The sequence below is a fragment of the Notamacropus eugenii genome, chromosome 1 (assembly GCF_028372415.1).
Source record: "Notamacropus eugenii isolate mMacEug1 chromosome 1, mMacEug1.pri_v2, whole genome shotgun sequence".
Lineage (NCBI taxonomy): Eukaryota > Metazoa > Chordata > Mammalia > Diprotodontia > Macropodidae > Notamacropus > Notamacropus eugenii.
This window is the reverse complement of record NC_092872.1, coordinates 753,429,647-753,501,735: the sequence shown is the minus strand read 5'-3', so window position 1 is coordinate 753,501,735 and position 72,089 is coordinate 753,429,647. Positions and strand designations below refer to the sequence as shown.

The 72,089-nt window shown below is 39.0% G+C and overlaps 1 pseudogene; it reads right to left on the bottom strand.

Annotated features, from left to right (window-relative positions):
- Positions 1 to 15,723: 15,723 nt before the first annotated feature.
- On the bottom strand, positions 15,724 to 54,767 carry LOC140520559 (TBC1 domain family member 13 pseudogene; annotated as a pseudogene).
- Between the last annotated feature and the right edge of the window lie 17,322 nt (positions 54,768 to 72,089).

Below are 72,089 nucleotides of genomic sequence, written 5' to 3'. Positions count from 1 at the left end.
ATTATTTCCAGTTTTGGAGATCACTTAAACTCAGATGTCCCTATGGATCAATACTTTGTATTTTTAGCTTTGAATTTCAAAATTAACACACACACACACACATACGAGAGAAAGAGAGAGAAAAATTGCCACACAAATAGGAGAATACAAAAGGTAATTCTATATATTGTATCAGCAAGAACCCCTATATACATTGGAGGACCTGATATATGGGTTCTTAGATCTGCTTTTCTAAAAGGAAAGCAACTTTAACCAAGCACATATATCATTCACTTAGTTAAGGGGAAAAAGTCAGCACTCTGACCTTCAGAGAAAATGCAAAGAAATAATAATCAAAAGACAGGGTTTCCAACTATTTGAGTATAAGCAATACATACATCACAGATCAGCAGAGGGATTCAACGGTCTGATCATTGTATCCATATATAGTTACCAGAGAGAGAAGCACCACCACTTGGGTTTTCAAAGCTGGGGGGCTCCTTAGTAGCTTCCCAAAGTCTCTTCTGGCCAAATAAACACTTCCAATGAGTAAGCCCCAAAGTAAAACCTCACTTCAGAGTGTTTATATGCTTTTCAGAGCTGGAGGCCAGGACCCTTTGACCCAATGCCTCAATAGAAATTAAAAAAAGGTATTTGAGGCCTATTAATGGGTAGGGAAGATCTAATTAACATTACATACAATTTGATACATCCCCCCTTGGTTTTTTTTTTTCATTTTTAGGACTAGTTTGAGTTTAAATTTTTGTAACTAATTTATTTTTAGTTCTGGACATTCACTTCCACAAGATTTTGAGTTCCAAACTTTCTCCCCATCTCGCCCATTCTTCCACCCCAAGACAGTATGCATTCTGATTACCCTAATCTGCCTTCCCTTCTATCACCTCCTACTTTCTCTTATCCCCCCTTCCTTCTATTTTCCTGTAGGGCAAGATAGATTTTAATACCCCATTGCCTGTATATTTTATTTCCCAGCTGCATGTAAAAACAATTTTAAACTTTCCTTTTCAAAACCTTGAGTTACAAATTATCTCCCTTCCTCCCTCCCCACCGACTCTTGTTGAGAAGGTAAGCAATTCAGGATAGGTTATATATGTATAGTCATGCTTTTATAAAACACTCCCCTAATAGCCATGCTGTGAAAGACTAGCTATATTTCCCTCCACCTTATCCTACCCTCCTCATTTATCCTACTCTCTCCTTTGATCCTGTCTCTCCTCAACTGATTACCACCTTGTCCCATTTGCCCTCCCTTCTATCCCCCCCTTCTTATCCCCTTCCCCTGTGGAGGCAAGGACCCCAGCATACATGTGAGGGCCTGCTGCATAGGATCTTTGATCTGATTTTCTAAAGGGAAAGCAGCCTTGAGGGATCAATAATCTTCTTTAATTTCATTCACCAAGAGAGAAAATATAAGCAGAGAAAAAAGACCAACAGACAGGGCCTTCAACTGCCTGGCCACAAGCAATACACACATCACAGATCAATGGACAGATCCAACTGTCTGATAGGAAGCAATACATACATCACAGATCAATGGACAGATCCAACTGCCTGACCATAAGCAATACACATATCACAGATCAAAAGGCAGATCCAACTGTCTGATAAGAAGCAATACACACATCACAGATCAATGGAGAGATCCAACTGTCTGACCATAAGCAATACACACATCACAGATCAATGGACAGATCCAACTGCCTGACCATAAGCAATACACACATCACCGATCAATAGACAGATCCAACTGTCTGACAGGAAGCAATACACACATCACAGATCAATGGACAGATCCAACTGTCTGATAGGAAGGAATACATACATCACAGATCAATGGACAGATCCAACTGCCTGACCATAAGCAATACACACATCACAGATCAAAAGGCCGATCCAACTGTTTGACCGTTACATACATACATAGTTACTGGAGAGAGAAGCACCAACATCTGGGTTTTCAAAGCCAGGGGACTCCTTAATGGCTATCCAGAGTATAATCTGGCCAAACAATTCCAATGAGTAAACCCCAAAACAAAACCTTACCTCAGAGTATATACATACATATATATGCACATATAAATACACACATACATATTCACATATGCATTTGTATACTATATGTATGCATATGCACATACAGTTCAAGTATATAACATATATGTACATATATTTTGCATGGACATATATATATATATATGTATATGTCAGCATTCTATTCCAAGGTCAGCACTCTATCTACTATACACCATAGTTTCTTGTGATCCTCTGGTCTTCTTACTATTCTTTGTTTATTGTACTGTCCTGAGAATCCCATGTGGTTTGAGCTCTACTTCCAGTACTTACAAGCTGGGTGATTCAGAAGCATCCTCTTAGAAACTCATTGAACTTTCCTCTAAAATGGAGATAATATATCCTATCCCCCACATAATTGTTACAAGGAGCAAAAGAGATGACATATGAAAGATGTCTTCTGGAACAGTTCTGTAGAAACATCAGCTCTTATTATTGTCATTACTATTATTAATGTAGCTGTTGTTCCTGTTATTCTTAGGACACTTTTACGCTTGCAATCATATCCCTGGGACATCCTTAATGTGGTTCTTGGTAACTTTCCATGAAGGGCACAATGTTATAGGGATGTATTAACTCTGTAGGCATCGTGCTATAACAAGGTGACCAGTCTCATGATGCTGTCACAAGATTTCTTGACTTTTTGGTGAACCATGTAGCCTTCCTTATCTAATAAAGAAAATATATTATTTGGGACAATGCATATTGATAGATTGCTATCCAAATGGAACTCAGAGATCAATTCGTTTGCCCTTCCCGTTTTTCAGAGGAAGAAATTAAGTCCTAGAGGGTGTTATTAATATATGAGGCAGCACAGTGAGTTAGTAGATGAAGCAGGGAGAGAAAACCAAGCTCCTAATGCCCAGCCCCTCCTCCTCCTCTTCCTCCTCCTCCTCTTTCTTCTCCTTCTTCTTCTTCTTCTTCTTCTCCTTCTTCTTTTTCTTCTCCTTCTTCTCCTCCTCTTTCTTCTCCTTCTTCTTCTTCTTCTTCTCCTTCTTCTTTTTCTTCTCCTTCTTCTCCTTCTTCTTCTTCTCCTTCTTCTTCTTCTTCTTCTTCTTCTCCTTCTTCTTTTTCTTCTCCTTCTTCTCCTTCTTCTTCTTCTCCTTCTTCTTCTTCTTCTTCTTCTTCTTCTTCTTCTTCTTCTTCTTCTCCTTCTTCTCCTCCTCCTCCTCCTCTTCCTCCTCCTCTTCCTCCTCCTCCTCCTCCTCCTCCTCCTTCTTCTTCTTCTTCTTCTTCTTTTTCTTCTTCTTCTCCTTGTCATTACATCATTTCACATAAACTTTTTCCCAAAGTTTAATGAGTGTCAGAGAGATTCATTTCAAAGTCTTTCAGTGAAAATCCTCCATCACTGAAAGCTCTGAAAAATTTATAGCAATTGTCCTAGTAACAACCTCAAAAAAACAGTTTTTCCTGAGGACTAACAAAGCTGAGAAATATATCCACTACCCAGAAGACAGACAGTATTTAGTTAGCTCAACAAACCATCACAAAATTAGGTCTCTTACTGATAAGTAAGAGCTTTGAAAGAAGGGTTATGATAAAATTCCCAATCCCAGAGGGTATGTTTTGTCTAAGGGGAGGTATGGCACTTGTGAAAAATTAAGGACTAAGACAGGGCTTCTACCAAAGGGGTGAACAACCCAAGTAATGGAATTGCTCATGGCTGACCAGAGAGTCAACATGGTACAGTGGAGACTGTACCAGTTTTGGAGTAATTCAATTCCCAGTTCTACTTGCTTGGTGACCTTGGGAAAATCATCAAACCTTATGGATCCTCACATTCTCATCTTTCAAAAATGAGATTGCAATTAATAGTTACTGAGGTCCTTTTGAGCTCTAGTTCTATTATACTAACAAAACTCAACTTGAAGTTCTAGCAACAACAATGGCACCAGCCAGAGTTGACAGAAAGGCCAGTGTATTAAAGCAGGAGGAGTCAGTCTATCTTAGGAAAATATTCAATTAGACAATATTTTTGGAAGGATTTTTTATCAGGGAAAATATAATGTCCAGAAATAAGCTAAATCAGTATTTTCTAATATATTTATTTGGGAACTTACTTCAAGGAACAAATAATTATTTGTAGTTAGCATTATGCATGTAAAAATTCTCTGAACATCTTTGAAAATTCCATTTTCATCTTTAGATTAACTTTCTCTTATTTACCAATAGTTTTTGTGAGCTTTTACTTTTATTAACTACATGATCATGAAATCATAGATCTGTAGCTTCAAAGGACAAGTCTAGAACTTACAGTCTAGCTCACTCATTGTGTAGATGAGGAGACTCAGCAACAGCAAATAAACCATTTGCCTAAACTGACATATGACCTAAGTGGAAGTGATGAGGCCTCTGGGGATTCTGAGTCCACATTCAATTCTCTGACATAGAAGGACAGCTTTGGAGTCAGGAAGTCTTGGATTCAAGTTCTGCCATGTATACTGGCTCTGTGATCTCAGACAAATGATAGTGAAATAACTCAGGGAATCCTCTATGGTATTAAATGACAGTGGTTGCCCAAGTGCAGTAGATGAAGCACATCTTGTGAACAGGAAATGACTCCCTATAGGGATGGCATTGCATATTTAGAGCAATATTTCACAAATTTTTAACCAGTGGAGTCTCAGTTGGAGTTTCACTTTAAAGACAAACTTGAAATCCAATATGTCAATCAATCAGCAAGCATTTATTAAGAACTAACTGTGTGCCAAGAACTGTGTTAAGCATTGGAGAAACAAGGGAAGAAAAAAGTAGTCCCTATGATAAAGAAGTTTACAATTTGATGAGTGAGACAATATGCAAAAGCTAACTACATGCATAATATAAGTGGAAGCTAATCCTAGGGGGATGATACTGGCAGCAACAGAGACCAGGAAAGTCCTCTTTCAGAAGACAGAATCTAGGGTGAGTGTTCAAGGAAGTGAGGGAACCCAGGAGGTGAAAATGAGGATGGGGAATGTTGCAAGCATGGAGTACAGCCAGTACCAAATCATGGATTGGGAGATGAGTCTAGGATGGAGAATAGGTTCAAGGCCAGTGTCACTCGATCACAGAATACATATATAAGGGACTGTGAAGGGCTTGAAAAGTCAAAATTGGAAAGAAAAGATGGGTTTTTTGGGTGGGGTAGTGTGAAGGAAAGATAGTAAATTTGGTTTTGGATAGGTTCAGTTTGAGATGCTTAGAGGACATCCAGTGCAAGATAGGGAAGAAATGACTTGCCCACAAAACCAAGGCTAGCAATTAGATGGTACATTGCTTGACATAAAATCAAGAAGACACGAATTTGAATCTTTCATACTTTCATACTTCCTAACCATGTGATCCTAGGCAAGTCACATAAGTTTTTCAGACTCAATTTCCTCACATGTAAAATGAAGATAATAGCATGCTACCTGCAGAATTATTAGGAGGATCAATTGAGATAATATATGTAAAACATTTAGCAAACCTTAAATATCTATCTATCATCTATCTATCTATTATCTTTAGGTTTAGAATTGATAACTGTGCCCACTGATCCCAAATTCACCATTCTTTTCACTACATCATTACAGTATTTCCCCCTTTTTCTTTTTTTAATATTTAATTTATTTATTTTTCAGTTCTTAACATTCACTTCTACAAGAATTTGAATACAAACTTTTCTCCCCATCTCTCCCCACTCCTACCCCAGGACAGCATGTGCCCTATCCACCCCTTCCTCCAGTCTGTCCTCCCCTCTATTACCCACCCTTCTCCCATCCCCCTTTCCTTATATTTTCCTGTAAGGCAAAAGAGATTTCTTTACTCCATTGCCTGTATATCTTAATTTTCCTTTGCATGCTAAAACAATTTTGACATTCATTCTTAAAGCTTTGAGTTCCATATTCTCTCCCTCCCTCCCCATCCACCCTCACTGAGAAAATAAGCAATTCGATATAGGTCATATATGTGTAACAATGCAAAGCACTTCCATAGTAGTTATGTTATAAAAGACTAACCACATTTCCCTCTGTTCCATTCTGTCCTTCATTTACTCGATTCTCTCCCTTGACCTGTCCTCCCACAATAGTGTTTGTTTCTGATTATCCCTTTCCCCAATTTGCTGTCTCTTCTATTATCTCCCTTCTCCTATCCCATTCTCCCTTGCCTTCCTTCAGGGTAAAATAGATTTTCATATCCAATTGAGCGTGTGTTATTCCCTCCTTAAGCCAAATCCCATGAAAGTAAGGGCCAATCATTTTCTTTTGTCTCCCTCCTCTTCTCCTCCACTGAAGCTCTTTCTTACCTCTTGTATGTGAGATGATTTGCTACATTCTACTTCTCCCTTTCTCTTACCCCTACTACATTCCATTCAACAATAAATTTTCTTCCTTTTCTAGATGAAGAAACAGAGGTTCTGAGGGTGGAAGTGATACCAAGGGTCACATAGTTGGTAAGTTAGAAGAGCCAGGACTAAATTCCAGGTCATCTGACTTTCCATGTTTCATTGCTCTATTTAGAAACACTGGGCGTTGTTGATGTCTCTTGCCCATGACTTCCTCATTTCCATTTGTGAGAAAGTCGCCAGGAACTGCTTGGTGCAGAAAATATAGTTCACACCATGCCATTGGCTAAACATAACTGGAAAATTCAGTAGGTTTTTTATTATGACTGTGAGAGAAAATGTTAGACATTTTTAATAAGAATGAATCGAAGAGAATTTATAACCCATATTACCCAGCAATTGACTGGCTGTGCTTTATTTGGAGAAGAAATTGAATGTATCAAGTTCAATAAAAATGGTCTATTCACCTGCTTCTGGTAAAACAGGGTCCTGGTTAGCTTATAAGGAGGAAAAAAATGGGTCTATTGGCATCATTAACCCTGGAAGAGTTGGTTAGATAGTGTAATCTCTAACTCTCCTTGCAAATGTCCTTCTCAAACTAAAGTAATTTGCACAAGATCAAGGCCCCTGTGTACAATTGTGGTTCACTTCCCAAGCCCCTTAAGGCATGAATTAAAGTCTTTTCTGAAGGTATTTCTGGACTTGTAGTTAGACATAACCTGAAATAGTCCAGAAAGCAAGTGAAGAGGTGTGTGTGTGTGTGTGTGTGTGTGTGTGTGTGTGTGTGTGTGTGTGTGTGTGGAGAGTAAGTGTGATCTGGAGTCAGAAATCCTGACTTCGACACAACATTTGACTTTTACGAACCTAACACCCTTCAGAAAAGATGCATAACCACAGTACTTTGGGGAAAAGGAGACCATCAGTTCTCTAGGAACTGAGGGTAAAAAGTGACCAGAGATAGCAGAGTGAATTTTTTAAAACTTCTTTTTAATTATGACTTTAAAAAAAATCAACAGACATTATTTTAGAATAGAAAGAATGGGGAAGAAAATTATATATGTAATTGTACATTTCTCTTATTTAATTGTATATTAAATTTAATATGGTAGTAAAAAAAAAAGTCTTGTTTTTGTGCCACTTTCTGAAATTCATTCTGCTTTCTTATATGCATTATAAATATATTTCAGGAATGGCCCTTTCTTTTCCTCCCTATCTTTTTCATTCTCTCCTTTCTTTCCTCACTTCCTTCCTTTCTTTGTCTCTCCCTCCTTTCTTCTTTGCATTTTTTTCTTCCTACTTTTCTTTTTTACTTCCTTGTTCCTCTCTCTCTCTCCTCGCTTCTCTCCTCTCCTCTTGTCTTCTCTCCTCTCATCTCCCCATTTCTTCCTTCCTTCCTTCCTTCCTTCCTTCCTTCCTTCCTTCCTTCCTTCCTTCCTTCCTTCCTTCCTTCCTTCCTTCCTTCCTCACTAATTTTTGTCATTGTATAAATTGTTGTTTGTTCTCATTTCACTAGAATTGGTTAATATGTTTTCCTAGTTTGTAGTAAATCTCCCCTTTATAATTTCTTTTAGGGCAATTATATTTAATTCCATTCATCTGTGATCATCTATTCATGTTTTAGATAGTTGCTGGGCAGCTCTCATGCCTGGAATACTCTCTTTCATCCCATCAAATCTCTAGAATTTAGTGGCTCCCCTCAAGCCTTACCTCCTTACATTCTAACTTCAACATGAAGCATTCTCAGCCTCCCTCCCACTGCACTCACTACTTGTACTTTCCCTCAGAGTTAACTTTTCGCCTCCTCTCTATATCTTTTATGTACCTAATTACATACATCTTACATCCTACATTTGGAAGTGACCTCCTTGTGGGTCTTTATTATATCCCACTGCCTAGCACAATGACTAGCATACAGCATGTGCTTAATAACTATTTGTTTAATGAATGACTGATGGACATGTGCTGCTTTCAATTCTTTCTTAAAACAAATGTTGTTATAAACATTTCCCTCCATGTAAGACTTTTTACTCTTGGTAAAGTTATTGACTTTCTCAGTCTTGACACTAGATTGCTTAGTGCAGTCTGAGGTGATGTTATTTCTGTCTTTTTTGTTCTGGTTGTTGTGTTAAATTTTAGAAAAAGAACATTTTAGTTCAGGTCTAAAGGAAAGAAAACAAGTCTTGAATACAAACTTTTTATTACTCTCCCTGATGGCCATATGCAGCCCCTTTTCTTGGTCCTTGGTTGTATAATCATCCCCAGCCTTCTTACATCCCTCAATTCTTTAATAAGCACAACAGAAAATTAGTGTGTGTCTGCACTTTGTTGAGATAGAATCAAAGACCAGTCCCAGAGATAGCATGTTTTCGTATTTTCCATCTCTCTTTATTAAACCTGATAGCTGGTGACTTCACAATCAAGGAGAGCAGGTGCACCCTGCAGAGTCTATGAGAGTGCTGATGAATGGATTCTCCTCCCTTTATGAAAATGGGGGCTGGCTTTCCACAGTGCCACTTCATGACATCTTATCCCAAACATCTATGACAAAGTCTCAATAAATGAAAACTTTTCTGTAATAAACCACTGCCACAGAAGACTAGGGGCCACATTTTGAAGTTGAGGAAGATCACTTTTGATTCTCTTTGATGTGTGGAGATGAGACCCAGGAAAAGTTGAGGATCTTAGGAAAAAGCACTGATGATGAAGATCTGAACAAGGTCTTTAACTGAATGATTAGAAAGGAGGGCTCAGTTCTGTGCAATAATAACAAAATAAAAAAAATTCTCACTTATGATGTCACTATCTTTCTTTTGTAGAGAGACCAGCACAGAAAAATAGAGATACATGAGGTTGGAATTTATTGCTGTAGGGAAACAGGTGAAAGATCAACAATATTTTCAGTTGTCTCTAAACATATCCCTTGTAATTTCCATAGCTTAGAGGAACACAATTGGAGTGGCTGCTGCTGACAAAGTTTAAAAGAAAAAACCCACAACAAAATTTTTTTACTGGTTATTTTATTTTTTTTCAGTGTTCTAAAATTACTTCCATATATCTGAGATTTTTCCCTTCCTTCCCTCTCTTTCCTCCTTCCCTCCCCACTACTTCTCTGAGATGATGTGCAATCCTATATAGGTTCTACACATACATTTTTATTAAATACACTTTCATCTTAGTCATGTGGCATGGAAGAATTAAAATGAATGGGAGAAACCATAAAACAGAACAAAACAAGATACAACAGAAAATGGTCTGCTTCATTCTGTGATCCAATTCCTTAGTTCTTTCTCTGGATGTGGAAGGCACTTTGCCTCAAGAGCTCATTGGGAATGTTTTAGGTTCTTGCATTGATATGAAGGACTAAGTCTACCAGAAAAATTCCTCCACAGTATGGTTATCGCTGTGTACAAAGTTCTCCTGATTCTGCTCCTTTCATTCAGTATCATTTCATATAAGTCTTTTCAGGTTTCTCTGAAGTCTTCCTGTTCATCATTTCTTACAGCACAATAGCATTCAATTACATTCATAGACCAGAACTTGTTCAGCCATTCCCCAATTGATGAATATCCCCTTGATTTCTAGTTTTTGGCTACCACAAAGAGAGCTACTAAAAATATTTTTGTACATGTGGGACCCTTTCCCATTTTTATGACCTTTTTGGGATACAATCCTAAAAGCAATATTTCTGGGTCAGAGGGTATGCACATTTTTATAGCCCATTGGACATAGTCCCAAATTGTTCTCCAGAATGGTTGGATTAGCTCACAGCTCCACCAACAATGAATTGGTGTTCCAATTCTCCTACATCTCCAACATTTCTCATCTTCCTGTTTTGTTATATTAGTCAATCTGATAGGTGTGATATGGTAACTCAGAGATGCTTTGATTTACATCTATCTAATCAATAGTGATTTAGAGCATTTTTGCATATGACTATAGATATCTTTCATTTCTTCCTCTATAACTGGCTGTTCATATCTTTTGACCATTTTTCAATTGAGGAATGACTTGTATTCTTGTAAATTTGACTCAGTTCTCTGTATATGATAGAAATGAGGCCTTTATCACAGACACTAGTTGCAAAAATTCTTTCTCAGTTTTCTGCTTCCCTCCTAATCTTGGTGCATTGGGTTTGTTTGTGCAAAAACTTTTCAATTTGATGTAATCAAAATTATCCATTTTTACTTCATAATATTCTCTATCTCTTGTTCGGTCAAGAATTTCTCCATTCTCCATAAATCTGGCAAATACACTATTCCTTGCTCCCTAATTTTTTTATAGTATCAATCTTTATACCTTTCATGTATCCATTTGGACTTTATTCTTGTGTATGATGTCAGGCATTGGTCTATGCCCAGTTTCCACCACACTAGTATTCAATTTTTCCAACAATTTTTGTCAAACAGTGAGTTCTTATCCCAGAAGCTGGGGTCCTTGGGTTTATCAAACAGCAAATTATTTATTGACTGCTGTGTCTTGAGTACTTAACATATTCCACTTGTCTACCCTTCTGTTTCTTAGCCAGTACCAAGTGGTTTTGATAATTACTGCTTTATAATACAATTTGAGATCTGGTAGGGTGAGGCTACCTTCCCTAGCATTTCTTTCAATTAGTTCCCTTGAATTTCTGGACCTTTTTTCCTTCCAGGAGAATTTTGATATTATTTTTTATAGCTCTAGAAAATAATTATCTGGTAGTTTGATTGGTGTGACACTGAATGAGTAAATTAATTTAGGTAGCATTGTCATTTTTATTATATTGGCTTGGCTTACCCACGAGCAACTGATGTTTTTCCACTTATTTAGACCTGACTTTATTTGTGCAAAAAGTGTTTTGTAATTTTGTTCATATAGTCTCTGGGTTTGTTTTGGCAGGTAGAGTCCCAGATATTTTGCATTGTCTACCATATCTTTAAATGGGATTTCTCTTTCTATCTGTTGCTGTTGGGCTTTGTTAATAATATATAGAAATGCAGATGATTTATGTGGGTTTATTTTGTAACCTGCAACTTTGCCAAAGTAGTTTAATATTTCAAGTAGTTTTTTACTTGATTCTCTGGGATTCTCTAAGTATGTCATCATGTCATCTGCAAAGAGTGATAGCTTATTTTCTTCTTTGCCTATTCTAATCCCTTCGATTTCTTTTTCTTCTCTTATTGCTACAGTTAACATCTCTAATACCACATTGAATAACAGTGGGGATAATGGACATCCTTGTTTCACCCCTGATCTTATTGGAAATGCATCTAGCTTATCCTCATTGCATATAATGCTTGCTGATGGTTTTAGGTAGATACTGCTTATTTTTTTTTTTTTGGAAAGTTCCCTTTATTCCTATGTTCTCCAGTGTTTTAAATAGGAATGGGTGTTATATTTTGTCAAAAGCTTTTTCTACATCTATTCAGATAATCCTATGTTTTCTGTTAGTTTTGTTGTTGATATGATCAATAATGTTAATAGTTTTCCTAATATTGAACCATCCCTGCATTCCTGGTATAAATCTTATCTGACTATAATGTATTATTCTTGTGATAAGTTACTGTCTTCTTTTGCATCTATATTCATTAGAGAAATTGGTCTATAATTTTCTCTGTTTTGGCTCTTCCTAGTTTAGGTATCAGAACCATATTTGTGTCGTAAAAGGAATTTGGTAGGACTCTTTCTTCCCTAATTTTCCCAAATAGTCTATATAGTACTGGAATTAACTGTTCTTTAAATGTTTGATAGATTTTGCTTGTAAATTCATCTGGTCCTGGAGATTTTTTTCCTATGGAGCACAACAAAATCTTTTTTTTTTTCCATTCCAAAAGAAAGACACATGATTTATTAAGACAAGTTGTCATGAACTGAACTGATTAAGAAACAAAAAATTTAAAAGAAAAAACATTCTGAGCAATCCAAAGAAATGCTTTCTGGATATCATGCACAAAAAAACTAGAAAAAGTCTGAAGTGTGGGCTGGGGATTTAGGTCCAGTTCTTGAGAAAGTTCTCCAATGGAAAGGCCTGCCTCTAGCCAGTTAATGCCTTTAGGGGACCATTGACTTAGGACCCAGTTCTGTAGACCTGAACACTTTCATGAGTCTGCCATTTGAATCTGGGGTCTTAACCAAAGGGAAGGAAAGTCAGATCTGCAAAAAAACTAGACCAATGATCTGGACCAGAGGTGAGGAACCTGCAACCCCGAGGCCACACATGGCCTTCCAGGTCCTCAAATGCCCCTCTTTGACTGAATCCAAACTTCAAGGAACAAATTTCCTTAATAAAAGGATTTGTTCTGTAAAACCCTCACACAGTCAAAAGGGCAGACCCAAGGTCCTACAGGGCCACACATGGCCTCGAGGCACAGGCTCCCCACCTCTGCTGGACACTTTCCAATTTAAACCTCTCATGGTTTCACTCATTGCTAACACAACATCCTCTCTATATCCCCAGACTTCCTTACATGGTTAAGAAAGCATGAGGACAGTACAGAGAATAGCGGTAGGCTACTGGGATGATCAGGTCCCATCTTTTTTACAGGATTATATAAATATAACCACAATATAGGCCCAGAGAAGGCAAGGAGGGAATGTGTCTGACCTTATCTGGGTAGTCTTGGCTGGACCCCCTGAGCCAAAGCCCTCAGGCCGTAAGAATATTGAGGTACGATTCTGATACTTTAAGGTAAAACAGAGAATATTTTTCCAGTCTAGGGTCCTTGGAAGAGGGAAAGAAAAAAAAAAACAGTCAGAGAAGGAATCACCTACTGTACTACTCTAGGAGGAAAGCTAGTGAACAGTCATAGAGGGTCTAATTTGGAAAACATGATGCAGCTTTCTTCCTCCTTCCTTTGAAGTTTAATTTTTTTTTTGAAGAGGGAATCTAGGCAATCAGAGTTAAGTGACTTGCCCAAGGTCATGTAGCTAGTAAGTGTCAAGTATATGAGGCCAAATTTAAACTCAAGTATTCCTGACTTTCCTGACTTCAGGGCTGGTGCTCTATTGACTGCACCACCTAGCTGCACCTTCCTTTGAAGTTTTAGACTGGGTCATCCAGGAGGAAAATCAGTGAAAGAATATAGCCAAGTGCTTCTGTGATTTTCTTCTAGCCAGCAAATGGAAAGAAATCTCTAATTCTTCCAGACACTTCAAGTACATGCCATATCCCTTAAAATTCTCTAGGAGAGTAGGCAGAACTAAAGCCTAAATAATTTAAAGCTGGGGGTGGGGGATGGAGAATATCTGCTTCAAGCAATTCTCTGCTCAAACTACTTTCTTGTTGCTCTGGAGTACCACAGACTCCACAGCTCCAATCAGAAGTGAGGAGTTAAAAGGAATCACCCAGGATACTAACTAAGCAAGTACCATGAAGTGGGGAGCCCAAAGGAGAGGAAATCATACACACACACACACACACACACACACACACACACAGACATTTTTTTCTGTCCCTCCTTTCAGAACCAAGCCTACAAAAGTTGCAGAGATGTTCAGAAACTGCAATTAGACTGCTACAAAAAAATATGGAGTAAGGGTAGTACTGGGATTTCCAGGTAACTGGACAAGTCATAAGGGCTATACATTCATTTCCATCACCAAACTTGCCCATCTTTAATAAATAATGGATATCTAGTAAAGTCTCCCAAATACTGACAGGATTAGAAGGGCAAGAGCAGGAGACAGATCTTATGGAAAAGACCCTGGTAAAAATGGAATGAGGACCCTAGCCTAACAAATGGGACCAGTAAAGGAAATTGTCTCCTTATCAGGAATATGGCAGAATTCAAGCTTGGGAAACAACTACAGAAGCACATGACAGGGAGAAGGACTGGAGAGTCAGACCCATGACCCTGGGTACTGCTGAATGGCATGTGATATGGGAAAGGAAAAGAAAATAAGTAAAACTTAGGACTCTCCCTATGATACCTTATTCTTTCTAGCTTCTCATATTATACAAATTCCAAAGAGAAATAACACACTTTTGAACATATTCACCCACTGCTATATCAAGGGGAAAAGTAGTTTCCAAAGCGTCAAGGCTAGAGCAAACCTTTCTAGGATTGTTCTGCTTTGGCATTTGTGCCAATGGAGTGCTGGCTTTTTCCCTAAGCAAATGGACTTCCCTGTACTAGCTCCTCAGTCCTCAGCCTTTGGAAATAAAGCTCTACTATAAATTAAAATAAGTGCCTGTGCAACAACTGACCCCAGTGCGAATATCCTGGTGATCCCAGTCTCCTCATTATTTGGTACCTGTCCCCAAGTCAGTATAAGCTAATAATTCTAAGCTATTTTCCTATTAAGAACTCTTATCTCAAGTTAAAATCTTGGATCTGAATTGAAGAAACAAAATGCATTGCTTTCCACAGGCACTGCGTCCCTATCTCCCATCTCTGAGCCCTTTCCAGGCAAGTGGTAAGGGATCTAAAGACAAAGAGACCTCAAGGAGGAGAGGCAAGAAAGGTTTTCTCAGTGGTGTTAGGTCTCAGACATCCATAGGGCAAAACTTAATGACTCTTGGTCTGCAACATAGAGATCTTTAATTGAGCAGTGAAGGAACTAAATTCTGCCAGACTCAGAAAACAATGGTCCTGCCAAAACACGGTTAACAGAGGTTTGAAGGTGAGGAGCTCAAGGGTGCAAGAGACTTCCAAAGTCCTGAATCTGTGCAGTCATGCAAGCAAAGTCTAAACTCCCTATCACTGCATTGTCCTTGGCTGCCTGGAAATGGGGTCTTAGTGTCATCAGGTGCTTCACTACCTGGGGATTCTTTTCAACTAATTTCTTTGATAAAATTGGTGGAGAAAATATCCCTGAAATAAGGCAAAAGAGAAGAGTGAAAGAGAGAGGGAAGAAAGAAACACTGAGAGCAAAAAGAAGCTCCTCTTTATCAGCCTCTTGGTTCTTGCTAGTGTTGCTTTCTCAGTGAAGGAGCTTTCAAAGCATCTGCCAGGAGGAAGAATGATGGGTCTCTGGACAATTCTTTACTTCCCCACCCCCATGACATATGGTGAGGAAGATTCAGAAGCAAGAAAGCAATAGTTGTGATCCCCAGCAGCAGGACTGAGGAAAAGATAGGGAGGCAGAAATATGAAGGGACCCTTATCAACCTCCAGGCAGACCTTCCAAACAGAAGTCTTCCAAAGAAAGTGAACCTGTCTGGCTTCACTCCTGAAATGGCCTGGAGGAAATAGATCAAAGAGTGTGGAGCAGTGGTGGAGATTTGAGAAGAGAATGGGAGACAGATAATGAAAAGTCAAACTAAGAAAATAAAATACAATTGTAAAAGAATGGAGCTTCTTAGGAGGTGCTGATTAGGTCATGTGGATGAGTGACACCTGGAGCAGGATATTCAATCAGCTTGAACTTTATTGCCCCAATAACTGCAAGCAAAGTGGGGGCATCTGGGAGTCTCCAAGGCTTGATTCAGATTCAGCCCTGACCACTGGGCCTTTCCTTAGGTAGGTGGAGTCCTGAGCCTCCCTGCTACCAGCCTGCTTCAAGTCCTGGAGCTACTCAGTTTTCTATAAGATGTGATGAACATTTGTGATGGGGTAATCCTGAAGCAGCCTCATGTTCAAGGTGAAGTCTCCTCCCGATAACTGCTCCCAGATCAATATCAACATGGCACAGGAGACAAGGAAGAGGAAGTGAAATCGGTTGTCATCAGCGAAGAGGGTATCTCAAATGCAGATGACATCAGGAAGCAGGAACTCCTGGGACAGCAGCAGCATCAGCCATCAGAAAGCAAAGAACTTGATGTTCTGCTTTTGCAGATTCAAGTAGAGCTCCACATCTTCTTCTTCAGGGTAGAGTACACCTTTTCCGTTTTGTAGGTGATGCCACACTGGGAATCATCCAGGCTTTTGATGAAGTTGTCCCGGATCTCAAACATCAGGTTGGTGAAGCAGAAAAATATGTCTGCCTTGGAATGTTCTTTACATTCACTACTGGGATCTGAAGCAAAGGCCTTAGTAGAGAGACCTCATAATTTCATTCATATCCTGGACGTAAGCAATGCCTGGATTCAGCTTCTCATAGATGAATGGAATTTGCTGTACCACTTCCCAGTGGGCTTCACAACCATTGGGCAACACTTGATGCTCACTTAGTGAATTTTGGGTTGGACTCTTATGAGGTAAACTCATATTGGTGACTGCTCTGTTTTTTGCACTGATTTTGAAGTAGTCTGCTCCATGTGCTTGCAAAGAGTTTTGAATTCATTCTGAGGGTCCAGGATGAGGAGGCATGGGTAATCTGTAGGCCTCTGGAAAAAGGACATGTCTGGACACAGCCTCCAGGCATCTCTGTCTATCTGCAGTAATACCTCATTGTTCTTGAAGTAGGTGTTCAACCGACTATCAGGGTTTGGATTGAGTGGATGATCTTCAAAAGTGACATTCTTTCTAGATACACCCAGGTTAATTTTGGCTATGCCAGACTGACTGATCATTTCTTTCAGGAACTGGGAATACAGCTCTGTCTGCTTGGCCAGGATCAAGGTCCATGAGGCCCTCTCCAAGGGGAGGTAGTTCAAAAGAATCTTCCAGTAAAGGCAGTGCAATCTACCCCCACAAGGAATCCCACTGAAACTGAGTTCTGGAAGCTTCCCCAGGGCAATTTTGGACTCCCTCAGGGCATCCTGGAAATCTCCAGTTCAGCTCTGGTGCTGACTGGATGTCAGCACAACAAAATCTTAAGAAACATTTCTTTCTATTCTTTTTTTTTTTTTTTGATAAAATAGAGCTACAGGAATGATTGATCCCAATAACGGGACAGAATGAGTTTGGAGCAGAGGTTGGTACAGTGAATAGAACACTGGATCTCCAGGCAGGAAGACCTGAGTTCATATTCTACATGAGACAATTATTAATGGCATAACTCTACTCAGGTCATTTGATTTTTGTTTGTTTTAGTTTCATTATCTGTGAAATGGGGATAATAATAGCACTTATTTCGCATTTTAGAAAAGTTATATAGCTATATAAATAGTAGTTATTATTTTTAGCTATTATTAATAGGAAATAAATGGTTTTCTTTCCATTTTTCTTCATCATGACCCCATTTGAGGTTATATTCACAAGATACTAGATCATTGTATTGCTGAGAATAGCTAAGTCATTCACAGTTGATCATCATAAAATTTTGCTGTCACTATGTACAGGGCTCTCCTGGTTCTGTTTATTTCACTTTGCATCAATTCATATACGTCTTCCTAGGTTTTGGAAAGTCATCCATCCAGCTCATTATTTTTTATGGCATGATAGTGTTTCATCACATTTATATACTCCAGCTTACTCAGCCATTCCCCAATTGATAGGCATCCCCTCAATTTCTAATTCTTTGCCACTACAAAAAGAGCCACCATTTATAAATTTTGTACAGATACATCCTTCTCTTTTAAAAATCTTTTTGATGGTGGCCAAAAACTGGAAATCAAGGAGATGCCTATCAATTGGGGAATGGCTGAGCAAGTTGTGGTATCTGAATGTAATGGAATATTATTGTGCTATAAGAAATGATAAGCAGGAGGACTTCAGAGAGTCCTGAAAAGACTTATATGAACTGATGCTGAGTAAAAGGAGCAGAACCAGGAGAACTTTGTATACAGCAACAACCACACGATGTGAGGAGTTTTTCTGGTAGACTTAATCCTTCATAACAATGCAAAGACCTAAAAAAATTCCTAATGGACTTTTGAGCAAAACACCTTCCACATCCAGAGAAAGAACTATGGATTTGGATCACAGAATTAAGCAGACCATTTTCTTTTGTATTATGCTTTGTTTGGTTTTGTTTTATGGTTTCTTCCATTAATTTTAATTCTTCAATTCAACATGACTAAGGTGAAAATGTATTTAATAGGAATGTATGTGTAGAACCCATATAACCTATAACATATATATATATATATATATATATATATATATATATATATATATATATATATATATATATATATATATATATATATATATATATATATATATATATATATATATAGTGTTCTACAGTATGAAAGTGACTGTAGAACACTAAAAACAAATAAAATTAAAAAGGAATATAAAAAAAATAAAATCATTTTGAGATACAGACCTAGTAGTGGTAGTTCTGAATCAAAGAACATGCAGTCTTAGAGCCCTTAGGCAGAAGTCCAAATTGCTTTCCAAGATGATTGGATCAGTTCATAACTCCAAAGCAAGTTTGATTTTAATGATACTGAATAAATTAATTTAGGTACAATTTTCATTTTTATTATGTTGACTCAGCCTACCCATCAGCAATTAATATTTCTCCAATTGTTTTTATCTGACTTTATCTGTGTGAAATTTTTTTGCCCCCCTCCCTAAATTCCAATCTCTCTCTCTCTATTTCTCTCCCCCCCTTTCCCACTCCTCTCTTTCCTCCCCTTTTGACTTGCCAATACTTTACGCTTTCCCTAACAATCACTTAATTGTGCTGCTGCTTCCTCAAAGTATTATCCTTTACCACTTTGAATTTTTACAACCAAACTTCTAAAATGAATTAAATAATTGGAGATCTGAAAGAGGTGATCTAGCTCATTGTCTACATGAAAGACATGCTCTCCCATCCCCACTCCCCATGGTGCTGAAAAAGCTGTTGTCAAGCCTTTCTTGCAGATATCCAATACACCAATTCTGAAGGCAACCCATTACCTCTGTGTTAGCTATGTATGAATCCTTCCTTTTTTAGAATTTTTAGAAAGGTTTTCTTTTTTTCTTGTTTATCTGTGTATTCCCCCTGACAGCAAGCCCAAATTAGCCTCTTTTCTTTTTCTACCTACTGCTCCTGGTTCACTTTGGGTCCAATCCAGCACACCTAATCTCTCTCCTCTCTGTGACAACCGTTCAGATATTGGAAAAAGCCTCCTTTGTACCCCTGAGTCATCTATTCTCCTGGCAAAATGAAAATAGTCTCTACGTGTTCTTCTTCACCACCCACTCATTCCTGAATGATTTATAATATGGCTTCCTGACCCCATCACTTTATTAAAACCATTTTCCAAAAGGTCACCAGTGATCTCATAACCACAAGATCAGACAGCCTCTGCCCAATTCTTATCCTACTTGACCTGTTATCACTTTAGAAACTGTTTATTATTCTCTTTTTCCATACATATTCTCCTTTAACTTCTTAGAGATTCATCTTTTCTTGTCCTCACACTTGGCCAGCTCTTTCTTTTAACAGTCTGTCCTGGGTTTATCATTCAATTCTAGATGGGTTTATCATTCAATTTTAGACAATTATGTTTGACCCATAATTGTCACTTTTTGCCCTCTTCTATTCTTCTTCTATACGTATGATTGATGAGGTCCATTCCAACCCTCAAATTCTTTCACCTCATGCATTATCTTTTCAAATGTCATTTAACAAATATGTATTACTTAGCTATTATATGCCACAGACACATTACTATGTATTAATACTATTTCTTCTCCTTCTTCTTCTTCTTCTTCTTCTTCTTCTTCTTCTTCTTCTTCTTCTTCTTCTCCTCCTCCTCCTCCTCCTCCTCCTCCTTCTTTTTCTTCTTCTTTGCCTTCTTTATCTTCTTCTCCTCCTCCTCCTCCTTCTTCTTTTTCTTCTTCTCCTCTTCTTTTTTCTTCTTCTTACTTTTCTCCTCCTCCTCCTCCTCCTCCTCCTCCTCCTCCTCCTCCTCCTCCTCCTCCTCCTCCTCCTCCTTCTCCTTCTTCTTCTTCTTCTTCTTCTTCTTCTTCTTCTTCTTCTTCTTCTTCTTCTTCTTCTTCTTCCTCATACATTATCTTTCAAATGTCATTTAACAAATATGTATTGATTGGGCTATTATATGCCAGAGACACGTTACTATATTCCAAGTCCTGGGCAAAATACTACCACTGCTACCATCTCTACTAATATTAATACTATTTCTTCTTCTTCTGCTGCTGCTGCTATAACTATTACTGTCGGGGCTGCTGCTTCTCCTTCTCCTCCTTCTCATAATAATAAATAAAAGTTATTTTTTGAGTAGCTAAAAACCTATATAAACAATCCTACTCTATCTCCTTGACTATTTTCCAATACTGCCAATTACTTGCTGAATAACTTCAAACATAAGTCTAATTGACATCCCCAAATCAGCACATCAAAACTTGAAATGGTCATCTTCTTTCATTAATCTGTTTTTCCTTCTCTTTTTATGGACTTCTTCTGGACCAGTTGTATGGAACTGCAGAATAGCTTAGCTCTGAATTCAAACAATTCAAAATTAGTGACTCTCCCCTGGTTTTCCTCCTACCTATATGATCACTCCTTAGTCTTTCATTTTCATCTCAGTCAGTATTGTTAATTGTGGATATCATACAGGGTTATGACCTGGGCCTTTTCTCTATGTTATACTCCAGTCTTGCATTTCCAATAGTATTTCAGATATTTTCAACTTGATGACCAGTAGACATCTTAAACTCAAAATATTCCAAACAGAATTCATTATCTTTCCCCCAAACCCTTTCCTTTTCCAAATTTACCTATTAGTGTAAAGGTTTCCACCATCTTCTCAGTCATCCAGGCTCCCAACATCATTTTCATCCTCAACTAACTTCTTACTTCTCAGCCCATATGTCCAATCTATTGCCAAGAAATGTCAGTTTTGCTTTGGTAGCATCTCTCTCATAAATGCCACCTCAGAGGCAACTAGGTGGTGCAATGGATAGAGTGCTGCCTCTGGAATCAGTAAAACCTGATTTAAAAATATGAAATAAATATTTAGTAGCTGTATAGTCCTAGGAAAGTCTGTTAATTGCTATTGGTCTCAGTTTCCTTAATTGTAAAATGTGGCTCATAGTAGCACCTACCTTACTGGGTTGTTATGAGCATCAAGTGACATGACAATTGTAAAGCCTCACCACAGCACGTAGTACGTAGGGAGTAGTTAATATATGGCTATTGCCCCCTTTCTTCCTCTGAAGCTACTTTTACCTGTGTAAGATATCTCATCACCTTCACTCAGTGAAAACTAAGGCAAACATGGTTAAATAACTTGCCCAAGGTTACACAGCTAGGAAGAGTCTGAAACTGGATTTGCACTCAGGTCTTCCTGACTCCAGGCCCAGAACTTTATTCACTGTGCATCCAAGCTGCCCAGAAGAATGATAATAATAAAGATTAACCTTAAAAGTCTGACCTGTCTATGTGTTTTTAAACAGAGGGCTGGATGTCAAACATTTTCCATAGCATTGCCACTTACAATCAGAAACTATTAGATCTAGGAATATGAATACAGAAGACAGAATGTTAAGGTTGGAATGTCCTTAGAATACAAAAAATTAGAGCTGGGAGGGGCTTTAGAATATAAAACACTGAGAACGAGGGAAGTATTTTCCCTTTCACTTGATAGGAATTTTTTTCAGTCATACTTATGCCTACATCATCTCCTAAATTAGAGTGCAATGTCCTTGAGGGCTAGGATTTGTGTGTGTGTGTGTGTGTGTGTGTGTGTGTTTTGTCTTTGTATCCCTATGACTGACCACAGCACCTGACACAGAGCACCATGGTCATAGGATTGAAAGGGATTTCAGAGGGTATCTGGTCTCATGCTTTTATATTACAAATAAGGAAACTGAGATGAAGAGAGGTTAAGCAACTTGTCATAATCTTTAACTAAATGCTTGCTAATTGATTGAATAATTGATTAGCACCTTTGAGATTCATTGCATACTATTTCTTACACTCAATCTAGTTTGCAGCCAAAATGGCCTGTTTGCTCTTCCATATGCAGGATGCCATCTCCCAGTTCCATGTCTTTGCACAGACTGTTACTCATGCTTCGAATGCCCTAAAACCCTTTATCTGTTTCCTTCAAGGCTCATTTCAAATACTATCTCCTATGAGAAGCAGAACCTGATTCTCAACCTTCAAAAGAACACAAAATAAAACATTTTCATTTTATATATTTTTGTATCTACTTGGCCATGTATTTCTTTCTATCTTTCCTCCCCTGTTCCTTCCTCCCCCCACCCACCCCAAGTGCAAGATTCTCAGATACCTAGTTGATTTCATTTCTGTCTTCTGTATTCTCATGGCTAGCCAAGTTCCTGACCCATATTAGGCTTTTAATAAATGTACAGAATCCTAAATTTGAAAGTTTGAAGTGACCTCATTGGTTATTATTGTCATCATTGTCATCATCATCATCATCATCATCATCATCATCATCATCATCATTAACTACATTTGTAAGCATGTACCATGCATCTACGATGTGTTAGGCACTGTGCTGATGATGTATGATGAGGAGGCAGAGAAGGGTAAAAGACAATCCTTTCCCTCAAGGAGATCCCAGTCTAATGGGGGAGATAACATGCCAACAATTGTGAACTGACAAGGTTAATTCAGGATAAATTGAGGGGAGAACCTCAGAGGAAAGTCAGTAGTATTAAGAGAGATTGAAAAAGGGATCTTGGGGAAAGTGAAACATGAGTCAAGTCCCACCAGGGCAGCCAGAAGGCAGAGGTGAGAAGGGAGCACATTTCCAGGTGAAAGGAAACATCAGTGACAACGCCTGGAAGATGAAGTGACGAGTTGTGTATAAGAACCACAAGGAGATGAGTGGAGCCTGATGAGACAGTGTGTAGAGGGGAGGAAAATAGAAGTCTGAAAAGGTAGAAAGGGATCAGGCTGGGAAGTCTGCAATAGTCAGAAGGGATTTGATATTTGTTCCTGAGAGTATAAGGATTCACTGGAGTATATTAAATAGATGAGTGACATAGTTAAGACCTGTGTGCTAGAAACAGCAATTTGACACTTGGTAGTGCTTCTTAAATTGTGAATCATGACCTCATATGGGGTCATAAAAATGGCAACAGTGAAAGGTTTCTGAATGCATATCAACCAAAAATTAACTGAAAATGAAACATAATAAATCTGAAAATTTCTGCCAGCATTTGCCCATGTTGTATCATGAAATTTCACTATAGCCTTGGTTCTGAACACAAAGCATGCACACTTTGTACTGTGCATGACCTCAGGTCCTGCAACACCAACAATACTAAAGAAATGCGTAAAGAGAGCATAAGTGCAAAAAAGTTTAAGAAACCCTGAACCAGAGAATAGGTTGGAATGGTGAAACACTTGAAGTAGGAAGACCAGCCAGCAGGCTGTGGCAATGATCCAGTCATAAAGTGATGAGGGCTCACATCAGAGTGGTAGCAGTGTCAGAGGAAAGAAGGGAAGCATATAGGAGACATTTTGTAAAAGTTGATATAAAGCACAACAGAGTAGATTGAGGAAGTGGTGGATGTGAGTGGGGAGAGAAGGGAAGGGGAGGGGAGAAAAGGGGAGAGAAGGTTTCAAGTCTGGGTTATTAGGGGGATGGTGGTGCCCTTGATGGTAATAGAGAATTGTAAGAGTATAAGAAATTCCAACTATAACACACTTAACTAGGGGCCATCTACACTTTGATTTCAGACCTCCAATGAAGAGGGACATGCCAGTTCTCAAAACTGGCGTTTCCAAACCAGGACACCTCTAATTTTCAGGATTTTTTTCTGACATCCAACCCAAACTGATATCTGCAAATTTTTATCCATTTCTTCTTTAACCTTTAGAGACCAAATAAAATAATTTTTCTCTCTCCTCCACAGGTCATCCCTTCAAATATTTACACACCGTAATAATACCCTCCTTGTATCTTCTATGCACCAGATTGAATATCTCAACTTCTTTTAAGAGATCCTCATATGGCATAGATTCAAGGAATTTCCATTCTTTTGGAGAGTGGTATATGGAGAGGGCTACCTGTACGTAGGTTGGTAAATATAAAATTTATATGAAGTAAATGAAAAATAAAGAGGGCAGCATGTAATACTAACAACTAGGAGAAATGAAGGAAGTTCTTCTGTAAAAGTTGATATATGAGATAAGCCTTGCAGGAATATAGGGATTCTAAGTGATGAGGATGAGGAGGGAGAACATTCCAGGCATGGGCAATAGCCTGGATAAAGACATGGAGCCTGGGGACTACGGAGATGAAAGGATGATGAAAACATGCATCCTTGAAATATTAAATTCAGCATTTTACTATAAATGCTTATCCCTTTGTTTTCCTATTGGGAAAGAGCCTTGCTCAACACATCTCTGAACAATAACTCTGAAAAATGAACCCTACGGAGAAAGCCATTGGCATTCTCCATCTTATTCCCCATCCCCAATGGGCTGTCGTCACTAATGTTCACATTGGGGAAACAAGAGTGGAGGCAAGAGGAAAGAAATTATTAGTTTGAGAGATTGGTCAGCAGCTTAAGAAAGTGACTGATGACATGTTCTCTTCTATTTGGCCCTGGCAAGGACCTAATAGAAATGAATTAGATGCCATATTGAAGAATGAGCTCTCATATTTCTATAGTGCCTTTAAAAGTTTTATCAAATATTTTCTTCCCAAGAACCCTGGGAATTACTATAGATAGGTCAGGTATCCCTATTTGAAAATTAGGAAAATAGGTTTAGAGAAGGGTAATTATTTCTCCATAGTCACAGGGTAAATGAGTGACAGAGAAAGGAACGTTGATTGTTTGGGATTCTGTCTGACTCTTTCTCTTCTATCCTGTATGACCTCTCTGAACCTTAGTTTCTCCTGCTTGTAGAACACAGACACAGAAATGTCACAGCAGGGGTGACAGTGGATTAGATTTAGAGTCAGGAAGACCTAAATTTAATGCTGCCTCTGAAAATGCTGTAGGTGGAGGTTCCTAGGGAAGTCATTGTATCTCTATATATCTCCAGCCCCTCAATGAGCTCCCTCTCTTCTTTTAGCATGAAGATCAGGTGTTCCCTTCCGCATGAAATCTTTTTTGGGCCATCCAGTTGTTAGTACCCTCCTTAAATTACCTTATCAATAGTTGGTAGTCAATAAACACTTATTTTGTGTCTACTATGTGCCAAGCGCTGTGTATTTAACTACTTTGTGTGTGTATATATATATATATATATATATATATATGTATATATATATATACACACATGCATATGTATGCATTTGTGTATGTACATGTATGTGTATATATGTATGCACACACATATACCTATATGCATACAAATGAGAATATATGTATATGTATGTATATATATATGTGTGTGTATACACACACACACACACACACACACACAAAGAAGAAGAAATGTATGGGAGACAAAAGATATTAGACTGATCATCAAAATGAAGGTTTATAGAGCTGTTGTGCTGTCTTCACTGTTGTGCTGACTTCCCTGTTGTATGACTTTGAAATGTGGACAGTCTACCAGTGCCATGTCAGGAAACTGAATCACTTCCATTTGAACTGTCTTAGGAAGATTCTGAGGATCACCTGGCAGGATAAGGTACCAGGCACTGAGGTCCTAGCTGGAACTAAACTGCCAAGCATTCAAACTATGCTTCAGAGAGCATGACGCCGATGGGCTGACCACGTTTTTCAAACATAAAACATACACTTGCCAAAAAGAGTATTTTATGGAGAACTCACATATATAAAATGGATAATCTTGATTGTATAAAATTAAAAAGTTTTTTCACAAACAAAGCCAATGCAACCAAAATTATAAGAAAATCAGAAAATTGAGGAAAAACATCTGCAACAGGTTACTCTGACAAAGCCATCATTTCTCAAAGATATAGAGAACTAAGTCAAATTTGCTAAAAATACATGTTATTCTCTAGTTTATAAATGGTCAATTAATATGAACAGGCTATTTTTAGACAAGGAAATCAAAGCTACTATAGACAATGCTCTAAATCACTAATTGATCAAAAAAATGCAAATTAAAACAACTCTGAGGTACCACTTAACACTTATCACAGTGGATTTTGTGACAAAAATGGAAAATGCTGAACATTGGAGTGGATGTGGGAAAATTGGGACACTAATGCACCGTTGATGGAGTTGTGAACTGATCCAATCACTCTGGAGAGCAATTTGGAAGTATGTTCATAGGGCTATAAAACTGTGTATACCTTTTGATCCAACAATAACACTTCTGGGTCTATTTCATAAAGACATCCAAAAAGGGGTTAGAAGGATCTGTTCATACAAAAATATTTACAGCAGCTCTTTTTGTGATGGCTAAGAATTAGAAATCAAAGTGATGCCTATCAATTGGGGAATATCTAAAGCAGTTGTGGTTATGATTGTGAAGGAATATTATTGTACTACAAGAAATGACAAGCAGGATGATTTCAGAAAAACCTAGAAAAATGTACATGAATTACTTACATGAAGACTTGCATGATGCATAGAGACATAAACAGAAACAGGAGGATGTTGTACACAGTAATAGTAGTATTGTTTGATGAACTGTGAATCACTTAGCTATTCTCAGCAATACAATGATCCAGGACAATCCCAAAGGACCAATGATAAAGCATCCTATCTGCCTCCAGAGAAAGAATGGATATTGATTGAATATAGACTGAAGGATACCATTTTTTTCATATTTTCTTTCATATATTTTCTTTTATTCATGTCTTTTTGTACAAAATGACTAATATGGAAATGTTTTACATAAGTGCACGTGTATAGCCTAGATCTGATTGCTTATTGTCTTGGGAGGAGGGAGGCAGGAGGAAACGAATTTGAAAATCAAAACCTTAAATAAAAATGTGTAAAAAGTAAATGTATGGAAACCTAACGCCAGCTATTGTGGCATCAGGGATGGTAGTCATGGGCTGGTGGGATTCTCCCTTTCTTGAAATGAGTAAAAAAATTTTCAAACAATCCTCCGTTATAGCATAAATGGCCAATCACATTCAAGTCATATAATTTCCCTTCTTTTTCCCCATATCTAGAAAAAGACAGAAAAAAGACAAAAAATGTTCAATCTCTTTCTCTCAGAACTCTAGAATTCATAGCAGACTAGTTCTTTAAGCAGGCTGTCTCCTCCACATACCTTCTTCCCAACCAATCACCCCTGCACAAAGTAACTGACAAACGGTGAATTCAGCACGACTATGAGCTTTCTGTGTCTTATAAATATATGTTGGAAATGACTCATATTCGGAAGTCCATGGAATCTTCACTTCTCTCTCCAGCCAGCTGATAACTTCTCCTTGTCTTGGCTTACAACTAGGATTGAATGAAACCTTTCACTGATTTGTACCATAAACTAAAAATAGTTACTTTTCTTGGAAGATGCTACTGTGTTTTATGTATTTATAGCTAGCTAGATAGCTTTGTTTCAACAAAGTTTAAAACAGATTTTAGGGATTATTATTATCATCATCTCCTAAAAATTAACATGCTTCCATAAGGAATATATATCCATATTTATGTATATGTATATGCCCACTATGTTAATAAATTAGAAAGTTTAACATGATCATATTGTACATTTAATTTTTTATCTTCATATTACAGAATTTCATAGTTGGAAGGAAAATTAATTGGTTAGATCAAGTTGCACCTTGAGAATTTTACACAGAGTTGTTGCACAGAGCTGCACGGAGAATTTTCTCTATACCACTTGTGGCAAGTAAGCATCCAAATTGCCTTACTTTAGTGAGAGGGAAGCATCTATCACTTCTATTCAAGTCAAGTCAAGTCATTTATGGAACTCCTACTCTGGACCAAGCACAAAGAAATCTGTCTAAGTCCTGGGAATACCAAGAAAATCAAAAGAGAGTGTTTGCGGTCAGGGAAAGACCATGTAGGCAATCATTTACAAAAGATATATAGAGAGCATTCACAGATACTCAACAGAGGGAAGACACTCACATGAAGGAGGAAAGGCTTCTTGTAGAAGTAAGAATCTTACCTGAGACTGGAAGGCAGCTAGGGAAGCAAATACTTTCTAAACTGTCATGCTTGGCTGTGCTTCCTTCTAGACTTATTCTGATTATCTTCTGTACATTTAAAGCAAAGGTGGGATAATTTAACTGGCCTTATTTTTTTCATTTTTAATTTTAGTATTGCTAAACTTCACCTTCACTTCTATTCCCCCAAATTAAAATGGAGATAAAATATAATAGATATATAAAATATAACAAAAATTGGATAATTAAACAAAAATATCAATAGTATTTTCATGTTCAGAAATATGTGTCTCTTTTTGCAACTTGTGTGCAACATCTTTGTCAGAATATGCGTAAAATGTTTCATCAATGACCCTGGGGCATCATGGTTGGCTGCTTCATTAATCAAAGTTCTTGAATGTTTCAGTTTATTTTTTTTTTCTTTACAAAGTTGTACTTGTCTAAATTCACTCATAAAAAAGATAAGAAAAATCTTCTTGAATGGAGGAGAAAAGGGAGGAGGTGAGAGAGGAAAAGTGAAGCTTACTCTCTTCACATATGGCTTAAGGAGGGAATAACACACTCATTCAATTTGGTATCAAAATCTATCATACACTACAGGAAAGTGTGGGAGAAGGGGACAAGTGGGGTGAGGAGGATGATAGAAGGGAGGGCAAATGGGAGAAGGGAGTAACTAGAAGCAAACACTTTTGGGAAGGGACAAGGTCAAATGAGAGAATAGAATAAAGAGGGGACAGGGAAGGATGGAGGACAATATAGTCAGTCTTACACAACATGACTATTATGGAAGCCTTTTGTAAAATGACACATATATAGCCTGTACTGAATTGGTGCCTTCTCAGTGAGGATGGGTAATGAGGGAGGGAGGGAGAGAAGTTGGAATTCAAAGTATTAGAAACAAATGTTGAGAATTGTTCTACCTTGCCCTACAAGAAAAGAGAGAAGATGGCAATAAGGGCTGGGTGGGGTGTAATAGAAGGGAGGGCACACTGAGAAAAGTGGTAATTAGAATGCAAGGTGTTATGGGATGGGGGGAGGGGAGAGATAGGGAGAAAAATTGGAACTCAAAATTTTGGGGAAATGAATGTCGTAATCTAAAAATAAATAAATAATTAAGCAAATAAATAAAGAGATAAAGTAAGTCATATTTCCTATTCAGCTCCGGTCTTTTCATCAAGAATGCTTGAAAATCCTCTATTTCATTGAAAGACCAATTTTTCCCCTGAAGTATTATACTCAGTTTTTCCGAGCAGGTGATTCTTGGTTTTAATCCTATCTCCTTTGACCTCTGGAATATCATATTACAAATCCTGCTATCCCTTGGTTGCTACATCTCGTGTTATCCTGATTGTACTTCCACAATACTTAAATTGTTTCTTTCTGGCTGCTTGCAATATTTTCTCCTTGACCTGGGAACTCTGGAATTTGGCTACAATATTCCTAAGGATTTTCCTTCTGGGATTCCTTTTAGGAGGTGATCAGAGAATTCTTTTCTTTTCTATTTTACCCCCTGGTTCTAGAATATCAGGGCAGTTTTCCTTGATGATTTTTGAAAGATGACATCCAGGCTTTCTTTATGATCGTGGCTTCCAGGTAGCCCCATAATTTTTAAATTTTCTCTCCTGGATCTATTTTCCAGGTCAGTTGTTTTTCCAATGAGATATTTTTTATTGTCTGCTATTTTCTAATTCCTTTGGCCTTGTTTTATAATTTCTTGATTTTTCATAAAGTCGTTAGCTTCCATTTGCTCCATTCTAATTTGTAAGGAATTATTTTCTTCAGTGCGTTTTTGGACCTCCTTTTCCATCTGGCCGATTCTGCTTTCAAGACATTCTTCTCTTCATTGACATTTTGGACTTCTTTTGTCATTTGGGTTAGTCTATTTTTAGGTACTATTTTCTTCAGTATTGGGGGGGTGTCTCCTTTAGCAAGCTGTTGTCTCAATTTTCATTCTTTTCTTGCATCACTCTCGTTTCTCTTCCCAATTTTTCCTCCACTTCTCTTACTTGATTTTCAAAATTCTTTCTGAGTTCCTCCATGGCCTGTAACCAAATTACATTCCTCTTGGAGGTTTTGGATGTAGGAGTTTTGACTTTGTTTTCTTCTTCTGTTTGTATATTTTGATATGCCTTGTCACCAAAGTAAGATTCTGTAGCCTGAGATTTTCATTTTTGCTCATTTTCTCAACAATTTTTTTGACTTTTGAGCTCTTTGTCAAGGTAGTTCTCTGCTTCCAGTGGGGGTGGGTGGTGCATTGTCAGCTACTTGATTGCCCCACAATCTGTGGATCTAGAGTTCTAGAAAGATTTGTTCCTGTCTTTCCTGCAGTTACCATGGCTTCCTCCACCCCTTCTGCTGCCCTGAGCCTAGGGCCAGAACATTCTCCTCTCCCACACAGGTCCCACAGGTTTTTTCCACTGATTTTTCAATTTGTCCTCAGTGTTTTGGGGTCATGAAGTCTGGGAACCACCACAGGTGCCAGAGATTCAGCCTCCCCAAGGCCTGCTGAGGTCCTGTCTGTGCTGGAGCAGTTCACACTATGTTCTGCTTCCATGGTGCACAATAGATGATACCCATGGACCTTCCAGGCTGTCTTGGGCTAGAGATTTGCTTCACTTTGCCATTCTGTGGATTCTGCAACTTCAGAATTTGTTTAGAGTAATTTTTTTACAGGCATTTGTCTGGGCTTGAGGGGAGAGTTCTAGGAAGTGCTTTTACTTTGCCATCTTGGCTCCACCCCCTAAAATCTATTATTAAGTATTTTTTTTAATTTCAATTTATTTTGTTAAATATTTCTGAGTTACGGTTTAGTCTGGTTTGGGCCACACTCAGAAGTCTGGGGCCAAGCCCACAGGCTATGTGCTTGATGCCTCTCTTGAAGGTCCCAACCAGTTTTGATAGACAAGGATCCTCAACTACTGTAATAAGCAATATTACTATTAAGTCATCACAGTATGGAATGCAGTCTTACCTACTGAATAAACAGTCAACAGGGGCCTCTGGGCTTTGAAACACATACACATGGAAAAAGAAGCATGTCAAAACTATTTCTGTCCCCTCAGATCCTCTGGAAGCAGCCTAATTGTCCCCCTGTCTCCCTCCTTGGCTCTTCCCCTTGGCAGTCAGAGAAGTTGGAGCCACTGTATGAAGGATGGACAGAGCTTTTCTGATCTTTCCATCAGTTACCTCTTTATATTACAGCCTGTGCCCACTGGGATTTATGGAAATCTTATTGACAAGATACAGGCTGCTTTGGCAAACAGTGGCTTACAACACCTGGGAACAGGATTTAATTTAGCAGGATGCGAGTGCTTAATGCTTCAAAACAAAATCACAAATAATTTATTACTCTCTGTTGCCCATGGGGATTGTTACAGCTTTATATTCAGATAGTCATATGTGTAATTGACTTAGAGAATTAAAGCTGTGGCTCTGAGTGCAGTAGCTAATGGAGACCTTAATACAATCATTGCTTCTGTGTGTCTATGGAATGTTTGTTTTTGTTCATTTGTTTTTGTAAAGGAAATAAAAAGACATCCAACATGATTCAATACACACATATCTATTTTATATAATCTACTTTTCTAATCTTTTTCTAACTAGTCCCTCCTCCTGCTTCCTTCTTCCCAGAGCCACTCACTACAGATACAGATTGTCAGAGCTAGAGATGACTTTAGATCATGACATATAGAATAGCGGAATTGGAAGACCTAGGAACATAAAATGTCAGAGCTAGAAACGACCTTATTCATGAATTCAGGAAGTGTTTATTAACTGTCTACTATGGGCCAGTCAGTGTCCCAGATGCTAGAGATCCAAAAAGAAAACAAGTGAAACAGTCCCTATCCTGGAGGAGTCTACATTCTCTCTCTCCCTCTTTAATATAAAATCAATACATTGCTGATGATGGATGGAGAGTGCCAACAGTGGAGAGGATCTGCCACATGCTAGATAGAGGGCTGTGCCATATGTGTGTGTATGCGTGTGTATACATATTATATATGTATATGTGTATGTACATATATGTATATATATACACACGCAATGCATTCACTTATGTGTGTGTTCGTCCTTCATTGCCGAAGAAGACCATGCCCTCAGAGAAATAATGACCTGACTTGCACTTGACTTTGTTTTGAGTGAGGGAGGGCTGTGCAGGTCACCAGCCTCACTTCTCCTTCAGAACCATCTGAAACCAGTGACCAGATATTCATGAAGATGACTGGAGATGACCCAGGATGAGGCAATTGGGGTTAAGTGACTTGCCCAAGGTCACACAGCTAGTGAATGTCAAGTATCTGAGGGGAGATCTAAATTCAGGTCCTCTTGACTCCTGCACTGGTGCTCTATCCACTGCACCACTCAGCTGCCCCGTATTTGCATATATACATGTATGTACACATACATATGTTTTATGTGTATGTGTACACTTATACATGAATTCACATGTATACAGGTATATATGTATGCCTGTTGTATGTATGCATGCATATGCACACATGTGCACACATGTAAATACGCACACACATGCACGTGCATCGCAAACATGCGTTCACATGCCTGTACATACACATGCACATGGCATGCATGCACTTACAACGTATATATGCATATGCACGCATGTACATATGTATATGTGCAGACATACACATATATTATGTCTACATGTGTATGTGTGTATGCGTGTACATACATGTGTGTGCATGTGCACATATATGTATGTGTGCATGGGTATGTATGTGTATGCATATACATGTATATGTGTGTATATATGTATGTATGTGTGTATGTATGTTGTATATGTATAAAGGAAAAGTTGGCTTTGCACAATTCCAAATTGAAACACATGACAAATATCTATTGTTTTATAAATGATTTACCTTTAATCTATGTAGGTAACTTTTATCAGAAGTGACCTTGGCCAGGATTTCTAAAGTTTTGATGGATGTTAGGAATTTTTCTTTTTTTTTTTTTAATTAAACTTTTAACCTTTATTTTCACACAATTTTGGGTTACAAATTTTCTCCCCTTTTTTCCCCCTCGCCCCCCCCCCCCCAGACCCAAGTTTTCTAATTGCCCCTGTGACCTATCTGCTCTCTCCTCTATCCTCCCTCCCTGCCCTTGTCTCCGTCTTCTCTTTTGTCCTGTAGGGCCGGATAACTTTCTTGACCCCTTAACCTGTATTTCTTGTTACCCAGTGGTAAGAACATTCCATTTGGTCCTAACACTTTGAGTTCCAACTTCTTTAGCTCCCTCCCTCTCTACTCCTTCCCCTTGGAAGACAGGCAGTTCAATATAGGCCATATCTGTTTAGTTTTGCAAATGATTTCCATACTAGTTGTGTTGTATAATACTAACTATATTTCCCTCCATCCTGTCCTGTCCCCCATTACTTCTGTTTTCTTATGGTCCTTTCCCTCCCCATGAGTGTCGACCTCGTATTGCATTCTCCTCCCCATGCCCTCCCCTCTATCCTCCCCCCCATCCTGCTTGTGCCCCTTTCCCCCACTCTCCTGTATTATGAGATAGGTTTTCCTATCAGAATGAGTGTGCATTATATTCTTTCCTTTAGTGGAATGTGATGAGAGTAGATCTCATGTTTTTCTCTTGCCTCCCCTCTTTATCCCACCACTAATAAGTCTTTTGCTTGCCTCTTTTATGAGAGATAATTTGCCCCATATAACTTCTCCCTTTCTCCTCCCAATATTTCTCTCTCACTGCTTGATTTCATTTTTTTTTCTTTTTTTAGTATATGATCCCATCCTCTTCAATTCACTCTGTGCACTCTGTCTCTATGTATGTGTGCATGTGTGCATGCGTGTGTGTGTGTACTCCCACCCAGTGCTCAGATACTGAAATGTTTCAAGAGTTATAAATATTGTCTTTCCATGTAGGAATGTAAACAGTTCAACTTTAGTAAGTCCCTTATGATTTCTCTTTGCTGTTCGCCTTTTCATGGTTCTCTTCATTCTTGTGTTAGAAAGTCAAATTTTCTTTCCAGCTCTGGTCTTTTCATCAGGAAAATTTGAAAGTCTTCTATTTCATTGAAGGACCATTTTTTCTCCTGAAGTATTATACTCAGTTTTGCTGGGTAGGTGATTCTTGGCTTCAGTCCTAGTTCCTTTGACTTCTGGAATATCCTATTCCATTCCCTTCTATCCCTCAATGTAGAAGGTGCCAGATCTTGTACTATCCTGATTGTATTTCCACAATACTTGAATTGTTTCTTTCTAGCTGCTTGCAATATTTTCTCCTTCACTTGGGAATTCTGGAATTTGGCCACAATGCTCCTAGGAGTTTCTCTTTTTGGATCTTTTTCATGCGGGGTTCTGCGGATTCCTTGAATATTTATTTTGCCTTCTGGTTCTAGAATCTCAGGGCAGTTTTCCTTGATAATTTCGTGGAGGATGATGTCTAGGCTCTTCTTTTGATCATGGTTTTCAGGTAGTCCCAGAATTTTTACATTGTCTCTCCTGATTCTATTTTCCAGGTCAGTTGCTTTTCCAATAAGATATTCCACATTATCTTCCATTTTTCGAATCTGCGCGGTATGTTCTGAGATATCTGTCTTTCTCGAAAAGTCCAAAGCTTCCATCTGTACCATTCCAGATTTGAGAGATCTATTTTTTTCAGTAAGCTTTTGAATCTCCTTTTCCATTTGGTTAATTCTGCTTTTGAAAGCATTCTTCTCCTCATTGGCCCCTTGCACCTCCCTTGCCAGCTGAGTTAGGCTAGTTCTCAAGGTGCCGATTTCAAGATTTTTTTGGTTCTCCTTTAGCAGGGAGCTGATCTGTTTTTCATGCTTCTCCCTTATCCCTCTCATTTCCCTTCCCAGTCTTTCCTCCACCTCTCTAACTTGATTTTCAAAATTCCTCTTGAGCTCTTCCATGGCCCGAGCCCATTGGGTGGGCTGGGACACAGGATCCTCAATTTCTGTGTCTTTGCCTGATGGCAAGCCTTGTTCCTCCCCATCAGAAAGGAAGGGAGGAAGTTTTTTTTCTCCGATAAAGTACCCTTCAATAGTTTTATTTCTTTTCCCTTTTCTTGGCATTTTCTCCACCTAGTGGCCTGACCTCTGAATGTTCTCCTCACATCCACCTCGCCTCCTGGTCCTCCCAGCCAGCATTTGGGGACTGAGATTCTAATGCTGCTTCCCGCCTTAGGATTTTTGGCAGGGGCAGGGCTGCTATTCAGTGTGAGAATTAAGTTCAGGTGCTGAGGTCAGGGGCAGGGCCGCCTCTCTGGCTCAATTCCCTCAGGAGGTTTATGCACAGACCTTCCACAATGGATCCAGGCTCCTGCTCGTTTGGGGAGCCCCCTTCCGCAGCCGCCTCTCAGCCCCCACCTCCCTGGGGGGCCCGAGCCATGGGGGCACCTCACTCCCCTCTCAACCCGCCAAAGAGACTCTCTCACCTACCCCCGTCAGTCACCTGTTGGTGGGGGGGCTTGTGCCGCTGCTGGAGATCCCGCCTCCGGAGCCCTCTCAGAACTGTGTCTCTCGGAGTCGCGGCCGCCGCTGCCGCCACAGGTCTGGGCTGGGCACCGCGTCTGCAGCGCGACGGACCTTTTGCGAGAGGTTTGCAGGTCCCTCTGTGGGTGGGGGGACCCGCGTGGCCGCTGGAGACTCCGTTCCTCAGCCCTCTCGGATCTCTTTCCCACGGTGTGGCTGCCGCGGCAGGGCTGCTCTCCTCTACCCGCCCTGGCGCCCAGTACACGGCGCGAAGGACCCCCCGCGAGAGGTTTGCAGGTCTCTCCGGAACAGAAATCTCCCTCGCTCCAATATTCCGTGGTCTCTGGGTGCAGAATTCGCCCTGGGTTAGTCCCCTCTGCCCTTCTGTGGTTTGTGGGTTCGGAGCTATGTGTATGTGCGTCTTTCTACTTCACCATCTTGGCTCCGCCTCCTAGGAATTTTTCTAATGGTTATTTAGTCATGCTTTATTTGTAATTTCATCAAGATTAAATCAAGGATTGTACCAGAGTAGGCTATTATTCCTGCAAAGGTGACCAAGGGGTTGTAGTGGGAAGGAGACTAAGAAGGTTACAAGGAGACAGACAGGATTTGGACCTGATTTTGGCCCAAATTCAAATCCAAATGCTTTCCTGAAGCTAGAACAGCAATGCCTTTAATAGACTTAATCTAATGAAGCAAAATTCCTTCTGCATATATCACTTTTCTTTTTCTCACTGCCACTCTCTTAATGTAAGCTCTCATCACTAGCCACTTGAACTCTTGTGATAGCCTGTTGGGTGGTCTCCTTACCTGAGATGTGTCCACACACCATCCTCCATTTAGCTGCCAAAATGATTTTCTTAAAGTGTAGGTGTGATCGTGTCATGTCACTTTGTACTCCATAAACTCTAGTGGCTCCTTATTACCCTGAGAATCAGATATAAAATTCTCTGTTTAATCTTTAAAGTCCTTCACTACTAGTCATGTAGTGACCTTTCTAGTTTTTAGACTCCTTCCCACACAATCTGTGATCCTGTGACATTTGCCCTCTTCATGTTCCTCCCACTTAGGCAGCTGGCTAGTGCACAGAGTAGAGTGCTGAACCAGAGCTCAGGAAGACCTGAGTTAAAAGCTGGCTTCTTATACTTACTGGCTGGATGACTCTGGGTTAGGCACTTAATCTCTGTTTGCTTCAGTTCTCTCATATACAAAATGGGGATAATCATAACACCTGCTCCTATGGTTGTTGTGAGGGTCAAATTAGATAACAGCTGTAAAGAATCAAACACGGTACCTGCCATGTAGTAAGCACTATCTAAATGTGGTTAGCATTACTATTTCCCAACTCCAAGTCTTTTCATTGCAGTCCACCAAGAATGCCCTCCCTCCTTACCTCTGCCTCCACGTTATGAGACTTCACTCAGTTCAAAATTCACCTTTAGAAATACAATGTGCCCTTCTCTCTTCCAACTATTGCTTTTCCTCTGAGATTACCTTTCCTTTACCTTCTCTATGTCTTGTTTAATTCATACACATTCTCTGCCTACTAGACTGGATGCTCCTTGGGGGCAGGGATCATGTTTTCCATTTCTTCAAATCCCCAGTGCTCAGTGATTGGTACATAGTAAGTGTTTAATAAATTCAGGTTAATTGATTGACATATGAATAATTGATATAATGGTGTCTATAAAAATGACATAATAATGTATGGAACTGAACAAGTCCCACATGTCTCTGTGCTCTAGCTGACTTTGAGGCTATAAGCAGAAGAATAAATGTTGAGCTGTTTTAGTGTGAGGAGGTTTGTCATTGATAACACTATTACAACAGATTCACATATTCAGAATGGGGAAATGAAAGAATGAAAACATATTTGTTAAGCACTTACTATGTGTCAGCTACTATGTAGAGCACCAAGGTCCAGATGTTAAGGGAGACAGAGATCGTCTCTGCCTCCAAGGAGTGTACATTCTAATACAAGAAGATAGTACATAGAGGAGAGAGTTGACCATAGACAGCTTTAGTGTCTGAAGATAAGGGCAGCCTGTATGTAAAATGGGTGAGTGGTCTTTTGCACATACTCATTCACCAACTAACTGGATTACACCCTGGGAAAAGAATCTCAAAACTGAATAGATTAACTTCTCCCAGAACTGAAAAGTCTCAAATGTGCTGTAATGAGTGTTGAGTCATTATTACTTATATCACACTGAAAGACCTCTTTATTTAAGTAGTAAGTCTGTAGAAAAAGGAAGCAAAGTTAGCCTGTCCTGACTGGTTCTTGATGGAGCCTTGCTGGCTCTATGATCAGAACCCCCTTTCTCCAATACTTATTCAGTGTTCTTCAAGAGTTGCTAGGGCTTAAATACATACCTCCCCGAAGCCTGCCTGATCATGAATCTCTCTTAACCTACCTGGGCTCATGCTTGAAAGACAGAGATACATTGCATCCCCAGGTCCATATTATGTGCTACTCACAAGCTCGAAGCTACATGGAACTGGAGAGAAGAAGCAATAAAGCTAGAAGTAGGCCCCAAAGAAAGACTCTAATGAGTTTGCACACAGGCTTCTGAATGTACCCAGACTGGCTCTCAGAGTCTGCCAACCACAAAGGATTACCTGGCCCCTTCAGCTCCCAAGCCGCAGGCCAAATTCACCAGCCCCTTTTCATTTTTATTTCAGGATATAAAGGGATCAGCTGCTTCTTACAGGTCTGAGACATTGACAATTTGAAAAAGGTGTACTGATCTTGCAGGAGGGAGGTCAGTGAGTTATTAATGTTTAGGTCCATGCCATAGAGCCAAGTGGCACCAGGACTAGTGGTATGTTTTCTTTATATCCAACATCTTACTATGCACATACATATGCATGTAAATCTACATACACACATACATAGATATACACACATATACCTCTTTGCACCACTTTAAGAGGGTGGTAACAGACTCTTTAGAAAAATATCTTCTATTTTCTCCATTGGAGGTGGTACCTCCATTGGTTGGTGGTACCATGATGGACTGGGAAGAACACTGGCTATGACATCATAGAACTCAAACTTCAGTTCAAATTTCCAGTGTCCTACTGTCATCTGTGGGATCTCCAGGGTCTCTGAATGACCCTGACTGGATCTCAGTTCCTTCCATTGTAACATGAAAGGAGTTGGACTAAATGGTCTCTTCGTCTCTCCTCTGTTTTGACCTCAGATTATTAGGACACTCATTTGTTGTTGTGTGCAGAGTCTTTTTCTATATATCTATATATGTGTGTTTGCATAAACATATACACATATACACATATGGGTATATATGTATATACATATATGTGTATATATACATGCATACACACAATACACACCTATATATACACACCTATATACATACACAATATATACGTAATACACATACATATGCATGTATGTATGTATGTATGTATGTGACAACAAATAGCAGATCAAAAACTACAACCCCTGATTTCCAAATGGCTTAAGCTTTACTAAACAGAAAGTCAGAGTGATTTAGCTTTTCCTCTCCTCACCCGACTTCTGTGGAATCTCTGTGGTGTCAGAGACAAAAAAAAGGAAGCTTTAGAAGCAGAAATGATATTTGAAATCTATTCCTGAGCCCTCTTTTTATACAAATGGAAAGTGAGGACCAGTTTCCACAGTTTCCAGATGGAAACTGTGCCCAGTCACATAGGCAGTAAATGGAAGAGCTAAGATCGGAACTCAGCTGCTTTGGCGTATCAACCTGTTACTATAAGTATCAACAAGAGAATCCTAAAGCTAGTACTCTATACATAAGTGATATTATAGTACAATAATCTTCTGGCTCTGTTCACATCACTTTGCATCAGTTCATATAAGTCTTTCCAGGTTTTTCTAAAATCATCGCTTTCATTATTTCTTACATGACAGTAGTATACCATCACAATCACATACCACAACTTGTTTGATCATACCCCAATAGATGAGCATCCCCTTACTTTCCATATTCTTTCATACCACAAAAGAGATGTTGCAAATATTTTTTGTACAATGGGTCCCTTTCCTTTTTCTTGGATATCTTTGGGCTACAGACTTTGTAGTGATATTGCTGGGTCAAAGGTATTTGGAGTTTTATAGCCATATGGACATGAATTACTCTAAAGAATGATTGGATCAGTTCCCAACTCCACTAACAGTGCACTAGTACCCCAATTTTCCCACATCCCCTCCAACATTTGTCATTTTCCTTTTATGTAACATTAGTCAATCTGCTAAGTGTGAGATATTACCTCAGAATTGTTTTAATTTGCATTTCTCTAATCAATGGTGACTTAGTGCATTTTTCCCCAAATGGCTATAGATAGCTTTGATTACTTGGAAAGCTTCCTGTTCATGTCTTTTGATTATTTATCAATATGAGAATGATTTTTACTTTTTTTTAGAAATTTGACCTAGTTCTCTATGATTTTAGAAATGCGACAAAGGAACTACTTTACTTAAAAAAAAGACTTTGCAGGACATCCTACAATAAGCTCATCTCAACAGCATTTTAAGGATAGAAATGGAAGGATGACAACAAACCAAAGAAAATGGTTAGATTACTGTGATAAAATAAGCTTTAGCATGAGATACCACAGAATCACTTCACTTAGACCCTCACGTCACTGTCCTAAATGTTTTTGTTTTTTTATTCAGGGAGGTAGTAGTAATGCCTAAAAGAACAGAACTGGGGAAAGCAGGGGGATCTTTGCAGGGACTGACATATTCAAGGTAGCCAAAAAAGGGTGAAAGGCAAAGGCCTGGAAATGTCTTGAACCCTATTAACCTTGAACATGATTAATCGACTCCCCCTTGTCTTGTCCTTGTGCTTTGTTATCGAAGAGGACCGTGATGTCCAGATGGTGATGTGACTTGCAGTTGACTTGTATTTGAGTGAGGGAGGGCTGTGTGAGGTCACCAGTCTCACCTTCTTCTCCTGAGCCATCTGGGTCCAATGGCATGATATTCATCAAGATGACTAGAGATGGCCCAGAACTCCCCAACTTCCATCTGAAAAAAATTAAAGTAGAAAAAATATGAGTAAGTACTGACCTATCTCTCCCTACTGCACATAATCTTTTCTGAGATTAGAGACATCCTTGATAAGGGTGTAAAACCAGACACTTCACATTTTGGGAAATTTTAGAAATAAATGATCCACCTAAGTGAAACATTCTCTTTTTACATTTCCTGAAGGGATTGGAGTATTGATCAAGGGGAGAAGGTATCTTCTTTCAGTTACTGCAATTGAAAAGCCCTTGAGGGAAGTACTGTCCCAGAGAGATTAAGTAGTTTCAGGAAAATAATTATCTATGAATGGTCTTAGATGAAGTACCTGTGCTTTTACTGGATTAAGGATTATTATTAAGGATAATTAGATTAAGGAAAATGTAAACCCTGAGCTATGTAACTATATTTTATCATATTATGAGATTTTTCTTGTTCAAAATTCCTCCCTATATCACTTACGTAATTATGACTATGACAGAATTACTTATTCAATGTGATAACATTTTTGTATAAAAATAAGTTGTTTTGAATAGTTTGTTCCAAAATTTCTCCATCATCTTCATACCTCCCTCATGCCCAGGATATTGTATAACAACAGATTTTCCCAAACCAGAATTTATGGGTCCTGTCAAAATCTTTCAAGCACCAAAATATTTTCCCCACTGACAAATTAGTTTTCAGAATGTTAATTTCACCCACACCCTATGACTTTACTCTCATTTCTCTTTCTATGACATCACTGTGCCTCACTGAGGATCTTCATGCAAAGGTTGGATGGCCACTTTGAGATCATAGTGAAAAGAAGGCAGGACTAGATGGATAACGAAGTCTCTTCCAATTCTGAATTCTTTGAAATCTAGCCTTCTGCTCTTATCCAGACAGCAGAGTTGGGAAAAATAGATACTGGTTGAGGAAGAATCATATGGTAGATGAGGTTTTGGGCTTGGAGTAAGGAAGACCTGGGTTCAAATTCCACTCAAGAATAATTGTTTGACCCTGAACAAGTTTTTTGATCTCTATGCAAATTTCCTAATGTACAAAATAAGAGAGTGATTGACTTCTAACTTCCATTCTGGTTCCAAATCTGTTATAAGAAACAGATGAAAATCTGTGACAATTTGTACAGATTAGGCTTGATGACAAGAAAACCTCTAGCCCAGGACTGGGGAACCTGCAGCCTTGAGGCTGAACCTAAACTTCACAAAATAAGTCAGTCCCCTTAATAAAAGGATTTGTCCGGTAAAACTCAGACTCAGTCAAAAAGCTGTATCAAAGGACCTACAAGGACACATGTCGCCTTGAGGCCACAGGATCCCCAACTCTGTTCTAGTCAAACCATTTCTAATCCTCCCTTTGACATTTACTGGAAGCGTTGTTGTTTAGTTGTTCAGTCATATGTGACTCTGCATGATTCCATGGATTTGATCATGGGGTTTTATTCGTAATTATGCTACAGCAGTCTGGCATTTCCTTCTCCAGTGTCCCCATTTTACAGATGAGAAACTGAGATGAATAGGGGTTAAGTGACTTGCCCAGGGTCACACAGCTAGTAAATTTCTGAGATTGGATTTGAACTCAGATCTTTCAGACTCCAGGCTAGTGCTCTCTCCATTTTGCCACTTAGCTACCGCTAGTAATGTCATCCTAGAGAAATGATTTAAATTATCTTTGCCCTCTATTCTTTATTGGTAAAATAGGGATAATAATAGTCCATTGGAAAACTTAAAATGCTATGTAAATGTTAGCTATCATTCTCATCACCGATCATTCCTACCAACCATGAAATACCCAGTAGGTGATTCTCATTTTTAAGATATCTGTATGTCTAAATAAGTATTTTTGATGTAAATGTAACATTCACTGTTTTCTATCCAGTACAATTATTATCTTACATTGAAATGTCTTATGATATGGTGTGTACAGGGTAATGTTCTTTTTTGTGTGTGTAAGCTTAAAATGAATTAAAAAAAAGAGGGGGGAAGTACAGAAATTCTAAAGCCTTATTTCATTCCTTGATTAAAAAAATCCTTTGGGTAACTATTCCTCTTGGGCACAAGTGAGTAAGGATGTGGTTTGGTGTAAGGTGGAAAGAACTTTCTTTTTAAAGAAGTAGGACAGGATTCAGAATTAGATTCGAGAGCCTTTCAATGAGACAGGCCAGGGCCACTTTGTACAATTTATATTTGCTAAAAGCCTTTTCCTGAGCTCTGGTGAATTTGTGTAGTGGGAAGGCAAGGCTCTTGGGCTGAATATCTGGTTTTGAGTGTTTTTCTTTTTTGCCATCCCTGAAATCTCCTTCCTATCTTGTCCATTACTCTGGAGTGCACTGTGACACATTCTAATAAGATTCAATAACCGTGCACTTGGACAGTAAATTAGCACTAATTAAAGAAAGCTTTTGGCCAAACTCTAATTAAGTTGCCCGATTTTTCACGGCTCCAAACTGCATATAAAAAAATGTCTTTGCTATTTTCTTTGGTCCCTTTCACAAAAGGAAAGAACCTTTTATTAAAAAGGTTTTAATAAAGGGGTTGCTATTAAAATGAAATAGTGGCTTATGTAATTTAGGAGTTACTAATGGTAATGGCACCAGCATTATTGCTATTGCTAACAAAGGGAGCATGATGCTTTAAGATTTGTGAAGCACTTTACAAATATCCCATTTTATCCACACAGCTCTGGGAGGTAGATGCTTTTGTTCCCATTTCATAGATGCGGGAACTGAGTCAGAAAGCATGTGTATTTGTGGTTAGGGTTAGGGTTAACCCATATTCACCCAGCCCATACATGTTGGAGCTTCAGTCAAATCCAAGATTCCAGTCTTCCTGCTTACACAGTGCTCTATCCACTACCCAGCTGCCTTTACAATTCATGTTTTTAGGGTGTGTTCTCATTGTCAAAATGCTTTCCAAAATCATAACAATATACGATTGGCAGGGTAAATATCTGTACGTCTATTTTAGAGGTGAGGAAACAAGCTTGTAAATGTAGTGGGAGACCAGTTGATGCTGCAGATATACTTTACCAATATTTTAGCAAAGCAAATTAAGGTAAATAAATAAGCATTATTAAGCACATACAGTGTTAAGCAGAGTAGGATACAAATGCAAAAAAAAGCTCAAAAAGCTTACAATCTAACACGAAAAAAGCCTAAAAAGCAGCTCACAAGGGTGGGGTGGGTGGGGAAGAATGTGCCACAAACCAAGCAAGATGGCAAAGCCCAAACAATGAAGTCTGACTGATCTAGGATATTCCTCCAAATAGAAATTGTAGAAGGATGTCACCATTAGGAGAAGGGGCAGCAGGGGTGGAGGGAGAAGTCAGTGGAAGCCAGAAAAGCTGGCCTTGGTCTTGCCTTTCTCAAAATGACAGTTTCTTGAGGAACTCACCTATCAGGGAAGGTAACCACAGGAGTAGGAGGGGGTCACAGTTAAAATTTCAAATGATATTCTTGTGGAAAACATAGAGGAGTGGATGATAAATGATAACAAAATGAGGTGGATTAGGAATTATTTGAATGACCCAGCCTAAGGACTAGTCATTAAGGATTCAAAGTCATTTTGGAAAGGTTGGAGTAACTCTGTATATGTGCTTAATCCTGAGTTCTCTACTATTTTTATCACTGATTTGGAGAAAAACATGAATAATATCTTTATAAAATCACCAGATGAGACATACTATACAACGAGTCCACTGAGTGGGAATAGGATCCTTACAAAACACGGCAGCATAGACGAGCTGGTATTGTATAGGGAATCAATGACATGAAAGTGAATAATAATATGTCTTGAGATTGTCTGATAGATTCTTTCTATTACAATTCATGTGAAAGGCCCTCAGGTAAGTGGTGCTGTGAAATGCATATCCAAGCCCTTTCACGCTAAGTTCTGATTTCAGGATGCAATATATGTATGAGCAGATGGCCAAGTGTTGGGACTGGAAGCTCAATTCCGTGTGGACAGTCTCGGGCAGGTAAAAGTGGGACTTCTAAATCTTAGAGTCTTACGAGGCCCTCCATGAACAGCGGGGGTTCGAGAAGGTCAGACTGAGCTAGCTCGGCTAGCTCGGGTATTTCCGCCTCTCCCCCGGAGATACCGGATGGGTGGAGTCTCCCTGCCCTCGAGGTCGTCCCGGATTGGAGCACACCTAGTTACCTAACAGCACGGTATTGAGATGCAAACTGTGTGGCTGAGGATTAAGTAGGATTAAGGAAGCCAGAAAGCTCTCACTTAGCACGTGTGGAGCCAAAGAGAAAAGTAGGGCTCCGCTTCTTTTCTTTCCTCTCTCCCCTCCCCCTCTCTCTCCGCTTGTACTTCTACTTCCAATCGCTTAAGCTTAGCCTCCTTAGGAAATCTCCCCCTCTTCCTCCTAAGGAAGACCCCCCTGCACTTGTAACCGATTCCCTGGAATAAAGCTCAACCCCTGTTCGACTCTGGAACGTCCTTTCTCTCATATGTGCATCCGGCGTGGCCAGCCGAAGACCTGGGACAGGTAGGAAAGACTCGGGTAGCCCAATACAGGCCTCTAGGCTTGGCAGTTGGCGCCCCAACAGGGATTGGGAGCGTAGATAATCCTGGGTGCTTTTGGGGTACACCCGGAAGGGGCTGTGAAAGAAGCGAGTCCCGAATCCTAGATTCGGAAGGAGAGAAAGGGGAGAGAAGCTTCCCAAACCCCTGGGAAAAGGGCGGAGATGGGGAATCTATTGCCAGTAATAAAGCCAGAGGAACAGGAGGTCTGGGCTCAGAAACTTCACAGGGAATGCAGGAAGGCGGGGGTCACAATAGAGTTAGATGACCTCCGAGAATTTTGTAAAAGGATTTGGAAAGTTTCTCCTTGGCTCAAGCAGGCAGGAATATCAAGAGAAAAATGGGGAGCGGTCGGAGAGCAAATGACTGCTCACGAGCAACAATACCCTGGGGAGCTGGAGGATTTAGATTTCCTGATATTCGGTGTAATTAAAAGCCTGCTGGAAGGGCCGGAGAGGCCAGGGCGGGATTGGAATAAGAGTGGAAGCAGAGAGAGGGGAGGGGAGGATCCAGGCAAGCAGAAAGTTAAGCGGAAAGTTAAGGAGCATAAAGAAAAAATAGACTCGGAGCTCCATCTAGCGGATGGGAAAGGCAAGGCAGGGGAGAATGTACCGTGTCTTCCCTCTGCGCCTCCTTATAGCACGCTCCATACTGGAGCGGATAGGACCTGCCTTAGCGGTCGCTCAGTACCCCGGCACTGGAAGCTCAAAGAAAGCCAGAGACCAGTGTGGGGAATAGGAGGGTGCCAAAATACCTTAGAGACAATGCACCCAGTAAAGTGGGAGGCAGAGGATCGCCAAGGGACCGTATGGCCGTTGGTGATTCCAGGACTTAGTTTTAACATCTGGGGCAGGGACATTATGAGCCGCCTCGGAATGAAGCTATCAAATTTTTAGTAAGGGCCATTGCTGTTGTACTGGAGTCCCCACCCTTGAATTGGAAGTCAGACACCCTGATTTGGGTGGAGCAATGGCCCCTGACTCCAGAAAACTCCAGGCACTACAAATACTGGTTAAGGAGCAATCAGCACCCTGGAATGCTCCTGTGTTTGTTAAAAAGAAAAAATCTGGGAAATTCAGGTTCCTTACAGATGTTAATGAAGCATTTGTAAGCACCTGGCAGCAACTATACCTAAGTAAAGAGCCAGTTTGCATCCTTATCAATTTTACCTTAAAGGCGATCCTCGCTAAACAAAGAAGGGGAAAAGGTTGCCTAATACAATCAGAGCTAAGATCAAGAGGCCTAATACAATCAGAGCTTGATACAGATGTCTCAAAAGGCTCACATAATACTCCAGCTATGAGACATTTTAAGATACTAATATGGGGTCGAGGGTATGTTTGTGTCTCCACAGGAAAAGGTGATGCGTGGATTCCCATTAGAAGGATCCGTAGGTGGGAACTGAGGTCGGAGACGACGGAGACGCAGGAGGCGGAGACCCCGGAGAGCCCAGAGACCCCGGAGAAGGATCATACACCACCTGAGCCTGCTGCTGACAGCTTTAACCTTGCTGCCCAGAGAGGAAGCAGCCCTCATCACAACCGCAGACACTGCTGCTGACAGCTTCAATCTAGGCATCCTTTTTTCGCCAGCTGAATGAGGACTTTGATATCACAAACCCAGGACACTTGGGTGGGGAGGAGGTGACCAATTTTCCACCTGTATAGATCCATTTGCAAGATTAAGGGAGTGGTGACGTGTAAGGCGCCTACACCACCTGCTTCTCTTAAAATATGCTTTGGGATTTTAGTTGATTGCACTTCCCCTGTTGTAACTCAGCCATTTAGTTTCATCTTTGTTTTATTTGATGCCTCCCTTTGTCAGTTGTGCTAGCTGCAGATTTCTGTGTGAATGAAGTCTTGTTGTAAGGTACTCATATGCTAAAGGCCTTCCTTAATCCACTCAGCCTCCAGCCACTGTTTGCTCTAGAGCCAGGTGCGCTCCGCGCATAACAAAGTAGGGGATATGTTGGGACTGGAAGCTCAATTCCGTGTGGACAGTCTTGGGCAGGTAAAAGTGGGACTTCTAAATCTTAGAATCTTACGAGGCCCTCCATGAACAGCGGGGGTTCGAGAAGGTCAGACTGAGCTAGCTCGGCTAGCTCGGGTATTTCCGCCTCTCCCCCGGAGATACCTGATGGGTGGAGTCTTCCTGCCCTCGAGGTCGTCCCGGATTGGAGCACACCTAGTTACCTAACAGCACGGTATTGAGATGCAAACTGTGTGGCTGAAGGTTAAGTAGGATTGAGGAAGCCGGAAAGCGCTCTTAGCACGAGTGGAGCCAAAGAGGACAGTAGGCTCCGCTTCTTTTCTTTCCTCTCTCCCCTCCCCCTCTCTCCCCGCTTGTACTTCTACTTCCAATCCCTTAAGCTTAGCCTCCTTAGGAAATCTCCCCCTCTTCCTCCTAAGGAAGACCTCCCTGCACTTGTAACTGATTCCCTGGAATAAAGCTCAACCCCTGTTCGACTCTGGAACGTCCTTTCTCTCATATGTGCATCCGGCGTGGCCAGCCGAAGACCTGGGACAGGTAGGAAAGACTCGGGTAGCCCAATACAGGCCTCTAGGCTTGGCTGCCAAGGACATACCTTCTATCATGGGCAAGTCCAATGAGCATCAGGGATGATGGAGCTACTTATGGCATTTAGCACCCCTCCCTCTCCATCTCCTGAACAGGATGCATTTGGATGCTTCTTTCCTTGGTGTCTCAGGAACCTTGAGGCTCGAGGGATGCATTTTTATATGTCATTAAGTACAGGCTTCTGTGAGGATTAAGACGTACTCACTCTCCTGTCTACCATGTAAATGTTCAACAATCAAATCAGGTGATGATAGAGTGTCTTTGGTGGTATATTGGCCAAAGAACTGACTTTGGAGTCACCAAATCTGAGTTCAAAACCTGCTGCAGATATTTGTTATGTGAACTTGGGAAGGTTGATTAACATCTCTCAACCTATTTCCTCATCTATAAAATGGGTTATAAGGATCAAAGTACTTTAGAAACAGTACAGCTTTTATTATTATTATCATATTAGTTGTTTGTCATTGACTTGAAGAAGATCAAGGATATCACAGGATGATGTCTTGACTCACACAAGAAATGGATTAAAGTGAATCAAAGTTGCACAAAGTTGTGAGCCTCGTTCACTCTTCCAGAGTCATTAAAGTCAAGCAACAATACAAAATTTAGGAGGGCTGGTGATGGCCCACAATTCAGGGAATGTCCTTGGTGTCTTTGATCTCTGACTAAGATCTAAGCACTCCATAGCTCCTGCTTCAGTTGCCTTCGTGGCTGTGAGAACAAGCTGCCCTCATGCATCCATTGTGCCAGGGAAAGTCTTCACAGGCCTGAGGTAAATATTGCCCTCACTCACTATGAGTTTGAGGCTTGTTGGTCACCCTCAACTGGTTTAGCCCATCCACTGAGATAGTTTTCCTGGGGTATAGCCACTGTGCATACTACAGCTTCTTATAAAACTTTAATGTCTTTATTAGATCTTACATCATTTACTTCTTTGGTTGATTGGTCTTGCCTTTCTCTTTTCCTAAATCCCACACTCTAATCACTCAGAAGTAAAAGGAGATGGCCATCAATGTTTTAGAGCCAGTTCCTATTGGCTCAGGGAGAGCTGCATGTGAAATTTTCATTGTGAGCATTTATACCACAGAAATTAGCAAATATTCCAAATCAGGATTTGATTTTTTTCATTGGTTCCCAAAATGGGTGATAATTCCTCCTGGGGGACACCAGATCAATAAGTGGTGGGGCTGGGTTTGGGGGTTTGGGAGTATGGTAGCATCCGGTGACATAAATTTAAAAAAGTTAAAGGTTTTAAGAAAGTAGATTTCCAGGGGGATGCTATCTCTTTAGGGGTCTGTAGGTCAAATACTTTTGGGAACTAAAATATTTGTAATAATAATGTTATAAATTTACAAGTGCATGGTACATATATTTTGGAAATGCATGCATGTGTGTGGGTGTATGTGTGTGTGTAGGGGGAATCTGTTGTTTAATATCTATCAGCATATTCCTGGACCTAATGTCAGACATTTCTAATCAAATCAATTATAGTGAAGGAAATCTGTAATTAGAAACTGGGAGTGAAATTGGCCTCAACCCCATCCTCCAGTAAGAAATGGTTTAGTCGGTTTTTAGGATCTTGGTTGCACAATGTTTTGTCAGCTGCTTGGAATTTGTCTCTTCTACCTAATTATATTATTAACCTCCTAAGTTATAATTAAGATATTAAAAAATATCCTAAGTTTTCCTTCACAGGAAGGAAAAAACACTTTTCTATTAAGTAAATATGCTAGGTAGATGACAGACACAATGCCAAGCAGAAAACTAACCACATCAAAGAGGGGAAACAGAAAGCAGTGCCACCTGAAGTCAAATTTGAACAGAGGTTGTCCACATCTAGCAGTCAAGTACTGCATCTGGACATAGAAGGCCTGCCTTGGGGCTCTGGCTCTGCTGGTGACTCATCAGATGACTTGGAGCCTTTCTCCCTGCCAGTCCTCTGGACTAATTGCTGGAGATTCAAAGACAGGGGAAAGAGAGACAGCCCCTGCTCTCAGGATGCACCCAGACTAATGGTGGAGACACCATGCAAAGAACTCTGTCCAAAGATAATTTCTACTTTTATTATTATTATTATTATTATTATCACTAATAATAATAATAATAATAATAATAACTGGCATTTGTGAGGAGCTTTAATGTTTCCAAAGAACTTTGCATATGCTAAGGTGTTTGATTTATGCAGGAGAAATTGGAGATAATCTCAGAGAGACGGCACTTAGATTAAGAGAGGTTGGGAAAGACTTCTTGCAGAAAGTGGGACATCAGCAACACTAGGAGAACGAGATGAGGAAGCAGAGTGTTCTTGGCATGGAACCAACTATCAACAAACGTTATGACATGTCTATTATCTGATGAGATAATATATGTAAGCTATTACGTTATATAAAGATTGACTATTATTGCTAATATGATTATTAACCGTGGTGGCGGTGCCTGTAGCAGCAGCAGCGGCAGCAGAAAGACGAGGAGCTGGTGGAAGAAACTGTCATTGTCATAGTAATATGGCAGTTCTATGCCAAGCCCTGTAAGATTGGCTAGATAAGTGATCTGGTGATTCTTATTGCTTTATAACAGTAACTACTATTTTTATGGCACTTTATACATATTATCTCACTTGCATTTCCCAAGGAAACAATATTAAGAGTGCTGACTGATTTTAGAGACTCTGAGTTTGAGTCTCAACATCTCTACTTCCTCTGTGGCCTTGGGCCAGTCACTTAAACTTTGTGTTTCTCTATCTGCAAAAATAGGGGGTCAGTGAGAACTCAGAGGTCACTTCCAGCTCTAGGCCTATGATTCTGGGCTTCTACACTCTGGTGTTTACAAGGTAAAGAGAAGGGAATATATTCCAAGAAGAGGAGAGAGGCAAAGCAAAACCATGGCTTTGAGAGAACCAGAAGGCCAGTTTTGGCAGAGACCTAAAGGATATAGAGCATGATCCCAGAAAGTCACCCCAGAACCCAAGTGTGAAGGGATTTTAGAGAATTGTAGAGGACTTTCTATTTTATTCTGGAGGAATTTACCTGGTGTGATTTCCTGTTCCCTGCCAAAACTGGCCTTTCCTTGGCCCTCCAGGAGATATTCATTTTCAATTCTGAAATGCCCAGTATCTTCTCTTACTGTAAGTGACTTATTGTTAAGAATGGATTTGAAATTCATTCAGCCTGATATGTTTGTGAAAATGTCTTAGAGCGACCACCTGCTTCTGACCCATCTTCAATCAGTGATTACACAGTCTTGAATTTGGAACTGGAAAAGACATTAAGCATCATCCAATCCCATGCCCTCATTCTACACACCTAGGTCTAGCTTAGAGTTTTGGTGTGTTTACTGATAAATCACTCCCTTTGTTTTATGGAGACTGCTGGCTTAATTAATCTCCAAGGTCTCCTTGAACACTGGATAAAAGGTTAAGGTTCTTTTATGTCCACTACCCTCTTTCTCATCCATGTCCCACCATCTCAATTAAATTCGAACATCTCTTTTACCTCTATAACTTCTCTCCCATCCATCATCTACTCTCTGCCCATATGTCCACTACTTCATTTCAGAAACTCATCCCCTCTTCTCTGGGTTATTACAACAACCTCTGTCCTGGTGTCCTTGCCTCCTGTCCCTCCCCCCTCCAGTCCATACTAAACATAACCTCCAAATTGCCATTTCTAAAGCATAGGGATGATAAAGGACAAGAAGCTTCAATGGTTCACCGATGCTTCAGTATAAAACACAAATGCCTCTTTGGCATTTAACATCCTGGATAATCTGACTCCAACTCATCTTCCTAGGTTTACTGTAAATAGTTCTTATTCATTTACCATATTCTAAACAGTCTAGCCCGCTTGCTGTTTGCTGGGTGTGGCATTAGGTCTTCTGTCTTTCAGGTTTTCCACAGGTTTCCTCCATGCCTAGAATGTGCCCGCCTCTCAGCTTTGCGTGTTAGCGTCTTAATTCCTTTCAAGGCTCAGCAAGAAGGCTCCTTCCTTCACAATGCCTTTTCAGATGTTCTCAGTGGTGGGCGATCTCCGCCACCACTATTATTTTCTGTTTTTTATTTTTAAATTAATTTTTGTTAAATATTTACATTTACTTGTAAAACATTCTAATAACAATTTTCTTTAAAAATGAATTCCATTTTTTCCTTCCCCCCCCCCCCAACACCCTTCTTGGGAAGGAAAGTAATTTGATTTTGATTATACATGGGAATCATACAAAACATTTCCATATTGGCCATATTGCAAAAAAAAAGAAAGAAAGAAAGAAAGAAAGAAAGAAAGAAAGAAAGAAAGGAAGGAAAGAAAGAAAGAAAGAAAGAAAGAAAGAAAGAAAGAAAGAAAGAAAGAAAGAAAGAAAGAAAGAAAGAAAGAAAGAAAGAAAGAAAGAAAGGAAAGAAAGAAAGAAAGAAAGAAAGAAAGAAAGAAAGAAAGAAAGAAAGAAAGAAAGAAAGAAAGAAAGAAAGAAAAAGAAAGAAAAAATTATGCCTCAGCCTGAATTCAGAGTTCATCAGTTACCTCTCTGGAGATGAATAGCATTTTTCCTCATGGCTCCTTTGGAATTATCTCGGACCATTTCCTCCATCAGAGAAGCTAAGTCTTTCACAGTTGACCATTACACAGGATTGTTGTTACTGTACACGATGTTCTCCTGGTTCTATTAACTTTACTTTGCTTTAGTTTATATAAATCTTCCTGGGTTTTTGTGAAAACATCCTGTTCATCATTTCTTATAGCACAATAGTGTTCCATTGCATTCATATAGCACATGCTCAGTCACTCCAATTGATGAACATCCTCTCATGTTCCAATTATTTACCACTGCAAAAAAGAGATGCTAAAACTATTTGTGTACAAATAGGTCTTTCCTCATTTTCTTTGATCTTTTTAGGTATTGCTAGGTCAAATGGTATGCACAGTTTTATAGCCTTTTGGACATAATTTTAAATTGTTCTTCTGAATTGTTAGAATAGTTCACAACTCCACCAACAGTGCAATAGTGCCCCCAATTTTTCAATATCCTCTCTAGCATCTTTTATCTTCCTTTTCTATTATGCATACAATCTAATGGGTGTGAAGTGGTATCTCAGAGGTGTTTTAATTTGCATTTTTCTAATCAGTATCATTTTTCATTTGACTTCTGAAAACTGTTTAAATTACTTTACCATATGTCAATTGGAGAATGGCTCTTATTTGTATAAATTTCTATCAGTTTCCAATGTGTTTGAGAAATGAGGCCTTTATCAGAACAATTTGCTGCTATTCCGCACACCTCAACAGCTAGTTTCTTGTTTTCCTTTCAATGTTGTCAGGTTTACTTTTTTTAATGCAAAAGCTTTTTAATTTCATGTAATCAAAATTATATATTTTTCTTTTTGTAATCCTCTCTAATTCTTTTTTTACTCATAAACTCTTCCTTTATGGAGAGCTCTCATAGGTAAAGTTTTTCAATGCTCCCCTAACTTGCTTACAATATAAGCCTTTATTTCTAAATCATTTATGTATTTTGACCTTATCTTGCTATCTGGTTTGAGATGCTTGTCTGCGCTAAACTGTTTTCTAATTTTGTTGGCAAGTTTTGCCTAATGTTGAGTTCTTACCTCAAAAGCTTTAATCCTTGCGTTTATCAAAAACTAAATTACCATAGCGCTTCACCACTCTGTATTGCGGGCCTAATCCCACTGATCCACTTTATTTTTTTAACCAATGTCAAATTGTTTTCTTGATTATTGCTTTGTACTTTAGTCTGAAATTTGGAACTGCTAGGCTGCTTTCCGTCATGCTTTTTCCATTAATCCCCTTGATATTCTTTCTTTCTTTTTTTCTCCTAAATGTAAAATCAAATTGACCAATGTTATATCTATTTTGTAAATTTTTAAAATAAAATCAGCTCCTAGGTTTATTATGATTTTTGTAGTTGTTTGATTATTGTTATTTACTTTAAATTATGTTAATATCTCTTTTGGTTTTCAGGATTTCAATTTTAGTATTTAGTTGAGGATTTTTAACTTGTTCTTTTTCTAGTTTTTTTAGTTGCATTTCCAATCCATTGATCTGCTATTTCTCTCTTCCCCTCCCCTCTCCTCCCCTCTCCTCCCCTCCCCTCCCCTCCTCTCCTCTCCTCTTCTCTCCTCTCCTCTCCTCTCTCTCCTCTTTCTGTCTCTGTCTCTCTGTCTGTCTGTCTGTCTGTCTGTCTGTCTGTCTCTCTCTCTCTCTCTCTCTCTCTCTCTCTCTCTCTCTCTCTCTCACTGATGTACACATTTAGGAACATAAAAGTTCCCCTAAAAAATTCTTTGGTTGCATCCCACCAAATTTTTGGATTTTGGAATGTAGTTTCATTGTTATTATTCTCTTTAATGAAATTATTTACTGCTTCTATGATTTATTCTTTGACCCACTCTTCTTTTAAGATTAGATTATTTACTTTCCAACTAGCTTTTAATCTTTGTTCTCATGGCTCTTTATTAAATGTAATTTTGATTTGTTCTGAAAATGGTGAATTTCATATTTTTCCCTTTTTGCATTTGGTTATGAGATTGTTATGTCCCAATATAAGATCAGCTTTTGTGGAAATGTCATCCACCGCTGAGAAAGAGGTGAACTTTTCTATTCCCATTCAATTTTCTCCGCATGTACACTACATGCAACTTTTCACGTATTCTATTGCCCTCCTTGACTTCTTTCTTTATTATTTTATGGTGAGATTATCTATTTCCAAGAGAGGAGTGGTGTGGTGCCCCCACTGGTATAGCTTTACCATTTATTTCTTTCTGTAACCCATTTATTTTGTTTTTTTCTTTAAGAACTTGGAGAACAGGGGATCTGCTTTAAGCTTTGGGCTTTTCTGCACTGCTATTTCCAGAGCTAATTCTTAGATTTTCAAATTGTTTGCTGCTTCCAAAGTGGTGCGATCTGAGGAGATGTTTGATCACTGCTCTTTTGGTGTGGACTCTGGTTCTTAACCTAGGGCACAATGATCCTTTAGGATTGTGATATTTGTTGCCCTGAAAGATACCTCCTCTCACGACTAGAAATATTACTGTTCCTCAGGGCCTCCATTTTCACAGTGGAAAGTATTCCTCACTTCCATTGAACTATGACCCAGAAATGAATATAGGCCATGGAGGCCCAAAGTGTTGCCCCTCTGTCCTTCTCTCTGTCTTCTCTCTGTCCTTGAACTATGACCCCAAAGCGAGCACAGGCAATGAAGTTGCAGCATGTGTTCCTGCACCCAGAACTTGCACAGGGGGACCCTGCGATCTCTTTTTGGTGAGTTTCCTGGTCCTCTTCCTGTGTCTGTCTTGAGAGCACAAAGTTGCTGCTGCTCTCATCAACATAGTTTAGTCCCATGACTAGGGTTTCATCCACATTGGCTCTGGGTCAGCCTCCTTCCCTGTGTCACAGATCTCTGTCAGACTTATAAGGTGTTTTGGGCTATAATAATGTCTCACCTGGATCTTTTGTTGACGTTTTTACTCCAGTGTTTTATTGGAGTCATTGCTTTTAAAGTTATTTTGAGCAGAATGTTGGCAAAACTGGACTGAGTGTTTCTCTATTCTCACATCTTGACTCAGCCCCTCTGTTTATTTATTTATTTTTTTGTGCACATGCCTCTTCCCCAAAGAATATGAGTTTCTTACTGCCAAGGATTATTCTTTTGGTTTTTTATGTCCTCATGAATGCGGAAACATTGACTCTCATACTTCCAAACTGCACCCCATCATTGGTTATCTTTTCCTTTTGTGTATCTAAATACACTCAAGATGTACTTGCTTCTTTACAAATACCCATTTTCTCACACTAGCTACAGATTGGATAGGGCAGAGTTCAGTATGGATGATTATATTAGATCAAACTTCCATTTCCAAATAGTAGGTAATAGCTGAGTATTCCTGACAGATTCATGGTGACAGGAAATAGCTCATCATGACAGATTTACAGGAAAAGCAAATGTGCTTGTAGTGAGATGATATTGTGCTTCAAGGAGTCCGTGGATCAGAACTGGAGTTCCATTTTTTGACTTAGGTCCTGAGGAGCAACATCCTGTGGGGTGCAGTGGTCAGAGTGGCTCTTTGGATTAGGTGTTCTGGATTTGAAACCTGGATACAGAACTATCTGGTCTTCTGTCTACAGGCAAAGAAACCACTTAATCCCTCTGAGCCTTAGTTTACCCATATATAAAATATATGCAAATGATTGAAGATTAAGCATGGTTTTGTTAATAGAGTGCTGGACCTGTTATTGAACCTGTGGACTGATCCAACCATTCGGGGACACAATTTGGAACCATATCCAAAAACTATAAAACAATAAAAAATTGATTGAACAATACCACTATTAAGTCTAAAATCCAAAGACATAACAAAAAAGGGAAAATGACCTATTTGTACAAAAATATTTATGATAACTCTTTTTTTTTTTTTTGCTGGAGCCAGAGACATTTTGCTGCTTTGGAAGGCAGTTTGTGGAAGGGGGTGACTGATGCATGACTGGGTTCATTGATGCTCATGTCCAGCCTTTCCTTATTTACTTTACTCTCCCCTCTCCTGACCCATTAATCAAGTGATTAGTGATTGACCCTTTTACTCAGTTCCTTGGAGTAGCCCACCAGTAAAGAACAAAAAATTGAAAGGATACCATCAATTGGTGAATGCCTAAACAAGCTGTGGTATATGATTGTGACATAATGTTATTGTGCTATAAGAAACAACAGACAAGATGATTTCATAAAAACTTGAAAAACCTTACATTAACTGATGCATAGTGAAGTGAACAGAACCAGGGGAATGTTGTACAAAGTAGCAATAGTGTTCAGTGAAGAACTAGGAATGACTTAGCCATCGTCAGCAATACAATGATCTAACGCAATCCCAAAGGACTAATGATGAAGCATACTCTTTGCCTCCAGAGAAAGAACTGACATTGTTTGAATATAACCTGAAGCATTCTGTTTTTCACTTTCTCACTTTCTTTCTTTCATTCTTTTTCTTTTATTTGTGTCTTCTTGTACAAAATGACTAATAGGGAAATGTTTTATATAATTGCGAATGTATAACCTATATCTGATTGCTTGTTGGGTTTGCCCTTCATTCTCAAAGAGGATCATGGCATCCAGATGATGTGACTTGAAGTTGACTTTGATTTGAGTGATGGAGGGTTGTGCAAGGTCACCAGCCTCACCTTCTTCTTCTGAGCCATCTGGGTCCAGAGGTATGATATTCATCAGAACAATTGGAGATGGCCCAGAATGCAATGTGAGACCCTGGCCCTTTTAGGGTTAGGTCTTATCACAATCTTACTTTGAGTGAGATATACTCATTCAGTGAATAGGCTTTTATAAGTTACTCAAGGGATGGTCATCTCAGGGAAGGGTGAGGTAAGTGGAGGGAATGGATAGAATTTGGAACTCAAAACTTAAAAAAATGTTAAAATTAATTTATCATATAATTGGGAAAAACAAAATATATTGTGTAAAGAAAAATTAAAATAGATAAATTCTTTTCAAAAAATAGAGTGATGGTCTTGGAATAAGAAAGACCTTGGTTCCAACACAAGCCTATGTGCAACATTATGAGGGACGAAACAAATATGCTGGTAGTTGAGCACAGAGGAGAGTGTGGATAGAAGCAATAACCAGAAATTAAACAGAATGGGGAACAAGGCATTACTCCTTAGTCCCTGTTTTATTTGTATGCATGTCTACAACATTGAAAGGCCAATGGTCCTTTCTGCTTTTAGGGAGCTTGCATCTTACTGGAGAAGTACAACATATTCCTATATTAGCATATGCAGGGGAAATTGAGGGGGAGATAAACACCTAGCAAGAATGAAGGGGGTGACTTCTTGGAGGAGGTGCAGTGGGAGCTATATTATGAAGGAAGTAAAGATGCCAAGGTGCTGAGATGAGAAAGAAGTGTGACACTCAGAGCTGCCTTTCATCATATTGCTGTGAAGTGGGTAGTTGAAGGAAAAAGTTATGAAATAAATCTGGAAAGGCAAGTGGGAGGGAGATCATGTCAGTCTTTAAATGATAGGATGGAGAGGCTAAACTTAATCCTAGAAGAAATGGGAGCTACTCACTAAAGCATTTTGAACAGGGAAGTTTCATGGTCAAGTAGCTGGTGGTTGAATAGGTGGAGCGGAGTTCCAATCTCATCTCAGATGCTTAGTGTCTGTGTACCTTTGGGTGAGTCACTTAAACTGTTTGCTTCATTTCCTTTTTTTTCAAATAGAGATAAATAAAAGCACCCACCTCCCATCTCCCAGGGTTGCTGTGAAGATCACATAATATATTTTAATATATGTAAAGCTTAAATCATTATGTAATTGCTGCTGCTGTTGTTGAGTTATTCAGTCATTTATGACTCTTTGTAACCCTGTGGATCAGAGCATGCTGATACTGTCCATAGGGTTTTCTTGGCAAAGATATTGAAATGGCTTTCAATTTCCTTCTCCAACATAAATACTAACTAAAGCTATTATTCAGGCCTTAGGGAGATTGTTTTGGGCACAGCATGGAGGATGTATTAGTGAGGGGAGGACTACAACCATTCCAAATGATTATTAAATTATTATAATAATTCACATGGGAGATGATAAGAACCAGGGTTATGGCTTTGAGAGTGGAGAGGAGGGGAAGGATGAGATGTGGAGGAAGAACCAAAGAGGACTGGGTATTAATTGGCTTTGTTTTGAAATTTTGTCCTTTTCTTGTCCCTTTTTCCATCCTTCCCACCCTTCCCCCACCTCCTCCTAGGTAGTATAGTAAGTTTATAAGTAGCTAGTATAAGGTAACAAGAATAGGCAGTGAGATTGCAAAGGGAAGCATAAAAGTCACAAACTATCCCATAAATTAAGGAGCATAACAAATACTTGCAAATGGTCTCATAAATTAGGGGAGCACAGGCCATTGGCAACTTCTCATAAATTAACTAAAACCATATCCTGAGACTATGTGCTAAATTAGGGAAAGCTGGTTAGGTCTTAATGTAATATCTCCTCAGTCCTGCTAAGTGACTCAGGTCTGTAAGCTTCTGATAAACTTCAGATGTGTGATGTAAAATCAGTAAAACACCAGCAAAAAGTCACACTAATGAATTAACCCTAAAGTGTTGCAGATAACTTTGAGATAACGTGGATATGTCAATGAACTAAGCCTAAGGTGTCACAAAGAGTGTTATTCTATCCCCTCTCTTCAAGACCTATAAAAATAGGATCCTGAACCCCCACACACAAAAGTATTTCTAGCAGCTTTTTTTATGATGGCTAATAATTGGAAATTGAGGGAATGCCCATTAATTGGGAAATGGCTGAACAAGTTGTGGTATATGGATATAATGGAATTATATTGTGCCATAAGAAATGATGAACAGGTAGACTTCAGAAAAACCTGGAAAGACTTATATGAGCTAATGTTAAGTGAAATGAGCAGAACCAAGAGGACATTGTACACAGTAACAGCCACATTGTGCTATGAGTTATGATGATAGACTTAGTTCTTTTCAGCAATACGAGGTCCTAAAACAACTTCAAAAGACTCATGATGGAAAATACTCTCACATCCAGAGAAAGAAATATGGAGTCAATGCAGATCAAAGCAGACTACTTGCTCTTCTTTTTTCTTTTTGCTTATTTCTTCTTTCTTGTGGTTCTTCCCATTGGTTCTAACCCTTCTTTAAAACATGACAAATATCAAAATATGCTTAACATGAATGTATATGCAGAATCTATGTTAGACTGCATGCTGTCTTGGGAAGGGGGCAGGTGAAAGAGGGTGAGAAAGTTTAAAATTCAAAGTCTTATGAAAGTGAGTGTTGAAAACTAAAAAAAAAGTAATTAATAATAATTTTTAAAATGTGACCCTGAATTTACCTGTTCTGCCACCTCTACACCCCCATGTCTCTACTTGCTAAGGGTCTATGCTGTCTGAGTTCTCCCAATTCTGATCCATGCTTATGCAAGTGACTCTCTATGGCTCTCTTTCTCCCCTTCTCTTCCCCTCTCCTACTTACCTCCCTTCACCATTCCATCCCCTATGTCCGCCCATTTGCCTCCATACTGTTTGTTCTTCTTAAAATGTTATTGAAATATTATTCTACACTTATTGTCTTCTGGGTCTTTCCTGGTGAATATCCCAAATTAAAGAGTGTGCTTGCCCTAAGGGTTCCCCTTAGCAGTTCCATTCCTTTAATCACAAACCTGGAGACTAAATGTTTCTTATAGCCTCATCTACCCATGATCAAGCATGGCAAAATGAATTCATGCGTAGAAAACATGAGTGGAAAGCAAAAAACTTATGACCCTTCCAGGACACTTTTTTCCTCTATTTGGGTTATATTAAAAATGAATAATTCTATAAATTGATTCAGATATGGGCAGGGGCTGGGGAATGAACAAAAAAGAGTAAAGGATGATTCTGAGGCTATGAACCTGCACCATTGGAAGGATAGGATTATACTCAGCAGATATAGCAAAGCCTGAAGGCAGAGGTGGGACTTGAATCAATCTGTGAACCCATCAATATTTACTAATTATCTATTTTGTGTCAGACATTGTGCTAGGCAGTGAGGGATACAAAGATGGAAATAAAGCAGACTCTACCTTCACAGAGATTACATGCTATCAAAAACAAATCAAGGGAAAGAAACTGAATTTCATTATGTCTGGTTGCTTTTGAGATATTAATGGAACATTTAGGTGGGCATGTCCAACAAACCACTGGTTGTAAACTCTATAGTTCGGCAAGAAAATTGGGGCTATATGTATAGAATAGGGAGTTATCTGAATAACCCTTAATATTAAATTTCTTGTCCCAAAGGTGATCTTAACAGGCTAATGGAATAAAGTGGAACTAGATAGTGTTATGAAATTTAGTAAACATGAATATAACATCCTAGATTGGGTTTGAAAAGTAAATGGAAAGGGGGGGAGCAAGAGTGGCTTGATTTAATTTCATATGAAAAACAAACCAGCAATGAAATAAACAGGAACAAGGGAATTCAGTGGACTGAAAACTTGTTATAAGAAAATTGTATAATTTACAATAATTGAAAAGAGGAAAAAACACTTATGCTACCTGGGGATTGTGTACTGTGCTCAGTTCTGTGTATGCCATCAGTGAGGACTTTCTTTCCAGAGAGGAAAAGAATGTTACTTTTAAAATTCTGAGAATAGAAAAACTCTTCGTATGGGTGAGGAAAAGAGGTAAGGGCTTTTGCTTTGTTGGATAGTAGGCGTTTGAAAGAAATTTACTCCAGAAAATTATTTAAGCTCACATTTCTCAACCCTACCCTAAAAAGAAATGATGCACCCCACTTTTCACCTTCTCAGGATGAAGAAATGATGCAGCCAGAACCTCTAGCTGAAGGTCCGTAATGGACCTAGAAAAATGATCCATAAGCACACAACAAGAAAAAATCTACCTTTGTCCAAGTCATGACCCACAGTTTGAGAAGTGCTCATGAAGTCACCAGTGGAAAAAGTTTAAGAAGCCCTGAACTGTGGTACCACCCAAACACTATTATTATTATTACCAGTTATTAGTACTATTAATTATTATTATATTCATTACCATTATGTCTCTGTGAAATGTGGATGATAAGCACACTTAGTTCATAAAGTAGTTGTGAAAATAAAATGATATAATATCTGTAAAGCACAGTGCCTGGCATGTGGTGGCTACTTAATAAATGCTTATTCCTTTCCCTTTTCTATCGTTAATAGTTGGCCTTTATATAGAACTTGAAAATTTGCAAAATGGATCATATGTGTTATGTCCTTTGATTGTCACAAGGGACCTTTATGGTACATACTATTACTATCCCCATTTTATGGACAAGAAAACTGAATCTCAGTGAGGTTAAATAATTTGCTCCAGGTCAAAGAGTCATGCAGTGTTGGATGCCAGACTTGATCTCATCTTGCTGACTTCCAGTGCAGCTCTTCGTTGACTGTTCAGCAGTGGTCATTTGCAACCTCAAAGGAGAAACACCTGCTGAGCTCTTTGAAATGAAATTTCCAGAATATCTGTGGTCTTGCAATGCGCTTAGATGTATGTGACTTATCACTTGTTCCCTTTGCATGTACCTCTCCATATACATGGCACGCCCCTCTCTCCCTGAATTCCAAGTCAACTGTAAGTAATGTCATTACTTCCCTGATATCACAGTTCTCTTTGAGAACAAAGGACAAACGCAACAACCCTCCATGCAGAGGTTTTCTGTGTCCACTCTTCTTGAAAAATGATCCATTTATGGGAGAACAAATGTTCACTTTGCCTATTTTTACTAGAGTATTTCATTAAATCATTTTTGAATTGAATATATCTTTGGTTATAATGGAAATGAACTTATTGGTGGAGGCTCATGAATATAGGCTTTAGAGAAAACAGAAACCTACAAACTAGCTTGATCTTGGGGCATCTTGTAGGACTTATTGGCATGTACTACTGGAAGGTTTTCCTAGGTGTTACACTGATGAGCAATAGAACCTGAACTGGTACACTGATTTCATAACTCCAAGTATAATATTTTGCTCATTGTACTTTTCTTTGTCTTATTGGATTCCTTTTAAAATAATATTTTCCAATTACATGTAAAAACAATTTTAATGTATTTTTATTTTTAAATTTTAAGGCCCAGATTTTCTCCTTCTCTCTCTTCCCCCTCCCCTCACTGAGAAAGAAAACAATTTAATATAGGTTATCATTGTGCAATGATGCAAAACATATTTCCATATGTCATATGGTGAAAGAAAACATGGACAAAAAAGAAAAAAAAGTATCCTTCATTCAGATTTTGTCAGTTTATTCTCTGGAGGCAGATAACATTATTTTCATCATAAGTCCTTAAGAAATGTCTTGGAGCCTTGCACTGCTGAGAACAGCTACATCATTTGCACTTGATGTTATACAGTGTTGTTTTTACTGTGTACAGTGTTCTCTTGATTCTGCTAAACTTCACTTTGCGTCAGTTGATGTAAGGCTTTCCCGGTTTCTTCTTCTGAAAGCATTCTGATTATCATTTCCTATGGCATAATAATATTTCATTATAGTCACATATGGCAACTTATTCAGTCATTTCCCAACTGATGGGCATTCCCTCAATTTCTAGTTCTTTGCCACCACAAAAAGCTACTACAAATATTTTTGAATATATAGATCTCTTTCCTTTTAAAAAATTTCTTTCATGTACACACCTTGTAGCGATATTGCTGGGTCAAAGGATACGCATAGTTTGATAGTCCTTTGAGAAAAATTCAAATTGCTCTGCAGAATGGCTGGTTTTATTCACAACTCTGCTGTTAATACATTAGTGCCTCAATTTTCCTACATCCCTTTCAGCAATTGTTATTTTCCTTTTCTGTCAGATTAGCCAAGCTTATACATGTGAAGTGTTACTGCAAAGTGATTTTAATGGACATTTCTCTAATCAATAACAATTTAGAGAGTTTTTCCATAACAATAGATTTCTTTGATTACTTCATCTGAAAACTTCCTGTTTGTATCATTTGACCATTTATTAATTGAGCAATGGCTCTTAATTTTATAAATTTGACTCAGTTCTCTATATATTTGACAAATGAGACTTCTATCAGGGAAAGTTGCTGACAAAAAAATTCCCAGTTATGATTAGTGATTGTTCATTTCTCTCAATCTTATTTCTCTCCTATTAAACCTTCCATTTCCTGACTTTCACCCTGTTCATCAAAAAATGTTTTGCCTCTGACCACTGTCTTCCCCAGTCCAGCCTCCCTTCTGTCAGCAGACCCACACTCCTTTTTTTCTTCTCCTACTGTCTAGTAGAGTAAGAAAGATTTCCATACAGAACTAAGTGTGCATATTATTTCCTCTGAGACAATTCCAATGAGAGTAAGATTCAAACACTTTCCACTCCCACACATATCATTTTCCCCTACTGGAAAAGCTTTTTGTGCTTCCTTTATATGAGATAATTTACTCTTTTCTTTCTCTATTTCTGCTTCTCCCAGTGTATCGTTCATTCTCACTCCATAATTTAACTTTTTTACATTCCATCATAGTTAACTCATCCCATTTGTCTATGTATACTTGTCCTAACCACTGTAATAATGATGTACTTCTTAGGAGTTATCATTTTTTTAATGACAAATTGTGTAAACTCAGTAAACAGTTTGACCTTATTGAATCCCTTATGATTTCTCTTTCCTGTTTACCTTTTTATAATTCTCTTGAGTCTTGTATTTGAAATCAAATTTTCTATTCAGCTCTGTTCTTTTAATCGGTAATGGTTGAAACCCTTCTATTTCTTTAAATGTCCATTTTTCTCCCTGCTGGGGAGGTGTTGTAATACTAACTCTTTTATGCACTGATGATATCATATTCTAAGCCCTATGATTCTTTAATGTAGAAGCTGTGAAATATTTTGTTATCTTGGCTGTGGTTTTATGACATTTGAATTATTTCTTTCTGGTTGCTTATAATTTATTCTCCTTAATCTGAGAGTTTTGGAATTTGGCTATGGTATACTTGGTAGTTTCCATTTTGGGATCTCTTTCAGGAAGTGATTAGTGAGTTCTTTGAGTTTCTATTTTACATTCTGATTCTTGCATATCAGGACAGTTTTCCTTGATATTTCTTAAAAGATACTGTCCAGGCTCTTTTTTTGATCATGGGTTTCAGGTTGTCTAATCCTAAATTATCTCTCCTTGACCTATTTTCCAGTTCAAATTATTGTTTCCAATAAGATATTTTAATTTTCTTTTGTTTTCAGTTTTTGATTGTTTTATTTTTTCTTGATGTCCATAAAGTCATTAACTTCCACTTCACCAATAATAATTTTTAAGTAATTATTTTTTTCATGAATTTTTATACCTCCTTTTCCATTTGGCAATTATACTTTTAAAGGAATTTTTCTTTCAGTGAACTTTTGCACATCTTTTTTTTTTTTTCTATTTGGCCTATTCTGCTTCTTAATGAGTTCTTTTCATCAATAGATTTTTGTGCCTCTTTCATCAGTTAATCAATTCTTGTTTTTAAGGCTTTATTTGTTTTCAATATGTTTGTGCTTCTTTTGAATAGCTGTTGACTTTCTTGCATAATATTCTTACATCAGTCTAATTTTTTTTCCCGAAATTCTTCCTCTGCCTCTTTTATTTAATTTGGAATATCCTTTTTGAGACCTCTTTCTTTTTAGATCTGAGACTAGGTCACATTTTCTTTGAGACTTTGGGTACACCTGTTTTGACAATGCTGTCTTCTGAGTTTGTATTTTGATATTTCTTGTCACCATAAAAGCTATTTATAGTCAGATTCTTCTTTTGCTGTTTGCTCATTATTCCAGCTTACTTTTAATTTTTTAAAAATTTTATGTTAAAGTTGAGGCTCTGCTCCCAGAGTAGAGGGGGCACTGCCCCAGGCTTCAGCTTTTGTGCTGCTATTGTCAGAGCTAGCTCTGGATATCTGTAAGTTTTCAGGGCTTCCAAGGTGATGTGATCTAAGGAAAGGTGTGGCCACTACTCTGCTGGCCTGAACTTTGATCTGTGAGATACTAGAAGCACTTTCTTTTGCCCTGAAACTATGACCAGGGACTTAGTTCCTTCCAATGCTCCATTTCAACCTGGGACTATGACCCAGAACCATTTATGGGTAATGCTACAGTGTCCTGCTCCCAATGCAGCGAAGCCTTCTGTGTTATTTCCTTCTGACCAGTTGTCTGACCTCCTTATTATCTGTGGCTTAGATTTCCAGAAGCTGCCACTGCTGATTCAGTCACTTTGAAAGCCTGTTGCTGCTTAACCAGGGTGTGGCCTGTGCTAGACAATGTTTACTCTCACCTTAGTAAAATAGACCTTTCCTGCCAACCTTATGAGTTGTCTTGGGTTGGAAAATTGTTTCACCTCATCCTTTTGTTGGTTCTCCCATTTCACAATTCCTTTGGAGGTATTATTTTAAAGTTGTTTGAAGGGAAATTTGGGAGTGCTCAGGCACATCCTTACTGTGACTTTGCCATCTTTACTCTGTAGTCTTATGCCTTGATTGTATAGTTTTGAACTATAGAACTGGATATAAACAACTTGCCTACCATTGAGTCCTGACAAGATATTTTATTCTCTCTTTCATGCCTGCCAAAAACTCAGTGTGATCAAAACCACTCAAGTGTTTGAGTCTACACCTAACGTCTTTGGTAAGGAATCTTCCCCTTAACCACAGATCATTTTATTGCTATGCCAATCAATTACAAGTTGACTTCTGGCTACTATCTGTTCAATATACAAGTACATTTTGGTAATTAATGTATCTGATTTTTCCATTCCTTGCCTCTCTCCCATCTTGTGAAAAATGTTCCTGTGCTACACAGTATCATTTCTTCCCTCTCTTCCCATTTGCTTCTATTCTCAAGATGGATTCTCTTTTATTATCACCTCCTTTTCCTTGGGTATGCAACCTGCCTAACTCATTCAATATCTGCCATTTTCCTGCTCTACAGAAAGGTCTTGACCCTGTCACTTTCACTAAATTTCAGCCTATTCTTAACATCCTTTTCTGCAGTCAATAATCTCACTCTGAACACTCTTTTCTGAACACTCTGTAATTGATTTCTATTTATGCTGTTCTTGATGCTTAGTTTTTGGAAGAAGGTTCATGTGCCAGATGAGACTCTGGGCAGCTGTTAAGGACCTCACAACCCCCGACTTTAAAAATCCAGATGCTGGTGCTTCTCTCTCTGGTAACCATGTATGCATTGCCTATGGTCAGACAGTTGGAAACCCTGTCTGTTGGTCTTTCTGTGTGTAATTTCTGCTTGTAACTTCTGTTTGTATTTTCTCCGAAGTTCCAGGTGCTGATTTCCCCCCTGAAATAAGTGAATTATATATGTCCTTGATTAAAGTGGTTTTTGATTAAAAAGTTGCTTTCCTTTTATTTTTATTTATTTATTTATTTATTCATTCATTCATTTGGCTTTTATCTATCTATCTATTCATTTATTTTTTAGGTTTTAAACATTCATTTCTACAAAATTTTGAGTTCCAAATTTTCTCCCCATCTCTCCTCTCCCCACCCAAAAGGCCAAGCATTTTGATTACCCCTTCCCCCAATCTACCCTCCCATCCAACACCCCTCCCTTCCCTTATTCCCATCTTCTCTTTTGTCCTGCAGGACAAGATAAATTCCTATAGCCCATTAACTGTATTTTCTATTTTCCAGTTGCGTGCAAAAACAATGCTCAACATTTGTTCCTAAAACTTTTGAGTTTCAGCTTCTGTCCCTTCCTTCCTCCCCACTCATTCCCAATGAGAAGGCAAGAAATTCAATATAGGCTATATATGTGTAGTTTTGCAAATGACTTCAATAATAGTCATGTTGTGTAAGACTAACTACTTTTTCCCTCCATCCTATCCTGTCCCCAGCATTTCTTCTATTCTCTCTTTTGACCTTGTCCCTCCCCAAGAGTGTTGACTTCTAATTGTTCCCTCCTCCCATGTGCCCTCCCTTCCATCATTCCCCCCACCCTGTTTATACCCTTCTCCCCTACTTTCCTGTAGTGTAAGGTAGGGTTTCATACCAAATTGTGTTATTCCTTCCTTGAGCCAAATGTGATGAGAGCAAGCTTCATTTTTTTCCTCTCACCTCCCCCCTTCTCCCACATTCAAAAAGCTTTTCCTTGCCTCTTTTATGATAGATAATTTGCCCCATTCCATTTCTCCCTTTCTTCTCCCAATATATTCTTCTCTCATCCCTTAATTTTATTTTTTTAGATATGATCCCTTCATATTCAACTCATACTGTGCTTTCTATCTGTCTGTCTGTCTCTCTCCATATATATATATGTATATATATATATGCATATATATGTATATATGCATATATATATATGCATATACGTATATAAGTTTGTCTGTGAGTGTGTGTGTACAATCCCACCAACTACCCAGATACTGAGAAAAGTTTCAAGAGTTACAAATACTATCTTTCCATGTAGGAATGTAAACAATTCAACTTTAGTAAGTCCCATATGATTTTTCTTTCCTGTTTATATTTTCATACTTCTCTTGATTCTTGTGTTTGAAAGTCAAATTTTCTTTTCAGCTCTGGTCTTTTCATCAAGAATGCTTGAAAATCGTCTGTTTCATTGAATGTCCATTTTCCCCTGAAGTATTATCCTCAGTTTTGCTGAGTAGATGATTCTTCGTTTTGGTTCTAGTTTCTTTGACTTCTGGAATATCATATCCCATGCCCTTTGATCCCTTAATATAGAAGATGCTAGATTTTGTGTTATCCTGATTGTATTTCCACAATATGCAAATTGTTCCTTTTTAGTTGCAGGCAATATTTTCTCCTTGAGCTGGGAACTCTGGAATTTGGCTACAATGTTCCTAGGAGGTTTTCTTTTTGGATCTCTTTCAGGAGGTGATTGGTGGATTCTTTCAATATTTATTCTGCCCTCTGGTTCTAGAATATCAGGGCAGTTTTCCTTGATAATTTCATGAAAGATGATGTCTAAGCCCTTTTTTTTTATCATGGCTTTCAGGTAGTCCCATAACTTTTAAATGATCTCTCCTGGATCTATTTTCCAGGTCAGTTGTTTTTCCAATGAGATATTTCACATTATCTTCCATTTTTTCATTCTTTTGGTTTTGTTTTGTAATTACTTGGTTTCTCATAAAGTCATTGGCTTCCATCTATTCATTCTAGTTTTTAAAGAGCTATTTCCTTCAGTGAGCTTTGGAATCTCCCTTTTCATTTGGCTAATTCTGCTTTTGAAAGCATTCTTCTCCTCATTGGCTTTTTCAACCTCTTTTGTCAATTGAGTTAGTCTATTTTTAAAGGTGTTATTTTCTTCAGCATTTTTTAGGGTCTCTTTAAAAATTCTATTGACTCACTTTTCATGATTTTCTTGCATCTCTCTCATTTCTCTTCTTAATTTTTCTTCCACCTCTCTTACTTGATTTTCAAAATTATTTTTCAGCTCTTCGAAATCCTGAGACCATTCCATATTTATTTTGGATGTTTGGGATGCAGAAGCCTTGACTTATATTTCTTCCCCTAATGGTAGGCATTATTCTTCCTCATCCAAAAGGATAGAAGAAAATACTTGTTCACCAAGAAAGTAACCTTATATAGTCTTATTTTTTCCTTTTTTTGGCCATTTTCCCAACCAGTCATTTGACTTTTGGGTCCTCTCTCAAGAGTAGGGTATACTCTGAGGACCTGTAAGATCTCATTTCCTCCAAGGTGGTACAATGAAGCCTGCACACTTGTTTGGGCACAACCAGAAACTTTTGTCCCCCAAATCTGTGAGAAGTAGAATTACTCTCCACAACATCCTCCAGTTCTGCCATGTCAGCACTCAAGGCTGAGATTCAGATCAGCTATTCAATTCCCCCAGGGGCTTTAAGCTGAGGGTTCTAACAATGGATGCTGGCTGTTGCCTGCTGTGTTCACTGCTACTCAGCTGCCACCAGTCGTTGATGATGCTGGTACCTCTGTTGCCCCCACCTGTTGCTGGAGCTAGGGGGGTACCCTGCTCCTTTCTCACCCAGCTGAAAAAGCCCTCTCACTGGCCTTTGAAGTTGCCTTTTTAGAGCCTGTGGCCTGGGGGATCTGAGAACCTCTACTGCTGCTGGGGATTCTGTCCCTGAGGCCTGCTCCAGTCCTGCTCCTCCTGGTTCCGAGTTGTCAAGGCTGGGCTGTGTTCCACTCCATGTCTGGTGTGACAGACCTTTGCCATTGGTCCTCCGGTCACCTTGGACTGGAAATCTCCTTCACTCCATCGTTCTTTGGCTTCTGCTGCTCTAGAATTTGTTAAGAGTCATTCTCTACAGGTATTTTATGGGCTGTGGGGGAAGAGCTAGAGTATGTGTGTCTTTATAATCCACCATCTTGGTTCTACCCAAAAGGATTTGTTGCTTTCCTTTTAGAAAAACAGATCTAGGAACCTATACCAGCATCATCCTGGATGCCAGGGGGCTTGCTGTTACACAGCTGCAATGAAATCACAGGTCTAGCTGTTATATTTTGTGTCCATGTTCTCTCTCCCAACAGAATACAAATTCTTTGATTTCTTGTTTCTGTCTTCTCAGCCTGTAGCAGAGTACCCAAAACACAGAAGACACAATCAATTTGTCTGTAAACTGATTGGTTATACCTAAGGCTCACTGGGATGAGTGGGAAATTTAGAGAACTCAGTGGGGGCCCCAGAACATGTGACAGGCCTTTGGGTTGAACTTCTCATAGGGCACAGAGCAGAGTAACACAGAATAGGCAGACAAGGTGTGTAGTGCTCCTCATCACTGGAAGCATTACCCACATTCATGAAATCAGAAATCTGTCACATCAGTGAATTGACAGCTATATTTTACCTTAACAGTTCTCAAAAGACCCTGGAAAGGATGCGGAGTAAAGCTGCTCATGGCATTATCAACATTCAGATCTATTTTGATTTCTGTGCATGTATCTTATTCTTGACAAGAAATGAACTACCAAGGGCAAGAATGGCAAAACTTCTGTCCAGTTACCATTAAAATGATTCCAACAACGTTAGTGCAAGGGTCAGTTCCTACTCTGGGAAAAGGGATGTTTAATGGCTGGAAATGCTTTGTCCTTGGTGGACTCACTGGTGTGCTCCTGTTTTTATAGCTCTCTTCCTGTTCACAGATCACCAGCTCTTGGAACTGGAACGACCCTCATAGGCACCTGGACCAAACCAGAACAAGAAGGCCCTCCACAACACACTGGAAAGTGCTCAATGGTACTGGCTGAAAGCCCCAGAGAAAAGCAGCCTGCTGGCACTGCTCAGACACATGTGGAGTAGGTGCACAGTGTGTACCCTGGGGAACATATCAACATATTCCTTCAGCAATTGTTCCAGTTAGATAACTGAATCTCTTCTCTCTCTCTCTCTCTCTCTCTCTCTCTCTCTCTCTCTCTCTCTCTCTCTCTCTCTCTCTCTCTCTCTCTCTCTCTCTGTCTGTCTCTCCTGTTTTTTATGTCTTCTCTATCTCTCTCTATATGTCTGTCTCTCATTGTCTCTGTCTCTCTGTGTCTCTCTCTGGTTCTGTCTCTCTCTGGCCCTCTCTCTACCTCCCCTATTTTCTCTGTCTTCTCTCTCTCTCTGTGTCTGTCTGTCTTTTTCTGTGTTTCTGTATCTCTCTTTGTCTCTCTCTCACTCCTGTTTTTTTATCTTCTCTATTTTTGTCTGCATGTCCGTCTCTGTCTCTCTGTGTGTCTCTATCTCTCTCTCTCTTCCCTCTCCTGTTTTTTTCTGTCTTCTTTGTCTCTCTCTTTATCTCTATCTGTCTCTGTCTCTCTCTGTGTCTTTCTTTCTGTCTTTGTCTGTCTCTTCTCTCTGCTTCTCCATCTTTTTCATCTCTGTATCTATCACTGTTTATCCTTTCTTTGGCTCTCTGGCTCTGCCTGTGTCTCTGTGTTTTTCTTTTTGTCTCTGTTTCTGACTCTGTATCTGTCTCTCTCTTTCTCCCTCTGTCTCTTTGTCTCTCTCTTTGTCTCTCTGTCTCTCTCTGTCTCTTTGTCTCTCTGTCTCTGTCTCTCTCTTTCTCTGTGTGTGTCTGAATGTCTCTGTCTGTCTCTCTTTATCTTTGAAACAGAGTTGATCAGTGAGAAATTTAAAGGGACACTACGGCAGAATGCAAACAGCTTTGTAGTGGGAGTCAAAATTCTCTGACCCTGATTTTGAGCCTTACTACCTTTGTGAAATTAATCAAACCATATAACCTACCAGAGGCTCAGCTTTCTCAGTTATAAAATGGAGCAATGCCCACACTCCTGACTCACATGAGTTACTTGGAGGACAGGGCTTTGTATATTGCAAAGTATCACAGAAATCTAAGCTCTTAAGGATATAATTTAGGATGCTTGAGGAAGAGATATTTTAATAAGTGATAATTTGAAGATCTAGAATAAGTGAATGAAACTTGCTGTCATATTCTTATTTCCCCATCCCTCTGCTTTGGCCCTTAGCCTCTTTCTTCCAAAGTCTACTCTTCATATTGGTAAATAATGTAATAATGGGATGTAGAGAAGTTGGGAGGGGCTCAAGGTACAGACCCTGGGCACCAAGTATCTAGAAAGTTGTTGTGGCATAGTGGAAAGCTCACTGCCTTTGGCCTCAAAGGAGACCCAGGTACCATTCCATCCCCCTCTGAAGCTCATCTATGGGAAAATGGGTAGCTATTTACCATCCTTCAGTTTTAGAGTCTCTATCTGTAAAACAAGGAAAATAAAGACCAGAGTTTGGAGACTCAAAGGAGATCCTGTAAAAAAAGGTAATTAAAAAAATTCTAATATACTATAGTGAAAAGTAGCTATGGTTGTAGAGAGTATAGGTAAAATGAGGTCAATATTAGGGAGAAATTACAACTAGAGGACTGATTTTAAGTTGACTT